We start from the raw sequence: 72,089 nt of genomic DNA on the forward strand, positions 1-72,089 counted from the left end.
AAGAGAAATGTAAAATTCGGCTTTCCGAGGTCACCTTCACCTTAAGACTTTCCGAGTACCTGGCCGTGCTTTTGGGCTTCGAATCCCGTACCGTGTTCAAGGGGATAGAGGAGGAGGATGCCACGAGCTCCGTCGAGGTACTCCTGGAACCCCCGTTTCATAACATAATCGTCTACACGGATATCGTGGAACCCACGTACGTGGGGAGCGGGGAAAAACCGATATTAAAAATACTGCCCTTTTATTACGAGAAAGACGAGCACATCTTCACCTACACGTTAGATAACATCCAGTATTCTAACCTGTCTGAATTCGAAATCCCCTCAGTGACGATCGTTCTCGCGGACGAAACGGGAAGACGTTTGCAGTTGCGGTCCGAAGGCAGAACCAATCTAACGTTGCATTTCAAATATGTACCGTAATTCCCCCAAAATAATTCCCGTGTACACGGGACCCCTTTGCCAACGAGGGGGCGGTGTGTTGAGCAACATATCCAAGTTTATCGTTCCCATCTGGCAGCAAATAAAACCAAGAGAATGTTGAAGCGCTTGGCGCGGAATTCGGCCGATGGCGAAGGAATATCTCGCGCAGTAAAAAAGACGGCCATAGCAATGGAGAGAGACGTGCTGGATTCCATGGAGGGCTCTGGAAACAACAATGGGAAGAAACGCCGCAACAGACAACAAAAGGTGCCGACACAGAACGCACCTGCAGATATCTTTGGTACGCCGTGAAGGTCACACATCCGCTGTGCGCTCTGTCATGACGCCAACGAAAGGAAAAATACAGAAGCCGATCTCTCTAACGAGTGATGTGATGATATTCGAACCCCCTTCCATTCAATACGGCGTGGAAGATACTTCGTACCAACTCTTTTATCCGGTCAACGGGGTAAATAGTTCCGTGATCGAATTTTCTATTCAAAATTTACAAAGGGCACACTTGGATCTCCACGGCAGTTTCGTGTCTATGACCGCGCGCATTGTTCGCGACGACGGGGAAGAAACGAGAGAGATGTCGTTTTCCCAATAAACCATCTGTTGAGCGGCATCCCAAGTAACACGAAATGTTGCATCAACGTTGGACTGACGTTGTCTTTTCCACTCTTCAATGTTGGAGTAACAAGGGATTCCAACATTGGAACAGTGTGGGAATGTCGCCTCCTTTAATGTTACATCTACATTGGTAAGCAATGTTTCTTCTAACGTAACAACCACATCCTTACAACGTATGCAACTCAACGCTAGAATCACGACAATATTTTAGGGTTCCAACGTTGGTCCCACGTCTGCCCTAACATTGTTCCGACATGTGGGCAACATCTGCCCCTATGATGCTCCCAATTTTGCGCTGACACTGCTCCGACGTTACAGCAACATCTGTTCCAACAGTGTTCCAACGTTAGTGCAATGTATGCCCAAACACTGTTCAGATATGATCTGCCCAGCAGTATCCCGACATTTGAGCAACATCTGCCCCGATATGCTGGTCCCACGTTTGAGCTGACAGCTGACTATTCTCAAATCAGGTGGCCTTCTGCGATGTTACCAGAGAGTCCTCAATGCATTCTTTCCCCTTGTGAAAATGTGTCGTTGCTGGTCTTCTGGTAGGAAACTAGGAATTTGGAATCCTCTCTGTGCGTGGCAGAATGATAATGACCTGGAGGATATGACTGTGACTCGTTTGTTGTTTTGTGAACATCTAAAGTGTCCCATAGGCTGAGAAGCACGTCAGGACAGGTACAGGCAAATCGGAAACGGCATGTTGATCTCCATATGTTGTAGGCCGTTGACTACACTTGAACTTTCTTTGAGTTTTCATTGGGGCACTGTTCGTGATCGACATTTAGTTTCACTCATAGAAATCACGCTAAAACAACTGTGAAAAACTCAGTTTTCTACGTGTAGTAAATCACCGCGATTTCGGTGTGTACACTTTGCATATGAAATCCTGAAAAAGAACTTGTGCAGAAGCAACGTTGTTCATTCTACGTTTGGAACTGCTGTTTCAAGTGTATATTCTGACAATGTTGGATCGGTGGCAACCGCCAGATATTGAAAAAAAAGAAAAGAAAGCGCCGGAGCTACGTTGCAAAATTGCACTCCTCAACGTTTCTCCGACATTTTTCCAGTGCTGTGAATTCCACGTCGACGCAGCTATTTCGTATCCATATTCTGGAACATAGGTTGCATGTTACCTCTGCACCACTGCGAAAAGGGCACCATACCAATGCTGGAGGACGTTGCTATTTTTATGTAGACTCTCCAACCTTCCTGTGAAACGCATATATCGGTACTGCTGTTTCGTACCCACATTCTGACAGCGTCGGACCGGCAGCGACTGCCCCACATTGGAAGAAAAGCACCATAGACCACCACATTGGAAAAACGGCACCGTACCAATGCCGGAACAACGTTATAAATTTGATGTATACCCCTCAACGTTTCCCCGACATTGTTCCAACGCTGTGAATGCCAAGTCTATACAGGTATTTCGTAGCCATATTCTGACAGCGTTGGACCGGCAGCGACTGCCCCACATTGGAAGAAAAGCACCATAGCAATGCTGGAAGAATGCTAGAAATTTGATCTAGACCCCTCAATGTTTGTACGACATTGGTCCAATGCTGTGAACGCCACGTCGGTACAGCTATGTCGTATCCATATTCTGACAACGCTGGATCAGTGGCGACTGCCTCACCTTGGAAAGAAAACATTGTACCAGTGCCGGAGTAATGTTACAGATTTTATGGATAACTTCTACCGTTTCACCGACATTGTTCCAGTCCTGGGAATTTCATGTTGGGATAACATCATAAGATGCCTATTCCAGCAACATTTCCAAAGTTTATATTCGTAATCAAATGTTGCATAAACATTGCGGCAATGGCTGTGAATTAACGTTGGTATTCCAATATGAATGGAACGTCGCAGCGACATTGCCAACATTGGCCAACGTAACCAATGTTGTACCAACATTATTCCTACACTTTGTGTTGCTTGGGGTGTTTAAGACGGTCACCATTTATGCGAACAACAAGCTCGTCAGTTCCAACGAGTTGTACGCCTACAGGAGTATTTTGGACGTCGTGATTCATTCCACGCCCCTGGCTCAAGAAACCGTGCGTTTAAACGACGACGAAGATTTAAAGAACGATTACGACGTCTCGTCTGGCGGTCCGAAACAACGTTACGAAGCGACGAAGGGTGGGAAATACTTGAACCTGGTCGGTCAGATCAATACCGACCTGTTTCAACAGCCGCGCCTGATGGTACCTGCCGTCGAGATTCGCGTCGTTTTTTTGTTAAACAACGACAAATTTAAACTCATATCGGTCCCCAACGACGAGAAAACGTATAATTACGAGGTGGACATTAAAGAAATGACGTTACACTTGAAAAAGGTGACGCTGGCACCTTCCCTGTTTTTGGAATACGAGCGGCGGCTTCAGACCACGCCGGCCATCTACGTGTTACGCGGATTGGAAACCAAAGTGCGGAGTTTGAGTGCCGGGAGCTTGCACGCTCACTTTGAAAACGTTTACCGCGAAAGGGTACCTTCCAAATTATGCGTCGCCCTGCTCGCCACGTCCGACGTTCTCGGCGACATCCAATCGAACCCCTACAAATTCCGCCATTACGACCTGTCTCATTCGATGCTCTCCGTGGACGGCCAGCAAGTGCGAGCCGAGTACGACTTTCAGAACGACCTCGTCAAAATTCCCTACTTTAACTTCTTGCAAGAACTGGGTGAAAAACATTTCAAGTACAGCTACGAGCGATTTAAAACGAACGGGTTCCTTCTCTACTTCAACTTGGACGTGGACAAGTGTTCTTCTCCTTCGCATTTGAACGAGTGGCGAAAAGGAAACGTTCGCCTGCAATTACGCTTTGCTAAAGCCCTTCCACACGCTGTCACCGTCCTCTTGATTTCCGAGTGTCCCAAGCTCATGCGCGTCGACAAGGACCATACGGCCACCTTCCCATAGAAAAGATGTACGAGAGCGACATCTTGGAACTCGTGTCCCTGAACCCCCTCGCTTCCTCCATGCTGAGAGGCATTTGCGCTTCCGACGAAGCCTTCGTTTTACACAAGCCCGACTACTTAATCAACAATACGGAAGAGCGAAGAAAGCGCAGGCAGCACTCGGTGCTCTACCTGAAAAACTACGACGGGTCTGTCGTGTTTTCAGGCGCAGCAAAAATGTTGTAAACTGGAAACGATACTCTTCAAACATTTCGATGATGACGACGTCATGGGTATTACTTACGAGGATCTACCAAGCTGATCATGATGGCACGAGAATGACGATCAAACGTTCGCTTCGATATTTATAGTAAAGCGTTTCCTCTCCCTCTCTATGACGACATTGAACGTGTTTGGACATGTTAAGACGTGTTTGAACATGTCTGGACGTGTTCAGACACGACTGGCGAAGCGTCGAAGTCGCTCCAGGGGAGCTATTCTCGTCAAAGTAAGCTACCTGCTTACTCTCTTAGCAAGGAAGTTATTGGTCGCCGAATAAAGAAGGCGTGAACAATGGGAATGTCATTGGGAATGGTTTTCACGCGCCGTTAGCCAATAGTCGAGCATTTGATCGTCTAGCCTTGCTGCTGTGTCTGTGTTTTCACGATACGATCATCATGATACCGCCCTTCCCTCAACTGAAGTTCCTCCAAGTGAGTTCCTCAACTGAAGGGAACAGTGAGCATTGTTTCGTGAGGGGGAATCTGATACTGATTTTGTTTGACCACAGTGCCGTGCTGTCTCGCATGTCAGTACGACCCCATCGATGCCATGCTCGTGGCCATAGAAAGAGGGCACGAAGCTAGAATAGAGGATCTCGGTAACAGCCCAGTCATCCTTCCAGATGACGACGACGACGACAGAGTCAGTAGTCCGCCTTTCGTAATACCTGAAACGGACGACGACGAACCCCTAGATGGGCACGACAGTGGATACGAGCTGCTCATGTGGGAAGGGGATCAGTCGTATGCATATTTCATTCCTCTGCCTGGTAGGGCTAGAGATGAATCACCAGATGCGAGCCCAGAATTACTAAACGAAGCTGAGCCTGTCCAGGGACGCAGAATCGTTGAATTACGAGAACACGTCGTAGAGAATAATCCCTCCGTCACGAAGAGACGATTCCTTCCTTTCTTTGTCACAGATGAGGCATCTGACGGAACGGCTACTAGGTTCACGCTTCTCTGTTCCCCGCACGACGATAACATCGACGATCTGCGACTCTATCTGCCGAGCATAGATCCAGTAATCACGCGCATCCTCGAAGCTTATCCCATGCCTTTCAAATTTTGTCTGTGCTCGAAGGCGCTCATGGTTAAGGACGGAGCCGACGGGTTGACTTCTCATCTCCTTCACGTGATCCTTCACATGAGAGTGGTTCATAACCGTCAAGAAATCGAAGGCGGGATAAACGCTGCCCTCGCAGAGTCCTTGCAACGCGTAGAAAACTATGAGAGAGAAGGGTCTGGTTTCCCCTAGAACGACGTCCAATGTGTCGACTTAAAACTTATGCGCTTAAAACCGAAGCGGATTGGGTGCACGGTCGAGCTTCCAGAAATGTTGAAAAGAAAAACAAGGACTCTCACAAACGTCAAACTCCCTCCGAATCACGAAAACAAGTGTTTCAAGCATAGCGTGCTGGCACTCTTACATCCTTTGAGGAACAAACCAAACGAGTATGACAGGTACCGCAAATACATGAATCCTTCAAATCCGGAGACACGCCTAACGTACTTGCCGCCCTGCTTCCCAGTCACTTACGAAGACATTACCCTGTGGGAGAGAAAAAACAAAATATCCGTGTATATCTACGTGTTCGAAGAGCAGACGAGTTCGATATCTACCGGACGGATTCCTTGCACGCTCCATAAAGATAAAGTCCATCTGCTCGAGGTTAGGCAGCATTTCTATGGCATTAAAATTTAGCACTTTCATGGGATGAAGTGACTATTTTTACTGCGAGAAATGCATGTCCGGTTATGGGACGAGAGAGGCATTGCAGCAACACGAACGTCTGTGTCGAGACGTAAACAAAGTGATTCTCGAAATGCCAAAAGCGGGGAAGAGTGTCTCCTTCAACAAGATACAGTACATGCATCCCTGTCCCTATTTCGCGCTGTTGGACACGGAGAGCATCTTGAAAAAGGACGCACTCGTTAAGGATGCCGTGAGTGTGCACAGGATGAGCTCGTACTGCATCGTTGTAGTGAGAAATTGGGACGGAAAAATACTAGGCCTAGATGGCTATTTGGGACGCAACGCGGCAGAGAAATGCTTGCTCTCGCTCAAGCGATTTAGCGATCAAATCGATAGGTTGAACCGTTGTCCCTCACCGTTGGTCATGAGTATGGAAGACCACTTGCGACACGCGAGCGCTACACACTGCGAATTTTGTGAAATCGAATTTAACCGACACACGCGAAAGGTGTCGCATCACAACCACACCCGCTTCGTAGAGCCCGGTTCTTCGAATTTTGTCGCGACGCTGTGTCATACGTGTAACCTTACGTGTCGGAACACCAAAGAACTCGTCGTGTGCGTGCACAACCTGCAGTACGATTTGAGCTCCCTTCTCCGCCACATGCACGTTCTAGATCTGGGCGAACCGTGGAGCTTACGTTCGAGCTCGGAAAAGATAAGAGGGTTCAACGTTGCCGATCTCCATTTCCGCGATACCACGCAGTTTTCCAACCTGTCCTTGTCGAACCTGGTAGAAACCCTCCTCGCCAGCGGTGGCGAGAGCGCGTGTCATTGTACCCGTCAAATGTATGGTGACCGTTTCCGGCGCCTCCTCAGGAAGGGCATTTACCCGTACACCTTCGTCGACAGTTTCGAAGCGTACAATTTGCCCAGACTACCGCCAAAGGAAGCTTTCAAAAGTGACCTGAATGACCAAGAGATCATGGACGAGGATTATCAGTACGCCGTCGAGATTTTTGAATTGTTCGAATGTAAGAACCTCGGCGGTTACACGCGTCTCTACGTCACGCTTGACGCTTTTCAGCTCTGCGACGTCGTACTGTATTTCAGGAAGATTGCGCTAGAGACGGATGGGATGGATATCTTACGTACCATGTCCCTCGCCAGTTACGCGTGGACCAGCGCTCTGAAGCTCACCAATGTCAAACTCGAGCTCATGAGCGATTGCGAGATGTACGAAACGATCGAGAAGGGAATCAGAAGCAAGAAAATACTTTTATCCAGTACCTCGACGTTAACAGTTTGTACCCGTACGCGATGACTTTCTATCTCCCGACAGGTGGTTTTGAGTGTGTCGATCCTTCGAGGTGGAGCGAGGTCGATTTTCTCAACATTCCTCACGATTCGGAAGTGGGTTACGTCTACGTAGTAGACTTGTCGTATCCTGAAGAATTGCACGCTCTCACCAGGGGTTTTCCCCTAGCACCCGAACACAGTTGCGTGGACGAGAACGAACTCTCCCGCTACCAACGCCGCCTGAAAGATGCGTTGTCGCTGAACGCCCCTCCCACAAAGAAACTCTTGCTGACGTGCTACGACAAAGAACGCTATGTCGTTCATTATGGATTGCTCGCTCTGTACGTGAGGTTGGGCATGAAAATAAAACGTGTTCACAGCATCCTCTCGTTCCGCCAAGACAACCTTTTGCGAACCTTCGTGCAGAGAAACGTCGCATTGAGGAATGCCCAGACCACGAAATTCGAGCGACTTCTGTACAAAACCATGTCGAACAGAACGTTCGCTAAGTCGATACAAAATGTGATCACGTAGCGAAAAGCAGTGATGACGAGGTCGTTGCGGGGACTTTCGCTGCTGAAATATTCCTTCTCCACTTCTCCCCAAGAAGCGTGGGTGCGGGAACAATTTTGTAACGAGTGGTAGCTGAACATCTTCACGTATTGACGACGCGAGCGTGATGCGCGCTGCCTTTATACAGATAAACGCGCGCGCAAAGAAAGGAGAGCGAAACCGAAACTGAGAAGCCACCCGTCGCCGCTAGGAGCGCTCGCGCGCAGCGGAGAGAGGAAACCGAAACAGCCTGCGGGCGGGCGACGCAGAGGGCGCTAGGAGCGCGCGCGCGTGCGTCGCTGCCGCGGTGCGTTGCCGCAGTCAGTTGCTGGCTGGCTGTTCGCGGAGAGCAGATATGCGCTCGGTTGCTCCGCAGTCTCGGAGTGAGCAGTCGCCACGGGGGAAAAGGTGAGTGATTTGGCACGTAGTTTTACTGCGCTCCTTTTCTCGCATGTTTGCCGTGCCCCCGTGTTTAGCGGTGAGCAACGATTGATTTGACGATGTTTGACCGCGCTCGTGTTAAGCCTTTTCTCGCATGTATAGATTTGTTTAGTGGTGAGCAAGCCTTTTGTTCGTGTTGACACATGTTTCGCGATGTGTGCCCAGCGGTTCCCGCCTTGCGTTAGCTGCATAGTGTTGTCACGGTGTGGTTAGGGCTAACCGATCGACCCCGTAAGCCTTTTCCCCGATGTGTACTGTTTTCTCTGTGCTGTTTAGCAGTAGCGGTTAGACCTTTTCTCTCGGATGCCTAAACTTGTTTAGCAGTGCTGCAATTTTTACCTGGCGCTAGTATCTTCGACTATCCTTGACTTTGCTGACCAAGAGCGAGGGAGGCTCCGCCTCCAAATGGCGCGCCAATAGGAGGACTCGGGAGGCGGAGCGCTGCGGCCTCTGCTCTTGCCTAATAGATGGCGCATCGGTAGCGCTCGGCTCGGGATATGTGAGCCGCTGTCGTCTGCTTCTTCCGGTAGAGCTACGACCTTGAAGCCTCTGCTCTCGCGCAAGAGATGGCGCAACATTGGCGCTCCGTAAGAGCACGCGTGGTCGCCATAACTTTGAGCCTCGACCTTGAGACTGGCTGGTAACCTAAATTCCGCGGCGATAGCAAACCATAGTGCGTAGTTTTGACGATTATGCTTCATGGATATGTCATTACATTACCAAATTTTTGGCCAGTTCGATGTTTGGCTCCGCTCTTATGCGTAAACATTGTCTCAGCTCATGAAAAAGGAAAGAAATGTTGCTGCTTTTATTCCACTCCTCGCAGGTAAATAAATCATTTAAAATAATTGTACTGTGTGTGTGTTTCCTTTTTGTAAGGGTTCCGGGACATTTGGTCGAAAGGCATTTGATCAAACACCGTTTGATCGAGACGGCAGCGGTCGTTTGATCGATTCTTTTATTCGTTTGCTTGGAGCGTTGATGAAACAAAAAAGAAGAAAACAACAAAAGAAAGCTTCAGTTCTAAATGCTCCTCGCACTGAAATAAATCATATAAATAATTGTACTGCGTGTTTATTTTTTTCTTTTTGTAAGTAGTTACGCAAGTATACTGCATAGTTTTGACGATTATGCTTCATGGATGTTTCATTACATTACCAAATTTTTGGCCAGTTCGACGTTTCGCTCCGCTCTTATGCGTGAACATTCTCTCAGCTCATGGAAAAGGAAAGAAATGTTGCTGCTTTTGTTCTACTCCTCGCACTGAAATAAATCATTTAAAATAATTGTACTGTGTGTTTCTTTTTTCTTTTTGTAAGTAGTTACGCAAGTATACTGCGTAGTTTTGACGCTCATGCTTCATGGATGTGTCATTATACATTGCCAAATTTTTGGCCAGTTCGACGTTTCGCTCCGCTCTTATGCGTGAACATTGTCTCAGCTCATGAAAAAGGAAAGAAATGTTGCTGCTTTTATTCTACTCCTCGCAGTTAAATAAATCATTTAAAATAATTGTACTGTGTGTGATTTTCCTTTTTGTAAGAGTTCCGGGACATTTGATTAAACGTAGTTTGGTCGAAAGCTGTTTGATCGAGACGGCAGCAGTCGTTTGATCGATTCTTTTATTCGTTCGCTTGGAGCGTTGATGAAACAAAAAAGAAGAAAACAACAAAAGAAAGCTTCAGTTCTAAATGCTCCTCGCACTGAAATAAATCATTTAAAATAATTGTACTGTGTGTTTCTTTTTTATTTTCGTAAGTAGTTACGCAAGTATACTGCGTAGTTTTGACGATTATGCTTCATGGATGTTTCATTACATTACCAAATTTTTGGCCAGTTCGACGTTTCGCTCCGCTCTTATGCGTGAACATTCTCTCAGCTCATGAAAAAGGAAAGAAATGTTGCTGCTTTTATTCCACTCCTCGCAGTTAAATAAATCATTTAAAATAATTGTACTGTGTGTGTGTTTCCTTTTTGTAAGGGTTCCGGGACATTTGATTGAACGTCGTTTGGTCGAACGTGGGACATTTGGTCGAAAGGCATTTGATCAAACACCGTTTGATTGAGACGGCAGCGGTCGTTTGATCGATTCTTTTATTCGTTCGCTTGGAGCGTTGATGAAACAAAAAAGAAGAAAACAACAAAAGAAAGCTTCAGTTCTAAATCCTCGTGGCTGATATTGCCTCAGCGTATTGCTAAAAGTACGCGCAAACATTTCATTTGGTAAAATGCTCCGCAAACTGGGACAATTCTTTCCTACGCCCACGCTAACGTGAGACATGTGGTTCGCTGCGTTTTTCCAACATGTCTGCCGGAAATATGCAGAAGGTATCAGGGCCTTGGGGAATGCACTCTAAAGCGTCCCATTTAATCCCGCAATATGTGCGTCGGATACAGGTCTACCTATGAAGCAACCCTGGCTTTGTCTACCCTCTATGAGACATCCGGTTTACGCGGGCGGATTCTGAATTCGAATGCCCTCGGTTTGAAAAAAATATCCTCATATTCGAAATGTTCTTCATGTTCGATTTGGCTATGGCCTTCGTCGCTAATGCGCCAAAAGAACCTTAATCATCATCATCATCATCATGTTCGATTTGGAGTTCCGATTAAATACGCGACGAGTGATATTCGATTCGGCATCAGAAATATTCGAATTCTGCCAAACCCTGACATAAAGAGCGACCGAGGTCACAAGGTCGAAGCGTCCCAGGCAGCCCAATGTACTGAAAGTCGAGTGTAACAGGGGTGGATGAGTAGGTGTAAGGCCTTGAACAGACTCGTGAAACAAAAGAGCATTGACAACACCCATACCATCCGCCCTTATTGCACTCGACTTTCAGTACATTGTACGCGAAAGCACTGGTGTCTGCAAACACGAAGGCAGACAGAATATCTGTGTGCTTCAGCTGCGATGATGCCCTTGACATCCATGGGAAAATGCACCTGCAGAGTAATCGAGGAGGTGCAAGGCCACACAAAGGCACGTATCAGCTATAATAAACATATATTTATTTGAGAGCTGTCATTTCTGTGTGCCTGCGAGTCATCGAGTGTGATTTAAGGGGATCCATTCTAAGCACTTAATGTTCCTTATTTCTCTGGGATTTGAGCGATCTACTTTCTGAGTTTGTGGCCACTCGAATCCAAGGCTTTGGGCTCCGATTGTCTTCAACATTTGACATCAGTTACAGCTAAAGTAATTGTCCCGCTTACTGCGAGTGATCATAAAATTTCCTGCACTCACGCGAGTTTCGTGTGTTAGGCTCACGCTGCTTATTTTTATTTCTCCTTTAAAAATATCTGCTTTCTTGTGCTGGTAAATGTGATTACTTTCCTTTGTATCATGAGAATTGCCTTAGACGGCTTTTCAATCTTCAATCAGATTACTCTCGGATATACGTACAATCTACGATCAATCGATGACATCAATTTACGTATTTCATCACAACTAAATATATGTTATTGTTTTTTTTAAATATTGTTGTTGAAGAAAACATGCTGTCGTTAATTTCGTCTCCGTAATTGAAATGGATTCTTAGCCGATACAACCAACAACAAGTGTAATTCTGTTATACAGGGTGTTTTTTATGCGTCACAGAATTTTCATTAAAAAATTAAAAAAAAAAAAAAACGAGCAGAGCAAATATATGCCGTTTTAGCAGGTGGGCTATACGGCAGGCGAAGATGCTGTAGGAGATGGTTTTCAAATTCAGGACTAATTATCTAAAATCCATTAACTTCTTAATAGATGTTTTCTGGGAAGTGCGAGATGAAAAAAAGGGTAGCCTTCCATATGAATCGCGCTATCAATGCAAGGTGATGCTAGGCCTGTGCCTCTCTTTGCCAGTGTTAATGTTTGATCATTCAGCAGGTGCACGCGCCCTTAGCAAAGGCAAGCTTTTAGATACAGTGCGGCAGCAATATGGGACAAATAAAGAGCTGCTATTCGTCAACATGTTCGGGAAGAGAAACGGTGCGCTCTACTTATGGCTCTTCTCGACTCTCACCACGGCCCTTGCAGGTGATTACAGTGTCTGCGACGTTGACCCCAAGACAGGTAATACGTCCTTCTCGGAAGGGAATCGCTTGAGCCGGAATTGGGGGTTAGTGCTTTGTTGGGCAATGAGTTACATGCAGATGTCGTATTTGGGCATGTCATATTGTAGATGTTACATCAGATGCAGATACCATACCCAAAATTTCGTCCAGAAGAATGTCGCGAAGAGCTGTAACTCTCGTAATGGCTTCGATTTAGTGATGCGAAGTATTTGAAATACCCAGTATTTAAGTAAATTTTTCACTACTTGTACTTTACATAAGTACATTTAAATTTGTATAATTTGTACCGTACTCTAAGTACTTTTCTTCGGCAATTTCCTTTCAATTCGTCAAGTACCCAAATGACAAGACAAGCGTAAGGCTGGGTCGTAAAGACCTGTCGTTCGCCTCATATTAATGGGTCAGCATGAAACTACCCATGTTCTCCAACTAGCTTTTTGCAAAAATGCTTGCTAAAATGTTTCTAAAGATAACAAGTCCAAATGTAATTATCTGACGTTTTTTTTGTTTTGTTTTTTTCACAACAACGTATTGAGACGTCCAGCGAGCTTCCAACATTCTTGATGTACTTGATGGGCACTCAAAATAATTCGCAAAGGACTTCGTACTTAACTTTAGGTGAATTTGTAGCATGGCACTTCGTGCTGTACTCACAGTAATACAGGCGTTACGTACTCGACACTCTACTTGAAGTACAACTTTGAGTTAGTTTGCCCATCACTGCTTCATTCATGCGAACAGTGCTGAAGTGGCATTTCGAACTGACTGAAGGAAGACTTGCAAGAAAAGTACCTAAGGCATTTGGGTGATTCCATCTCAACCCAGGCAAGGAGGTCCGGACAACGTCAGTGATTTGTATTGAGAAAATAGATGTCCGTAGTTCCCGAGAAAAAAAATCCGAAAGAATATGGCAGATCCGACGCGCGTTCAAGCATATCGATTTCGGTGTTCATTATCTTTCCACCGAACACGTTCACGGCCTTGAATTTTTTCGTCGCACTGTCAGGTATGTTGGCTCCCAGTGCTTGGGTTTAGTTCCGGCGGGGATTTGCAAATTTGATGGCGACGACAAAAATCGCTCATATTATTGCGGCTATTGCGGCACTCTTGTACATTGCAGTGAAACGAGAAAGGTATCGCCGTCTAGCGGAGACAGAGCTCTATAATTCGGTATCAAAATTAGGAGTCTAAGCCAGGTTGTTGTCACGTATGGGGGCGTCTACAACACGTGACATATAAAAAAAAGTTTTTTGAACGCTCATATCTAAAAAACCACCTCGAAAATTCTTCAAACTTGGTCAGCACAGGTTTCTGTATCATATGTGAATGCACAGAGAATCGAAGGTTTTTTTTTTCCTTGCATAATAAAAGTTAGAGCGTGCCAATGTTTCAGTGTCCGACTGCGGTGCGTGTAATGACCATGCAAACGCTGCGAGAAGCTATATTCAGCCATATATATTCAAGCCATATTCACGTTTTTATTGTGACACCCGCCCGTGCTGTTTGTTCTACTATTTGGGAACCCAAAGAGTCGAATATTATCCTCAGGACGTCGAAAGCAGCACGATGGCTCCACAAGGACACTATATTTGAGAAATGTATATTGAGTGTATGTGTCACCCTTTGCGCGGCACGTGCATGAAACTTGCGATGTTTATATCCACCTCTCTAGACCGTGCCAGTTGAGTTGAGTCACTATTTATTTACATTTCACTGATTACGTTAGCAGTTGTGGCACAGATAATCGGACACGTTTCAATCACGTACACATCAGAATGTTTCTCACCAACGCATCGTCCAGCGAAGATACAGGAGCGAAGTGCCTTTGAAAATGCATCTTCTGTGTGTGCCTGTTCATGTAATTCCCGGAGTAGACACGGTCTTTACTTGCTTTCATGTGTATAGCGGCAGCAACGGCCAGTCGAAACAGCGTCAAAACACAGCTGTTACAAACGAAATCACTGCTCTACAGGAAAAGGAAGCACTCACTCTCGGAATGATTTGAAACTATCTTGGGTTTTGTACCTGAAACTGGATACGTCTCCAGTTCGGGTGGCGCTGATCTTGTTACTCTCCTCGCTCTTCATTAGCAGCGTTGGCGGTTCATGACACGGCAAAGTGCTCGCTGACGGACACAGACACCGTTGGCTATGCTTCCTTGCGAACTCAGGGACGTCTTCTTGGGTACAACGGTCCGCTGTGTCACGAAAAACGCGAATATCGACCAGTGAACACCTCGCAGCGGTTTCATGGTCATCACACGCACCACAGTTGGGCACTGAAACTTTTGCAAACTCTAACTTTGCAAAAAACCTTTTGTGCACTCTGTTTCTGTGCACTCAAATATCGTATATGGAAGCATGCGCCTACGAAATTTGAAGAATTTTCGAGGTGGGGTTTTTAAGATATCAGCGCTCAAATATCGCATTTTTTTCAAATGTCACGCGCTGTAGACGCCGACATGTCTGACAGCAACCTGGCCTAGATTCCTGACTTTGATATCGAATCATAGAGCTGAGTCTCCGCTGCACGGCGACACCGTTCTTGTTTCACTGGCATGTACACGAGTGCTGCAATAGCCACAAGAATATGAGAGATTTTCGTATTCGCCATCAACTTTGCGTATTTTTAGCTTCAAAATAACAAAATCACGTCCTGGACTGAACCCAAGCACTAGAAGCCAACAGAGCTGAGAGTGCGAGCAAAAAAAAATCAAAGCAGTGAACGTGTTTGTTCGAAAGATGTTAATCGCCATATTCGCTATGCCTAAAATCGCGTCGAATCTGCCGTAGATCTCTGAAGCTACGAACACTGGAGAAAAAATGCTTTATCAATTCGCTTCTCAATCTGAGCCAGGCTACAACTATACTTTTTAGATAAAAATTACTCATGATGGCCAGACCACCTTGCCTGAGTTGAGATGGAATCACCCATTTATGAAAGCGGTGATGCAGAAACGTATAAAGTCGTAATTGCTGCTTGGCAAAGAAAAAGAAGGGAGAGAGTATGGTACGTCAGAACGTAGGTTGCGCGCATATCTACTCATTGAAATTTCAGCGGTTGTTTGGAAGTTGTAAAATCATTGCGAAAACATCCACTTCGAAAATATCCAGCACAAATTATGGCGGAAAATAATAGGTGACACGCCTCTTAATTGTTCCTCCTCGCTTTTGTTCGAAATAACTGAGCCGTATCTGTGCCATCCACAGCTTATAGCTTATCCACAGAAGCATGGAAATAAACACCGATGAGCCGTATCATTCTTTTTCTCACCCACTTCTCGTATTGACTTGAAACAATGAGGAGCTCGACCCAAAGCTTTAGCGCATTGAAGCGAGAGTGTTCGCCATTTTCTTTTTTTTTTTTTTGCGTTGTCATTGTAGCACGCTTGATTAAACCTAACCAAATACGTAAAGGTATTTGCAAATACAAAAAAAAACTCATTATGTACATTACTAACGTAAAACGTACATGACGCGCAGTGCCAAGACGCTAGGCTTGTTGTCATAGCTTAGCGACATAGCGGCAGATGCGGAAGTTAAAATATGCAACCTTCTTTGACTCTGCTACCTTTTGCACGGCTGCCGGATCAGGAGTCAAACTCACCATCATTTGCGAAACCATGAAAGTCTCAGTCATTACAATTTCCATGACACGTGTTTATGTGTGTTGCTTTACTGAAATTGGTAGCGCTTGCATTAAATTGGTTGGAGTTTGGATTAATTTGGTTCACCGGTGGATTAAATTGTGTAGCACTTCGACTACATTGAGTGACCAATGGATTAAATGACCGGGAAAACGTGTAGTGTGGTGGGTATCCTGTGACCCCAAATCGTCTCACCATCATCCTGAGGGCTGAAACCGGGGAGATGGAAGAAGAAGAAAGTTATCTCACACAACAACTGTTCATTATGAACCGCACGCTCACATCTCCAAAAACATCCAAGTGGGGAAATGGGTACGAACAAGGGTTTTCTCACACAGTCACCCCTTGCGCGTGCCTGCCAGGACTAACAACAACCGTTTCCATTTGTACCTTTCTGTTGTTTGTACTGTTCTGTACCTTGTAGCTTTGGGCTGCTGTGAGCTGTGTGATTCAGTGAATCGGTATTGAAAATGCTACAGTGCGCATCATGCCGCGCACATAGAGAACACTACGATCGGAACCGTTCCATATTGACATACCCACGATAAGTACGCGCGCGCTTCTCCTGCTGTCTCATTGGATGCTGCCAACCTTTCCCTCGTGGCGATCCCATTTGTTGCCGTCAAGGAAGGCTCTGTTTTATTCCGCTTCTGTTCCAAACACTAGCGTTCTGTTAAACATTTCCGTTTGAATTGCACCAATTGAGACACAGACTTTCATTTGAGAGCAACTTCTTTTTGCATTTAATTGTCCCATTAAGAAGTGTACTGCCTACTATGCTGTTAGCGTCCTGGCGACACGCATGAAGGCAGCGATGTATCCTTGTATCTGCAGCTGCTTGAGGAGGCCGCGGTGCCCGAAAACTAGCATGAGGCGTCCTGTATTTCCTTCCTCCAGTCACTTTGGTGGCCGTCCACTGTAGCCCAGCAAGAACAAAATGGAACAAGAGCCCTGATATATAGCTCTTCAACTTCCTCTTTGTAATCACACACAAAAAAAGAAAAAAAAAATGTTATGGTCGCATTTTTTGTTTAATCTGCAGCCTCTATCCAGTTATGAGTCGTGAAGAGCAAACTCGCCCAACGCGGACATACATTTTCTGATTATTTCTCTTTTCTCTGACAGCGATGTTTATGGCAACGGCCATTGGACGTTCTACGAATCATATATTTAAGGTCTGTTCCCTCATAATCAAAGACCTCCACAAGAAGCTCGATTCCAGTACATTTATTAAGGTGAGTGTAGGCTGTGAGATCCGCAAAGTGGGCTTTTCCCGAAGTTTCGTTCGCAAGTTCGCAGTACTTGAAAGCAGTACGAGGTTGCATAAGTGTGGCGTTTACTGTATCTGAAATGACTTGAGCGGCGGATTCGCGGAATATGTAGAAGGAAAACGTTTGTGCAACGAATTTGCGTTCAAAACTCCGGATTTCAAGTACACGAGGTGTTGTGACTAGTAAACAGTATGTAACAGTAAGAGTCTCAGCAGTTAAAAGCAAACACAATGTCTAATTAAAGCAGGCGAATGATGTACAACACATTGTACTGCTAAAAAACGTTGAAAATGCACTGCGATATGTCATATTTGCGACAAGAAAAGACGCCAATGGTCTACTTGTTACTCAAATTTATCTGGAATTAATTTGGGAGATGAACGATTCTTCCGATTTGCTAAGTCTCTGTAGTTCGCTTCCCATTCGCATTTCGAATCGGCAGAATCGATCGTTTGTTTCAGGCACAAACAACTCGCTAAAGGTCCCTATACTAGTACCGTAAGAGGGCCGAAAAGTGACAAATTTCTGGTAACGCTTTGTGTGATGAGGACAGCGCCTTAGAGGAGCTGCTCTATGTATTGTTCCGTCGTTAGAACAACTGGTGTTGTTCTTGCAGAATGGTGTGTATGATATAAATCAGGCGCTTCTTTATTTTCCAGCTCATAGATTTTGCATGTGACAACGGTTACATCTGCGTCGAGAAGGTTGGAGAGGATATCCCAAAGGTAACACCTGCTGTTTAAAGCTGGAATGATTTGAAGGATAAGTTAATTTCAATTTCAATTTGTCTATTTCACAAAAAAAAAAGAAACGGAAATGGGACTATGGGAGTAAAAAGCCAAATTAGTTGACGAATGAAGTGAAACGTACCACGGCTCATAAAGTATCAAAATAGACATGATGCTTCGGAAAAAAAGTTGAGAACAAAAGAAAATTCTTATAAAGTATCTGTGTGTGGAGACAATGTGCGGTCAGCTTTATCATAAAAGGGCTCGAAAAAAAAAAATGTTTAGGAGGAGCAGAAATGAGACGTATACGCCCTGGGACACTACTATAAAAAGCAAGAGAGCGGCATGCAGAACGTAGTCATAGAATTAGGGCTAGTCCTCTGTCTGCCTTTTCTCGGTTTTCGTCCTTGCAGTACTACTTGGTAGCTCAACATTGTTTATTTTTATTTTTGTTGAACCATATTGGTGACAGTTGATTTTATCTCGCAGTACGGAGAGTGCTTGATCGATCTTTACTTAACAAACTCGGTGAGTATCAGGTCCCCACCTCTTAACTGTATTTCTGTAGTGTCATCTTGAGTTTGTTGCACCTTGGCATGCAGTGACCACATTTAAAGGGAAAGCAAGGGACGGGAAATAATGTACCCCGTGGCGATGCATTGCACCAGGTGCTGCATAAGTGTTCCTTACATATACCAGGGGGGGTTCAAGTCAAACTGGGACTTTTCGTTTTTCGCAAAAGTAAAATGAACTTACAGGAGTGAAATTAGTTTTATTTTTCGATGTAATCTCCAGCTGCACTAATGCACTTGTCCCAGCGTTTCACGAGGGCTATGATATCTGTTGTGAATCGATAGAATGTCACTCGAGGTGGGAGTTGGGAACTGCGCTACTGCGCTGCTCGTGGGTCGACTCTCGACCACCGATGTATTTCGTATATGCAGAAGCAAGGATGATAAAGTCCAAGCACACTCCTCTAATTCAACATGTCGTCTATCCAACTATAAGCCTAACATTCTCGAATGTCACTCAAAACACATGTTAGTTCGTCACAAAACGTCATCGTCTTTTCTTCTCTTCCTCTTTCTCGCGGTTACTTCAAAAACTACGAAAAGAAAAATTTCCGCAACATCCTCCCCCCGAGATGAGTGAATTAAACAACTCATTTCCCCGCACATTCTAAGGGGAACAGTAACTGCACTGGTCGGCGGGTTACGTGTCCGGAGGGTAGCCTTATAGTACAGGAACGAACTCGCCCGTCCCTGCTTTTATGCAACTCGGCTTCTCTGACCAACTTCCACAGATGACGAGGAACCTTGTCTGCATGCAAGAGTGCGATGTGCTCGTCGTGTATGCAGTCCCGCTTGCGTCTTCCTTCATGCGAGAAGGTATGCGCGGATCTAAATTCCAATAAGTATTTCCGTTTCCATTTGCTGGCATTTCCCATTATCGAACAGGGTACAATATTGGAGTCTGTCCAGTATGTGGCCACATCCGTTATCGTTGGTAAAGAGTCGCACACTAGCTTGGCGATACGCACTCCTATCACAGCACCAATCAGTTCCAGCTGTGGAGGCGTAAGTTTCTTGAGGGGCGCTACACGACTTTTCGCAAACACTAGTCCCACTTTAATGTTACCTTTCGCGTGAACCACTCTCACGAAAGCACAGGCTCCATAGGCTTGCGGATTCGCATCGATAAAAATGTGAAGTTCCGTGGAATAGTCGCTTTCTTCACCAGGTAGGAAGCACCGCTCCAGGGAAATACTGTGAAACTTCTGTAGATCAGTACACCAGGAGTCCCATTCTTTAGATATATCCGCTGGCAACGAAGCGTCCCAGTCGAGGCGTCTTTCCCATAGTCGTTGAAATAAAATCTTGACTATTATCGTGTATGGAGAAAGAAAACTAAGCGGGTCAAAGATTTTTGCAGATGTTTGCAAGACACCGCGTGTGGTCGACTTGGCCCCAATGATGGTATCTAGGAGGTGTTCTCCGGAGAACTTGAGGAGGTCAGTCGACTTAAGGCCCGTTCCGACATACAGCGCTTTGCTCCACAGCGCTGCACCACAGCAATGCGAAACAGCGCTGTATTTCCACTGTGGGGTTCGCACTTGCAGCGCTTGTCCCAGCGCTGTACTTGGTGATCTCACGTGATCGTACCGTCACGTGAACGCGGCGCCGCGTTCTCATTGGTTCAGGGAGCCTATCGCTGGGAGACAGCGATGGGAAAGTTCACCGAAGCTCAATTTCGCCAAGCGCTGTTTTCCATCGAGTCGCAGCCGGGAGAGGAGGCAAAAACAGCGCTGGTTTCCAGTGCTCTGGAGCAAAGCGCCGTATGTTGGAACAGGTCTTTATTCCATACGATTCCGAAAACCCTGCTGTCTTCCGTTACACAACCGCCACTCAGCGTTATGGTCTCCTTTGCTAAACTGGTCAAAGGTCGTCTGAAGTTCAATTTAGTCAGTTGAAGTCAGAGTTTTAGTCGTCAAATTTAGTCAGTTTCATACCTGCCTTTTGCAGTATGCGTCGTGCACTGCTGACTATCCGCTGTGCTTCTTCAACCTTGTTTGCACCCGTAAATAAGTCGCCTACATAGAAGGAGTTTATCAGCGCATGGGCGATATCTTCTTCGGATCCTGTAGTGCACCTCAGGTGATGTTGAAGGGTGGCGCTGAGCAGGAAAGGGCTCGCGGTTGTACCAAACGGCACCCTATTCATCCTCCAGACTTCAAGCGGTGGAAGCGTGGATCCTTGTAGGGGTGCGGTGGTAAACCACAGAAAGCGTAAGGCATCTCTGTCGGCTGGATTGATGCCAAGTTGCAGAAAGGCTTTCTGTACGTCTGCAGTAACAGCGATCGTGTGCATACGGAATCGCAGCAAAATCGGAACCAGGTCAGAGTTCAATTTGGGTCCCTTTGCGAGGTGGTCGTTCAAAGACGCTTTCCTGGACGATGCCAAGAGGCGTCGAGGACTACCCGTACTCTGGTCGAGGTGGATTCATTACGGATTAGGGCTCGGTGAGGCATGTAGTACGTGTATCGAGATTTTGGTGAGTCGCCAACCACTCTCTCTGCGTGCCCGTTCTCTATATAACTCCGTATGGCCTCATCGTACTCAATCACCTGGTCATTACGTTGCAGCCGTCTTACCAGACCTCGCAATCAGAATTTTGCCAACTCTAAGTTGTCTGCCATTTGAATGGTGCCAGCTTTCCAAGGAAGTGTTACCTCGTATTGGCCATCTTTCATAGTTAACTGTCGTTGAAATTCTTCCAGGATAGATGCGTTGTGTTCTACGTTTGAAGGATCTGCATCTGTTATGCCGATGCTGTCCAATTCCCAGAATCGTTTAAGGACGTTACAAAAGACTTTCAAAACACATGTTAGTTCGCCACAAAAAGTCATCATGTTTTCTTTTCTGTTACTCTTTCTCGCGGTTCCTTCGAAAACTACGAAAAGAAATATTTCTGCAACAATGCCAGCAGCGTAGAAATCCTTACCGGCACGTAGCAGCCATGATCGGACCGCATTCTTGACCTCGTCGTCGCAGCTGAAGTGGCCGACCCCGAGGAACGCCTTCAGCGGCCAGCTGAGATGGAAACCGCTGGGGGCGAGGTCTGGACTATAAGGGGGATGTGGAAGCAACTCCCAGCCAAGTTCCTGAAAGGTGCGTGTCGTGAGATGCGCGGTATGGGGGCGTTCATCGTGCTGTAGGAGGAGGCCTCCTTTGTTGATGAGGCACGGCCGCTTTGGCTTCAGCGCCTTATCCACATTCCTGAGAACCTGGCAGCAATATGCACTATTGACAGTGCTACCATTGGACGGAAAATCAACATGAACAACGCCAGCCTCGTCCCTGAAAACCGTGTCCATGACCTTACACGCGGACGGGGTGCTTCGGAACTTCTGGGGAGCTGGCGGGCGTGGACTTCCACTGTTCTGATGCGCGTTTAGACTCAAGAGTGAAATGGCGCCCCACGTTTCATCGCACGTGACGTGATCCGATCGACACACACATATATATATATATAGGGTGTGGCCAGCTAAATGTGACCATATTTTAAAAAAAAAATTATATCCATCACTTTTTCCGAGATGAAATCAATTGCAATATAGCACATGCTGAAAGGCACTCCCTAGGAGGGCATTAGCAGACTCCTATGGCAATGTCTTAATTAACTTTCAATAATTAACGTTTTAATTACAAAAGCTAAGAAGTTGTTCCAATGATAACATGTGATCTCTTTGGTCACCACATACTTCCCCAAAGGAATACTTTGAGATGACTTTATTTAATTCATTGTGAAATTACATAGGCACGACGTTTCGAACGGTGGACCGTTCTTTTTCAAGTGAAAGGTATAATGAGCTGGTCAAACATAAAGCACTCACTTTCGTGTGCTTCGACAGCTTGGGGGAAGAGAAATCGCAGTGCGTTGAGGTTGCCGAAGGGAGGTAATAAATTCTGTGTGCGCGGTCCTGTCGTGTGTGTTGGGCACGTGGGTGGGGGATTCGGGGGCGGGCGGCTTTCCCTAAGAAGCATTTGTGTGGAAAGGACTCGTTTGCGTCGCGTAAACGTGTGTAGCTTCATATTGTGTTGTAGGCGTTATTATTTCTTCATGTTTTTCACTGTGGACAGCGATCCCGGATGTTCGTTTAGTGCCGGATTGAACTGATGTATTAAAAATGATTCCTTCATTTCACGATCCCTATCACTATTGCATCCGGAATAAATATATATATATATATATATATATATATGTGTGTCTGTGTGTGTGTGTATGTGTGTGTGTGTAAGACAAACGTCGCCATTCCAGTACTGGACAGTTGTTTCGTCCTTCTTGGGCCTCATCAGCAGTACGCAGGCAGGCAACGTTTGAGCGGATGGCGTCAATAGGTCATGTAACACGTGATTCCTCTCGTCAGGGTGAGCTAATAAGTCACCACGGAAAGCCCAGTGCAGAGTCAGTGAAGTATACTACGGAAAAAATAGCCGGAGGTATTTGGCTGCACGTATAGCATATGTTTGTAAGTCAAACAGCGCCATGTCAGTACTGGACAGCTGTTTCGGCCTTCTTGGGCCTCATCAGCAGTACGCAGGCAGGCAACGTTTGAACGGACGGCATCAGAAGGTCACGTAACACGTGATTCTTCCCTTCGGGGTGAGCTAAGTCACCACTGAAATCCCAGTGCAAAGCCAGTGAAGTATAATAGAGAAAAAATAGCCGGAGCTCTTTGGCTGCAGGAATAGCACATGTTTGTAAGTGAAACGTCGCCATGCCAGTACTGGACAGCTGTTTCGGCCTTCTTGGGCCTCATCAGCAGTACGCAGGCAGGCAACGTTTGAGCGGATAGCGTCAGAAGGTCACGTAACACGTGATTCTTCCCTTCAGGGTGCAACATTACACCATATGATAGTAATGGGTAAAACCTGTAGACATCGGAATAGTCCCACAATACCGTAATCCAGGTTGGTAGTCCCACACTATCCGATTATGGTGCAGAAACCCACATTATTAATGAAAAGCATGTGCAATACCCGTGCACATGGGAAATGTCCCAAAATACAAAGAAGTCGCGTAGACCGCACATATTCACTTGGAAATTGCATGAAAAATGGATTAAATTATGTGAAATGAGGATTAAAAATAATAAAACGAGGATAAATTCGGATGGCAAATGCATTAAATGTCATGGTATAAGGATTACAATGTACGGCAAGATGATTAATAACGGCAGAAAAAGCTGTAGATTATAACGACCATGTCCTAATCAGCAACCCCTATGAAGATCCCATCCGCACGATCCGCTAGGGGCGCTACTTATCGGCACGCCACGATTGGACGATGGAAATTTGATTTCTAAACGCGCAGAAGCGTATGTACGACTACCGTAGCAGAGGACAGCGATAGCTCCTATGAAAACGCGTAGAATGATGATGATAATCAACCTAAGAATAAAACATCTGTGGAACGTTCACCGCTTGTACAGAAATACTAAGGTAAGCTGAAGTACAAAGTATTGTAGCAGTTGACGAAGCAATAACTGGGACGATGAGAAGCGCCACCGCTAGCTTCCAAAAATGCGGCGCTGGGAAGGGGTGCCTACGACATGGTCGTTATAACCTGGAGGTTTTTCCGTCGTATTTAATCTTTGTACCGCGGAATTTAATCGTTATACCGTGGAATTTAATCCTGATGCCGCCACTTTTAATCCTTGTTTCGCAAGATTTAATCCTTATGCCGCCACATTTAATCCTTATACCGTGGGATTTAATAATTCTTCTGTTGAATTTATTCCTTGTGCTACCAATTTTAATCCTTATGCCGTGGAATTTAATCCTAAATTCTCGGGTTATCTTTGCATTACTGTTTTCACTACAATGCGACAGTGTGGGACTACCTGTATGATTTATGACCTGTTTTGACAATTTCCATGCTTACAGCCATACACTGAGCTTTTTGTGACTATGACTGCTCAATGCACTACTATGTGATAGTATGAGGCTACCTGCATAATTTATGACCTGTTATGACTATTTTCTTGGTTACGCTTATAAATTGACTGTTTATGACTATGCCTACTCTATGTAGTACTATGGGACTACTTGCATAAGTTATTACCTATTATGACTATTTCCTTGTTTACGGCTATAAATTGAGTTTTTGTGACTATGCCTACTCTATGCACTACAACGCAACAGTGTGGGACTACCAGTTCGATTTATGACGTGTTTTGACTATTTCCTCGCTTACAGCCATGCACTGACTTTTGTGTCTATGACTGCTCAATACACTACAATGTGACAGTGTGAGACTACCTGTATGATTTATGACCTGTTTTGACTATTTACATGTTTACAGCCATGCACTGAGCTTTTTCTGACTGTGGCTGCTCAATGCACTACTATGTGATAGTATGAGACTACCTGCATAATTTATGACCTGTTATTACTATTTCCTTCTTTACGGTTATAAATTGACTTTTTTGTGACTATGCCTACTCTACGCACTACAATGCAACAGTGTGGGACTACCAGTACGATTTATTACCTGTTTTGACTATTTCCTCGCTTACAGCCATACACTGACTTTTTCACGACTATGACTGCTCAATGCACTACTATGTGATACCATGGGACTACCTGCATAATGTATGGGCTGTAATGGGAATTTCTCGTTTACAGCCATAAATTGACTTTTCCGTGGCTATGCCAGCTCTATGCACTGCCAGGGGATAACATGGGACTACCCGCATGATTTATGACCTGATATGACTATATCATTGTTTATGGCTATAACTTGACAATTTGTGACTATGTCTACTCTATGTACTACTATGGTACGGTATGGGACTACCTGCATGATTTATGATCTACAATGACTATTTCCTTGTTTGCGGGTATAAATGGACTTTTTCTGACTATGCCTGCTCTATGCACTACTCTGGAATGGTTTAGGGATACCTGCACGATTTATCACTTGTTTTCACTATTTCCTCTTACAGCCATCAATTGATTTTTTGCGACTATGCTTAGTCTATTCACTACCGTAGGATAGTGTGGGACTACCTGCATGATTTATGAACTGATAGACCTTTGCCTTGCTTATGGCTATCAAATGACTTTTTGTGGCTATGCCTACGCTATGCACTACTATGGGATGGTATGGAACTCCAGCATGATTTACGACATGATATGACTGTTTCCTTGCTTACGGGTATAAATCATTTTTTTACGATTATGCCTACCCTATGCACTGCTATGGGATGGTATGGGACTACCAGCATGATTTATTACCTGCTTTCACTATTTCCTCATTCACAGCAATAAATTAACTTTTGTAGTGATTATGCCTACTCTATGCACTGCAATAGGGTGGTAGGGACTGCCTGCATGGTGTATGACCTGTTATGACTAATTCCTTGTTTATAACTATAAATTGTCTTTTTGTGACAATTACTGCTCTACAGTGGGATGGTACAGGGCTACCTGCATGGTATATGACATGTTTTGCTTATTTCCTTCTGTACACCTACATATGGATTTTTGAAGACTATGACTTCTACATGCAATAATGTAGGACGGTATGGGACCGCCTGCAAATATGTCATGTTTTGACTATTTCTTTGTTTGAGGCTATAAATTGCTTGATATGACCATGCCTCCTCCATGCACTACTATGGGATGTTATGGGACTACTGGCATGATTTATCACCTGTTTCGATTATTACCTCGTTTACAGCCTTAAATTGACTTTTTGTGATTATGTCTGCTCTATGCACTGCTATGAGATGGTATGGGAGTACCTCCGTGATTTCTTACCTGTTTGCGCTATTTCCTAGTTTATAGCTATAAAATAACTTTTTATGACTATGGCCACTCCAAGCCTTAGTACTGGATGGTATGGGACTGCCTGCATGATTTACGACCTGTTTTGACAACTTCCTCGTTTACACCCATCAAGTGACTTTTTTTGTGACCGTGCCTACCCTATGCACTGCCATGAAATGGTGTGAGACTACCTGCATGATGTATGATGTATGTTATAACTATTTTGTTGATAACTATAAAATTACTTTTTGTGACTGCTGCTGTGCACTGCTATGCTACTGCTCTATGCACTACAATTGGATGAGATGTGACTACCTGCATGATTTATGGCCTGTTTATCTCCACGGCTATATTATTTGACTTTCTGTGACTAGGACTACTCAATGCACTACAGTGGGATACTATCGGACTTTATGACCTATTATGACTATTTCCTTGTTTATGGCTATAAATTGATTTTTTATGACTATGCCTACTCTATGCGCTACAATGGGATAGTATGGGAACTATCTGGAACTAACGCGCACTGCCTGGAAAGTACTTGCTCTGAAGATGGAACATATTCATAGACAAACATAACACTACCTTCGAGTTGCCTAGGAAAGAACTATTGAAATGTGACATTCATAGCAAAGTCCCCTTTCTTTTTCTCGCCTTTTTCCAAATGTAAGTTGGTCAGCAATGACATGCACATCACAGTACGACATCCTGGCCATCAGTTCTTTATAATGTTATTCATGCTCCCATACAATCTATCGCTTCATTGATCTCTTTGCGCGTCGCAGGCCTTGTGTGTTAAAATGACGTGAGCTCAGTACTTGAATGCTCACATAGAAAGCATAGACTTATACTATCCCTCGCTCAACCCGAAGGTCATTTGAAGCTGCGAACGTTGAACAGTCATAACATGTCATAAATCGTGCAGGATAGTCTCGGGCTATTCCTGGACGTGTCCAGCCCACCAACGCTGTGCGCTCAAAGCTCTTTTGATCTTTCTGGACACAATCAGCCTTCGATCCTTATTGAGAAGGGGCTCAATATCTCATTCCCCGCATCATCACCACCAATGGGGTAGAGTATCGCTTCCGGTCATGAAACTCCGCATTCATCATCTTAAAATAAAGTTGTTACTGTTGTATTCCATTGTAGTGCACACTGTAGTCATAGTCCCAAAAATATAATTTGTAGCTGTTAACCAGGGAACTGACATAACAGGTCACAGGTGATTATGTAGGTAGTCTTACAATGTCCCTTTGTTGTGCAAAGAATAGATGTATACGTAAAAATCAGTTTGTAGCTACAAACGAGAAAATAGTCATAACAGGTCAAGAAACATTCAGTTATCTTAAATTATCCCATGGTAGTTCAATTAGTACACATAGTCATAAAAATCAATTTATTGATGTAAACACAGGTTGAGTACAACTTGTGTATTACGTTCATAATGAATTTTTCTTTAACAATGAAATAGTCATAACAGGTTATAGATCATGCAGGTGCTCCCATACTACGGTATAGTAGTGCATTTACCAGCGACGATCAATTTATAGCTGCAAACGAGGAAATAGTCATTACTGGTCATAAACATTACAAGTAGCCCCATATTGACAAATCATAGCCAGTCATATCATTGCCAGTCATAAAAATTAAATTTATAGCCAGAAACAAGGAAATTGTCATAACAGGTCATAAAGCATACACGTAGTCCCATACCATCTCATTGTGATGCATAGGGTAGTCCTTGTCACAAAAAGTCAATTTATAGGCCTAAACAAAGAAACAGTCATAACTGGCTATCAATCATGCTGGTAGCCCCGTACTATCCTATGTAGATGGGTAGAAATCCAGCGAACCGGTAGAGATGTAGGAAGGGAGTTGCCTCAGGACAGAAGCCGCCGATATTTCGAACAGAGACTGTTCTTCTTCTGGGCACCGTCCTCATCATTGGCATGGTATTTAAAGGGTTAGGTGTGACGTGTTTAAAGGTTCCTGCGAATTGTGGGTCAACAAACCCGGAGGGAAGAAAGGGTCCGTACGGGCTTCTACGCCCGGAGTGAATGGCTGCTTTGTTAGGGTGTGGAGGGGATTATGTGAACGTAGTGATCTAGGCCAGACCAGTTACAGAAAAATGGAAGGTTCACGAACATGTGGACGAAACGGGACAACAGGCAAGAATTGGCAAGCATAGCGAAAGATAAGGAGGTTAGTGGTTACGTGGGGACGGTGCCCAGAAGAAGAACAGTCTCTGTTCGAAATATTGGCGGCTTCTGTCCTGAGGCAACTCCCTTCCTACGTACTATCCTATAGTGGTGCAAAGAGTAGTCATAGTCATAAAAGTGAATTTATAGCCATAAATAAGGTAATAGTCATGTCACTCCATAAACCATGGAGGTAGCCCCATACTACCCCGTGGAAGTGCGTAGAGTAGGAATATTCACAAAAAGCTAGCCAACCTACTTTTATCTTATAGGAACACTCCTCATGCTACAACTTCTCAATCACCTGCATCTTTAATGCTTGGAAGGACGTTAAAAACGAGACTAGATCTGATTAGGCCTTCTCTTAAATCTGTCGTAACTCAGAAGCAACAAACGCAAATTTTACAGCGAAACCATCAAGAACGGATGTTTCAGGTTGGTGATTCGGTACGAGTAAGGAATTACCGGAGTGGGAAGAAATGGGTTCATGGCTTTATTATCAGTAGAACTGGGCCTGTGTCATACAAAGTGAAAGTGATCACACAGCATGGGACTTTGGTGTGGAGAAGACACGTTGACCAGATTGTCGCGGCTCAAGCTCGAACAGAATCTTCGACAGATCTACATGAACAAGAATCGTCGGATCTCATGCCTGCAATCTCCACTGGCCCATGTTCCGAGACACCGGTGACCGAGAAGCCGCCAACTCCAGTACAAGCAAGAAGATATCCACTTCGTGAGCGTCGACCCCCTCAACGTTATGAATCCACATGAACTGGGTTGTTCTAGTATTTAAGTGTGCATGAAAGTTCGCATGCGGGTTTTTGAAATATTGTATACATTATTCGCGCAAAGTTATTTTTTTCTTAGGGTGGTGGTAGTGTGATATCTTATCGCTTTGTACGCGGCCTTGTTGATAACTGTTCGCGCCTTCATGGTTTGGCGATAAAAGGCAGCTGCGGGTTTGTTTTCGTGCAGTCTGCAGCCGGGTGTGTTAGGAGCAGGTTCTGCTCGTGTCGTACTTGAAATAAACAAGTTCGTTCCACATTCGGTGTACGTTGTTCCTCACCGAAAGACACTACATCTGGCGACGCTAGGATGGAATTTCACTGAGAATGACCGGCGCAGACGAAGCAACCGACGGAAAGGAAGAAGCGAGGAACGCGAACCCGACGACACAGTGCAGGATGGCTACGATAGGGCAAGTAGAACATTTTGATGAAGCTACATCGGATTGGATATCCTACGAAGAACGCTTGCTTTCGTTCCTGAAAGTTAACAAAATTGAAGATGGCAGTAAAGTGGATGCGTTTCTTAGCATCATTGGACCCAAAACGTATTCGCTGCTAAAAACCTTACTGGCTCCGGATAAACCGTCTAACAAGACTCTTGAAGTTCTGATGACTACTTTGCGGGACCATTTGTCGCCGAAACCATCAGTGATAGCAGAAAGGGCGAAATTCCATAAGTGCGTCCAGGGAGAGTCTCAGACGATTGTGCAGTTTGTGGCTGAATTGAAAAGACTAGCCCAGGATTGCAAGTTTGGGGCAAACTTGGAGGAAGTTTTGAGGGACAGATTTGTGTGCGGATTGCGAAGACTTGATATTCAAAAATGTCTGTTCGCCGAAGATGAGTCTTTAACATTTAAGAAAGCAGTGGAAAAAGCACTGTCTCTTGAAATGGCTACACGAAGTGCCTCGGAATGCCACGAAGCTGATACGCCCCCGCCCCTACACAAAGTTGATAAGGTCGACAAAGAAAAGAAGTCTTCCTGTTATCGATGCGGTGCGAACAATCACTCCAGTGAATCATGCAACTTCCGGAATTCTGTCTGCCACAACTGCAAAAAGAGAGGGCATATTCGACGAGTGTGCCGATCGCGAACAAAGTTAAAACCGCTATCTGGACGACAGAATCTTCGCAACTTGAGGGAAGATGACAACTTTGACTTGAATAATGCGGTCCTACGGATGGAAACACGCAGCAACGACCCCATGTGCGCAACGGTTGTGATCGAGAATGTTCCTGTTAAGATGGAAATTGACACTGGTGCCGCTGTTTCCGTTATGTCTTTCCAGCAGTACCAGAAGTGCTTCCCGGACCTTAAGTTGACACCCACTGCACTGAAGTTGCGGACATACACCGGGGAAGCGATTACACCTCGTGGGTGCGTCATGGTTGACGTGAAGTACAACGGAAATCAACGAAGCCTTCCACTTCACATCTTGCGTGAGCCTGGTGTACCTCTCCTAGGACGTGACTGGGTGCGAGAACTGTGCCTGGACTGGACACAACTGAACGCAATGTCACCCGACATCAAGTCCACCACGGAGCAATTGTTCAAAAAGTACAGCCGACTCTTCGAAGACGGGTTGGGAAGAATTAAAGGTGAGCAAGTCTCCCTCAAGCTCAGAGAGGGCAGTATACCACGGTTTTTAAAGGCCCGAAGTTTGCCTTTTGCACTCAAGTCTGCCGTGGAGAATGAATTGAGTAAACTGGAAAGTCTCGGAGTAATTACGCCAACCAGTAGTAGTTCATTTGCAACACCAGTTGTACCTGTCGTTAAAAGAGATGGTTCAATTCGATTGTGCGGTGATTACCGAACAACGGTCAATCAAGTTTTGGAAGTTGAGAAGTACCCCTTGCCTAGACTGGACGAAATATTCGCTGCGCTTGCGGGTGGCAAGCATTTTTCGAAGATTGACCTCAATCGGGCATATCTTCAGGTCGAAGTCGATGAACAGTCACGGGAGTACTTGACGCTGAACACTCATAAGGGATTATACAAAGTAAATCGCCTTGCGTTCGGAATCACCTCGGCGCCCGCAATGTTCCAAAAGATAATGGAAAACATGCTGAAGGACCTTAGCGGTGTCATTGTTTACTTAGATGATATCCTGATCATGGGAAGGTCGCAAGAAGAGCACGTGCGGAATCTGGAAGCAGTGCTGAATCGCCTCGCAGAACGAGGAGTAAAGATAAAGAAGGATAAATGCGAATTTTTCACGAACGAATTTCAGTACCTCGGACACGTAATCAATGCGGAAGGAATTAAGCCATCGCTGGAGAAAGTAGAGGCAATTCTTCACGCACCGCCGCCGGCAGATAAGCAACAGCTACGTTCGCTACTGGGAGCGATTAACTTCTATGGGAAGTTCTTGCCAGATTTGTCCAGTGTTTTGTATCCGCTACATAGACTCTTACGACTTAAGGTGGCATGGAATTGGAACCAACAGTGCCAACAGGCGTTCAAAAAGGTGAAGGAACTCCTATCATCGCCCCCGCTCCTTGTCCACTATGACATGGACATCCCGTTGCAGTTGGAGTGTGATGCATCAGCATATGGTGTAGGGGCAGTACTGTCGCACATACAAGCAGATGGCAGCGCTAAGCCGATCGCTTACGCTTCAAAAACATTAAGTGTCGCAGAATCCAATTATAGTCACTTGGAAAGAGAAGCTCTGGGACTGATATTTGGAGTTAAGAAGTTCCACAACTACCTGTATGGACGGCATTTCGTTCTTTTTACTGACCATAAGCCACTCGAAACTATATTTGGTGCAAAAACTGGCATCCCAAGTATAGCCGCTGCACGGCTACAGAGATGGGCATTAACTCTTGCAGCGTACCAGTATGAACTTCGGTACAGAAGCGGTTCCACTAATGCTGTCGCGGACTGTTTCTCTCGCTTACCGCTCAAGCAGAAGCATCCCGAAAGTGCGGACGACGAGGTCTGTGCGTTGTATACCGTACGACTGCAAAGTTTCCCAGTGAGCAGCACAGAAATTGCCAAGGAAACTGCTCGTGATCCTATTCTGAGTGTTGTGGCCAACTTTATACGAAACGGATGGCCTCCTTCAAATTGCAATGAAGCTTTAAAGCCCTACTTTCTGCATAGGACGGCACTTACGGTACACCAAGGGTGCATCTTGTGGGGCATGAGAATCCTGGTTCCAGCGGAGCTGCGTAGTAGAGTGCTTGAAGAGCTACACTCTGGACACCCAGGAATCGTTCGGATGAAGGAGATCGCCAGAGGTTATACCTGGTGGCCAGGTATCGACTTCGACTTGGAGCGCATGGTGAAAGAGTGTGACGACTGCCAGGACCAGCGTCCCTTACCAGCGAAAGCTCCGCTGCATCCGTGGTCGTGGCCGTCGGAACCTTGGGAACGCGTCCACCTGGACTATGCCGGACCGTTCCAGAACAAGATTTTTTTGGTGGCAGTTGACGCCCATTCTAAATGGCCGGAGGTGTTTGTACTTGGATCAACGAGTGCTGAAATGACAGTTCAGTGTGTGCGTGAACTATTTGCTCGTTGGGGAATTGCGAGAACAATTGTAACGGACAATGGGCCACAATTTTGTTCAGAATCTTTCCAGGTGTTCCTAAAGCAGAATGGTGTCCGGCATGTGACATCAGCACCTTACCACCCGTCAACAAATGGGTTGGCAGAACGGTTTGTGAGGACCTTGAAAGAGTGTTTAAGAAAGGATCGTAGCCAGTCGCTGGAGGTGAGGCTAGCCAACCTACTTTTATCTTATAGGAACACTCCTCATGCTACAACTTCTCAATCACCTGCATCTTTAATGCTTGGAAGGACGTTAAAAACGAGACTAGATCTGATTAGGCCTTCTCTTAAATCTGTCGTAACTCAGAAGCAACAAACGCAAATTTTACAGCGAAACCATCAAGAACGGATGTTTCAGGTTGGTGATTCGGTACGAGTAAGGAATTACCGGAGTGGGAAGAAATGGGTTCATGGCTTTATTATCAGTAGAACTGGGCCTGTGTCATACAAAGTGAAAGTGATCACACAGCATGGGACTTTGGTGTGGAGAAGACACGTTGACCAGATTGTCGCGGCTCAAGCTCGAACAGAATCTTCGACAGATCTACATGAACAAGAATCGTCGGATCTCATGCCTGCAATCTCCACTGGCCCATGTTCCGAGACACCGGTGACCGAGAAGCCGCCAACTCCAGTACAAGCAAGAAGATATCCACTTCGTGAGCGTCGACCCCCTCAACGTTATGAATCCACATGAACTGGGTTGTTCTAGTATTTAAGTGTGCATGAAAGTTCGCATGCGGGTTTTTGAAATATTGTATACATTATTCGCGCAAAGTTATTTTTTTCTTAGGGTGGTGGTAGTGTGATATCTTATCGCTTTGTACGCGGCCTTGTTGATAACTGTTCGCGCCTTCATGGTTTGGCGATAAAAGGCAGCTGCGGGTTTGTTTTCGTGCAGTCTGCAGCCGGGTGTGTTAGGAGCAGGTTCTGCTCGTGTCGTACTTGAAATAAACAAGTTCGTTCCACATTCGGTGTACGTTGTTCCTCACCGAAAGACACTACACATGTCCTAATCAGCAACCCCTATGAAGATCCCATCCGCACGATCCGCTAGGGGCGCTACTTATCGGCACGCCACGATTGGACGATGGAAATTTGATTTCTAAACGCGCAGAAGCGTATGTACGACTACCGTAGCAGAGGACAGCGATAGCTCCTATGAAAACGCGTAGAATGATGATGATAATCAACCTAAGAATAAAACATCTGTGGAACGTTCACCGCTTGTACAGAAATACTAAGGTAAGCTGAAGTACAAAGTATTGTAGCAGTTGACGAAGCAATAACTGGGACGATGAGAAGCGCCACCGCTAGCTTCCAAAAATGCGGCGCTGGGAAGGGGTGCCTACGACATGGTCGTTATAACCTGGAGGTTTTTCCGTCGTATTTAATCTTTGTACCGCGGAATTTAATCGTTATACCGTGGAATTTAATCCTGATGCCGCCACTTTTAATCCTTGTTTCGCAAGATTTAATCCTTATGCCGCCACATTTAATCCTTATACCGTGGGATTTAATAATTCTTCTGTTGAATTTATTCCTTGTGCTACCAATTTTAATCCTTATGCCGTGGAATTTAATCCTAAATTCTCGGGTTATCTTTGCATTACTGTTTTCACTACAATGCGACAGTGTGGGACTACCTGTATGATTTATGACCTGTTTTGACAATTTCCATGCTTACAGCCATACACTGAGCTTTTTGTGACTATGACTGCTCAATGCACTACTATGTGATAGTATGAGGCTACCTGCATAATTTATGACCTGTTATGACTATTTTCTTGGTTACGCTTATAAATTGACTGTTTATGACTATGCCTACTCTATGTAGTACTATGGGACTACTTGCATAAGTTATTACCTATTATGACTATTTCCTTGTTTACGGCTATAAATTGAGTTTTTGTGACTATGCCTACTCTATGCACTACAACGCAACAGTGTGGGACTACCAGTTCGATTTATGACGTGTTTTGACTATTTCCTCGCTTACAGCCATGCACTGACTTTTGTGTCTATGACTGCTCAATACACTACAATGTGACAGTGTGAGACTACCTGTATGATTTATGACCTGTTTTGACTATTTACATGTTTACAGCCATGCACTGAGCTTTTTCTGACTGTGGCTGCTCAATGCACTACTATGTGATAGTATGAGACTACCTGCATAATTTATGACCTGTTATTACTATTTCCTTCTTTACGGTTATAAATTGACTTTTTTGTGACTATGCCTACTCTACGCACTACAATGCAACAGTGTGGGACTACCAGTACGATTTATTACCTGTTTTGACTATTTCCTCGCTTACAGCCATACACTGACTTTTTCACGACTATGACTGCTCAATGCACTACTATGTGATACCATGGGACTACCTGCATAATGTATGGGCTGTAATGGGAATTTCTCGTTTACAGCCATAAATTGACTTTTCCGTGGCTATGCCAGCTCTATGCACTGCCAGGGGATAACATGGGACTACCCGCATGATTTATGACCTGATATGACTATATCATTGTTTATGGCTATAACTTGACAATTTGTGACTATGTCTACTCTATGTACTACTATGGTACGGTATGGGACTACCTGCATGGTTTATGATCTACAATGACTATTTCCTTGTTTGCGGGTATAAATGGACTTTTTCTGACTATGCCTGCTCTATGCACTACTCTGGAATGGTTTAGGGATACCTGCACGATTTATCACTTGTTTTCACTATTTCCTCTTACAGCCATCAATTGATTTTTTGCGACTATGCTTAGTCTATTCACTACCGTAGGATAGTGTGGGACTACCTGCATGATTTATGAACTGATAGACCTTTGCCTTGCTTATGGCTATCAAATGACTTTTTGTGGCTATGCCTACGCTATGCACTACTATGGGATGGTATGGAACTCCAGCATGATTTACGACATGATATGACTGTTTCCTTGCTTACGGGTATAAATCATTTTTTTACGATTATGCCTACCCTATGCACTGCTATGGGATGGTATGGGACTACCAGCATGATTTATTACCTGCTTTCACTATTTCCTCATTCACAGCAATAAATTAACTTTTGTAGTGATTATGCCTACTCTATGCACTGCAATAGGGTGGTAGGGACTGCCTGCATGGTGTATGACCTGTTATGACTAATTCCTTGTTTATAACTATAAATTGTCTTTTTGTGACAATTACTGCTCTACAGTGGGATGGTACAGGGCTACCTGCATGGTATATGACATGTTTTGCTTATTTCCTTCTGTACACCTACATATGGATTTTTGAAGACTATGACTTCTACATGCAATAATGTAGGACGGTATGGGACCGCCTGCAAATATGTCATGTTTTGACTATTTCTTTGTTTGAGGCTATAAATTGCTTGATATGACCATGCCTCCTCCATGCACTACTATGGGATGTTATGGGACTACTGGCATGATTTATCACCTGTTTCGATTATTACCTCGTTTACAGCCTTAAATTGACTTTTTGTGATTATGTCTGCTCTATGCACTGCTATGAGATGGTATGGGAGTACCTCCGTGATTTCTTACCTGTTTGCGCTATTTCCTAGTTTATAGCTATAAAATAACTTTTTATGACTATGGACACTCCAAGCCTTAGTACTGGATGGTATGGGACTGCCTGCATGATTTACGACCTGTTTTGACAACTTCCTCGTTTACACCCATCAAGTGACTTTTTTTGTGACCGTGCCTACCCTATGCACTGCCATGAAATGGTGTGAGACTACCTGCATGATGTATGATGTATGTTATAACTATTTTGTTGATAACTATAAAATTACTTTTTGTGACTGCTGCTGTGCACTGCTATGCTACTGCTCTATGCACTACAATTGGATGAGATGTGACTACCTGCATGATTTATGGCCTGTTTATCTCCACGGCTATATTATTTGACTTTCTGTGACTAGGACTACTCAATGCACTACAGTGGGATACTATCGGACTTTATGACCTATTATGACTATTTCCTTGTTTATGGCTATAAATTGATTTTTTATGACTATGCCTACTCTATGCGCTACAATGGGATAGTATGGGAACTATCTGGAACTAACGCGCACTGCCTGGAAAGTACTTGCTCTGAAGATGGAACATATTCATAGACAAACATAACACTACCTTCGAGTTGCCTAGGAAAGAACTATTGAAATGTGACATTCATAGCAAAGTCCCCTTTCTTTTTCTCGCCTTTTTCCAAATGTAAGTTGGTCAGCAATGACATGCACATCACAGTACGACATCCTGGCCATCAGTTCTTTATAATGTTATTCATGCTCCCATACAATCTATCGCTTCATTGATCTCTTTGCGCGTCGCAGGCCTTGTGTGTTAAAATGACGTGAGCTCAGTACTTGAATGCTCACATAGAAAGCATAGACTTATACTATCCCTCGCTCAACCCGAAGGTCATTTGAAGCTGCGAACGTTGAACAGTCATAACATGTCATAAATCGTGCAGGATAGTCTCGGGCTATTCCTGGACGTGTCCAGCCCACCAACGCTGTGCGCTCAAAGCTCTTTTGATCTTTCTGGACACAATCAGCCTTCGATCCTTATTGAGAAGGGGCTCAATATCTCATTCCCCGCATCATCACCACCAATGGGGTAGAGTATCGCTTCCGGTCATGAAACTCCGCATTCATCATCTTAAAATAAAATTGTTACTGTTGTATTCCATTGTAGTGCACACTGTAGTCATAGTCCCAAAAATATAATTTGTAGCTGTTAACCAGGGAACTGACATAACAGGTCACAGGTGATTATGTAGGTAGTCTTACAATGTCCCTTTGTTGTGCAAAGAATAGATGTATACGTAAAAATCAGTTTGTAGCTACAAACGAGAAAATAGTCATAACAGGTCAAGAAACATTCAGTTATCTTAAATTATCCCATGGTAGTTCAATTAGTACACATAGTCATAAAAATCAATTTATTGATGTAAACACAGGTTGAGTACAACTTGTGTATTACGTTCATAATGAATTTTTCTTTAACAATGAAATAGTCATAACAGGTTATAGATCATGCAGGTGCTCCCATACTACGGTATAGTAGTGCATTTACCAGCGACGATCAATTTATAGCTGCAAACGAGGAAATAGTCATTACTGGTCATAAACATTACAAGTAGCCCCATATTGACAAATCATAGCCAGTCATATCATTGCCAGTCATAAAAATTAAATTTATAGCCAGAAACAAGGAAATTGTCATAACAGGTCATAAAGCATACACGTAGTCCCATACCATCTCATTGTGATGCATAGGGTAGTCCTTGTCACAAAAAGTCAATTTATAGGCCTAAACAAAGAAACAGTCATAACTGGCTATCAATCATGCTGGTAGCCCCGTACTATCCTATGTAGATGGGTAGAAATCCAGCGAACCGGTAGAGATGTAGGAAGGGAGTTGCCTCAGGACAGAAGCCGCCGATATTTCGAACAGAGACTGTTCTTCTTCTGGGCACCGTCCTCATCATTGGCATGGTATTTAAAGGGTTAGGTGTGACGTGTTTAAAGGTTCCTGCGAATTGTGGGTCAACAAACCCGGAGGGAAGAAAGGGTCCGTACGGGCTTCTACGGCCGGAGTGAATGGCTGCTTTGTTAGGGTGTGGAGGGGATTATGTGAACGTAGTGATCTAGGCCAGACCAGTTACAGAAAAATGGAAGGTTCACGAACATGTGGACGAAACGGGACAACAGGCAAGAATTGGCAAGCATAGCGAAAGATAAGGAGGTTAGTGGTTACGTGGGGACGGTGCCCAGAAGAAGAACAGTCTCTGTTCGAAATATTGGCGGCTTCTGTCCTGAGGCAACTCCCTTCCTACGTACTATCCTATAGTGGTGCAAAGAGTAGTCATAGTCATAAAAGTGAATTTATAGCCATAAATAAGGTAATAGTCATGTCACTCCATAAACCATGGAGGTAGCCCCATACTACCCCGTGGAAGTGCGTAGAGTAGGAATATTCACAAAAAGTCAGTGTAAACGAGGAAATAGTCAAAACAGGCCATGAGTCGTGCAGGTAGTCCCATCCTATCTCACTGTAGTGCATAGAGTAGGCATAGTCAAAAGAAATCAATTTATACCCATAAACAAGAAAATAGTAATAATAGGTCATAAATCATGCAAGGTAGTCCCATACTATAACATACGAGTTCATTGAACAGTGATATTCACAAAGAGGTCAGTTTAAAGCCATAACAAGGGAATAGCCATACCAGGTCATAAATCATGCAGGTAGCCACATACCTTACCATAGTAGTGCATAGAGTGAGCATATTCACAAAAAGTCGGTTTATGGCTGTAAACGAGGAAACAGTCACAACAGGTCATAAATCGTGCAGCTAGTCTCATCCCATCTCACAGTAGTGCATAGAGTAGGCATAGTCAAACATCAATTTATACCCGTAAACAAGGAAAGTCATATCAGGTCATAAATCATGTAGGCAGTCCCATACCATCCCACAGTAGCGCATGGAGTAGGTATAGTCATAAATTTGAATTTGTGGCCACCAACAAGGAAAAACACATAAGTAATCAATCATGCAGGTAGTCCCACACTATCACACAGAAGTGCATCGAACAGTGATAGTCACAAAAAGGTCAATTTATAGCCATAAACAAGGAAATAGTCATATCAGGTCATAAATTATGTAGGTGGTCCCATGCCATCCCATAGTAGCGCATCCAGTAGGTAAAGTCATAAAAAGTCAATCTATAGCCATAAACAAGGAAGTAGCCATAATAGGTCATAAATCATGTAGGTAGTCCCATAGCATCCATTAGTACTACAAAGAGTATGCATAGTCACAAAACAGTCATTTGATAGAGATAAACAAGGATAAAGTCATATCAGGTCATAAACCATGCAGGTAGTCCCATACCATACCACAGTAGTGCATAGAGTTGGCATAGTCATTTTATGGCTGTAAACGACGAAATATTCAAAACAGGTCATAAATCGTCCAGGTAGTCCTATACCATCCCATAGTAGTGCATAGTAGGTGTAGTCATAAAAAGTTAATTTATAACCCTAGACAAGGAAATACTCATAACAGGTAATAAATTATGCAGATAGTCCCATACTATCACATAGTAGTGCATTGAGCAGTCATAGTCACAAAAAGCTCAGTGTACGGCTGTAAAATGGAAATAGTCAAAACAGGTCATAAATCGCACACACTGTCGCATTGTAGTGAAAAGAATAAATGCAAAGTTAACCCAATAATTTAGGATTAAATTCCACGACATAAGGTTTAAAAGTGGCGGCATAAGGATTAAATCCGGCGATACAAGGACTAAAAGTGACGGAAGGAGGATTAAATTCCGCGGTATAAGGATTAAATACGACGCGAAAACCTGTAGTAGGTCGTGGTGTGAACATGATCATGTGAGGTAGATACGAACGTGCTCCAAATACAGTCGGATTTCGTTTCAACATCGCAAAACATGTTAATGTTGTACGAGCTGGGAGGGAATTGGTTTCTCCTCACACATGCCGAAACATACCTTCTGACACGAGATACACAAAAATGACGACAAAGTGTCACGTCTTACGGGAAATGACAGGAGACGGGTGAGTATGCAGAGAAAGGACCATTTTCTATTGGCCAACCCAGTGACACATGTGCAGTTTGCGCTCCGTAAACTCCTGCGGCGGTCAGTAAATTGCAATATGCTGAACTGAGTTTCCTTGGGCAGGTACTTATACTGGTACATCGAGCTCATGCAAAAAGTATCGAAGTAGGGCCAAGTTCAATACTCTGAATACGGGTCCTGTTTAGTGCTTGCACATGTACGTGTGTGTGCAGGAATGATAAAGAACGAAAACCTAAAAACATTACACAAGGGTTATGATGTTCGAGATAGTCTGTGTCTAGTCGTAATGTGTCCAAGTGGTTTATTCAAATGTTCAAAGCTGGTCGCGGTTACATAATCCATGCATAGTCGTAAAGTTACTCAAACTCAACGGACGAACACCCATTCGACCCAAGGCAACACGAATGGGTGCATGGTCCATGCAAGCTCTATGGAAGTCGTAGCTAGCACAGTGAAGCAACACGTTTTTGCTCTCTTCTGCTTCTACGCATATGGCGGTCTGCTCCTAAGGTGAATTGGAGAAGTTCACATTATTGGAGAAGTTCACAGACCCAAAACGCCCAGTCGCACGGCCATTGGCTTTGCTAGCTTGATTCCTCCATGCCTAATGGAACTGTTTGTGCCAATAACATGAAGTAATTGACCACATAGTTTTGTTACAGACGACAGCTGCGGAATTCGATGAACATGACCAGAATCTGCTTTTAGAAGCTGGGGTAAGTACAGCGAATAACATTTGTGTCAATTCAGGAAAGATTTTTATGTTTAATGGACAGCGTGCAGTATTGAGTGATGTTGAGAAGTTTTCCATGCGTGCCAATTAAGAAATGTAATCCAGCAATGCATTGTAGCTTAGTTCTTCGGGAGGTAAACGACACAAATGACAGAACAGAGGGGAGGGGGCGCACGAACGCTCCAGGAGCAAACGAAGGTTGCATGTGCGAGTGCAAATAAACATTGTTCATAGTGGAGCATTCATCTTGCTCTGTGCGTCATTTGTGTCGTTGCCCAAGGACAAAAAACTGGATCAGCACCAACAGGTCTATATCGCATCTTCACATCATGTTCAGTGCCACAATACTGTTGAGATGAAGGTGACTTGTCTCTATGAAATATTGCCTACGATTTACTGGAAATATGAGAAAATGCAGTTTGTTTCATGAATACCAAATCATCATCACCAGCAGCAGAAGCAATGTCTTCAGCGCCCACAGACAAGGGGCGACTCATTAGACACCAACTGGTTCTTAGGTAGCCGCCCCGGAGCGCGAATGTTTTCAGTCAGCACTCACTTAACTCGCTACAAGCGTCACTCGCACACCAGGAGCGTGAGACTCCAATCTCTTTTTCTCTCTACCGTCACTGCGTTACGTGAAAGCAGACGACAAGCGCCCGTGGGGATGACATTTGCTGTGACATACTTCCTGCTCAGAGCCGGCAGGACGGCCTCCAAAGCGTGGGCTCGGTAGCAAAAGACGGACTTACTATGTTGGCCTACGCACCCTTTAGGAGAAAGTGTACTATTTTTATAACTATTATCATGCTTTTCCATTAGTGGGCAACGTACACATAGGTATCGGAGGTTATTTGCGCGAAGTGTAGTGCATTATTGGAGACACAATCACGCCATGCAGCCCTCCTCATAGTAAACAACTCCTATAACGTTAGTTACGAATTCGAATATTTTCCATTCCATTCGCGTTTGAGAGAGGAAGTCCTCACAACTGCAGTTGTCCCTTCCGAGGTTACTATAGTTACAAACTAAGCCAATATGTCCAGCTGTGCATTGGATGAGCAGAAGGCCGGAAGGGGCATCTGTGAGCAAGGAACGTAGCACTGCAAATCTATTTTCGCTGTTTATTGGACGCTCCGGGTGTCTCATACCCCCGATTTGGGTACGCCAAGAGAGAGGCTCCTACTCGCGTCCATGGCACCAACAGGGGGTCTTTGGAATCGTCAAGAGCAATTGGCTGACGTGCACGACCTTGTACAAGCCCATACTTGTGTGGAATCAGCAGGTCTGAAATCTACAGATCCTGCAATAACGTTTCTTCCGATTAGTAGACACGTATGGCGCGGTACCCAGCACGTGTCTATTAGTCGATTATTAGTCGACTATTAGTACGTGCCTATTAGTCAACACAGGCTGTACTGACGGAACTTTTCCATGTATTTCCCAGCAGATGTAACCGACAAATGTCGACCCAGAGGGCATACCAATCCTGCTGTCTCCCTCTCCTTCCCATTGTCCTCCTTCCATTTGTCAATGCATCGTGCGCCGCTCACAGCCCATAGCCCCGTTGGCGGCGCTAACACGCAATGTATAATAAACAAAACTCTGTAGTTGGGCACGACAAAAGGTCGTAACGTAAACAAGCACACACAAGCTCAGACTGGCAGAAACGATTTAGTTATGCGTACACTCCATTCCTCTACGCACACTTAGAAACTTGATCGCACCAAAATAGCTCCCCGCAAGGAGCGCCGGCTTTGGCTGGTGTTGAATCAGTGGCGTCCCACGGACACCAACCCCCCGTCCCAAGTACCGTGCCGAGGGGATTTAAGGTGAAGGGTAGAAACCTTGAACGGTGGCGGTTCAAAAAATCAGAGGGGAACATATTTGTCACCCTGTCGCCCTATTAGAAGTTAATGGCCAAGTATGTGAAAGCCTGGAAGAACTGGCTAGCGCTCTTTGGAAGCACTCTGAAAGCATTTCAAGCTCTTTCCAGTATAGTAAACAGTTTCCTAAAGTTAAAGATAAAGGGAAGAGAGAGTAAGGGGAGTGTTTCCACCACCGATCATCAAACTTGATAGCTACCATCTTCCTGTTCCGTCTGTACACAAATTTCTTCGTATCGTATTCGACAAAAAGCTCACATTTCTTCCTCACGTAAAACGCTTGAAGCTTAAATGTATAAATTCTCTCAATTTACTAAAAATTTTGGCACACAGGTCTTGGGGTGCAGATACGAAAATGCTGCACGGGGTGTACACTTAGCTCAATTATGGGAGCATTGTGCACGGCTGAGGTGAGATAATAAAAGAAAAAAAGAGGTGGCGGAAAGTGACATTGGAACGATAATGTGACATAGACTATGTTTTCTAGTGTTAGATGATGGCAGCCTTAAAGCGGGCAGGGTCTTGGATGAAAACGAGCGACTCCGGCAGGTGATTCTAGTCCGGAATTGTCATAGGAAAGGAGGAGTATATGAAAGAATTAGAACGACATTGTGGGGGCATAATCTTGTGAACGTGGTAGTGACGCGCAGAAACGTATTCCGCAGCAGGGAAAAGACGATCAGTGTTTCTGTTATAGAATAACTTATGGAAAAGACACAGACGGGAGACTTCCCCTATCATCCCCTTTAGTGTTGTATTTCATTTCTTGGAAGACGTCGGAATTCTTATCCTTTTGTAGTTTTAGAATGATGCTTTTTATAGATCCATGGCATATTTTCTCTATATGGTCTCTTTTAACGAGCCCATTCTTATCGTCGCTGTGGCACATTATGACCATAGTTGTCAATGTGCCAAAAAACTCGAATCACCATAATCATCATCATCAACAAAATAGCTACTGTTGGTCTTGACCCCAAGCTCGCACATCAGTGATCCCTCACCTTGCCTGCAAGCTTTCCTACTTGTATGTTTTCTTATCTGTTTGTGCCTGCTTAAAATTGGTATCTTCCTGTTTTTCAGCGGTGTTCATATAAAGCAGTGCCGAACATGAATGTGGGACGACATCTGGTACGGTACTTTCGAAAAATATCTGGTTGAGTAAGTGTAAGTAGTACCTGTGTGAATAGAGTACTAAAAAATCACTGCTAAAATAAACGAAAAGGATTACTAAAGAAAAGTAAAAAGTACACTGACTATGAAGGCTTGTCTTACGTTCCCCCCTACATTACTTAGGGACTTTAGGGTTTGTATGTATGTGTTCTTTCTATGCGTTCCAGCCTCAGAACATCGATTGTCATCATATTTAATCCCCATCCACGCTGAGAAGGGTTGATCCAACACTCGTTTTCCGCATGCCACGAAATACCTTTCGTCAAGATGCTCCAGGCTCCCCATTGGAGCCCATTTTGCCCATATTGCTCCAATATTTCCGTGATAATGCCAACGGGGAGTCCGTGTAATAATAAAGCATTATCCAGTATAGTATGTACCACTCATATTGCGTATCTCTTCATTTTACTTTTTCATTTTTGCATATCTTCTTATTGGTCCACGCTGCATAGAGTTACATAAGCAACACTGCATCGCCCTAAAAACGAAGAACAGGTGGTGCGCCCGTCTTGCTGAAGGACCCTGGCAGTCGTATTGCGAATTATATAGGATGGGAGAAGCGAAAGTTTGCCCATATCACATATTAATTCATCGAGAGCGGCTCTTTGTGACTCTTACAGCTCAGCGGCGTAAGTGCTTGAAACAAGTTGACTCTCCCAGGTGCTGTCAGTGCGGTGCTCTAGCAGATCTACAGCACATCCTTCTTCACCGCGCAGGGGCACTAGCTTATGTTGGTGCTTGGTGAGTGGCGCCACCAGGAACCCGAGTCCTCAGTCCCAAGGTGTTCTTCGTACCATGCTAAGGTGATGAAAGGCAAAAGGGGAGAGGACTTGGACGATGGTTGTCTGATTGATGGTCAAGCTCTGGCCGAAGAGTTGTCAAAACTCCGTGACCTTCCGTATGACCCTCCGTGACATTCCTCATACTTTCGTATGAGTATGAACTACGGGTGACTTCAAGGACCACATGCTTGATCAAATCTGCATGGGTAGATTTTCTTGTCATCTGAGATCGTGGCCGCGAAGCAACTACTGCCCAAACCATTAAGGACTGTATCGAAAGAATTCACTTCAAAGTACATTGTATTGACGTCTCCAGACAAAGAGAAAGACAAAAACGTGCCACTGGGAAAAATTCATCCGTTTTCATTAAGAAAGGAATGGCATCACTGTCTAAGAACATTACTGAAATCAAACGTATAGGATCCGCTGGCCTGGTCCTAAAATGTACAAATGAAAAAAGACAATGAACACATCCTAAAGGCACATGAGGTGATGGGACAGAATATTTCAGCTTCTCCGCACAAAACATTGAATACTTGCTGGGGCGTCATCAAAGTTTCAGAGCTGATTGACGTACCTGTAGAAGAGATCCTTGAAACTTGAAAGATCGGGACGTCATAAATGTTCGCAAAATGAAGATTCGTAAGAATGGTGAATATATTAGCACAAGCAACATCGTACAAACCTTGACAAACCTACGTTACCTGGTAAGTTAAAATTATGGTACCTTTCAGCAAATGTGCGGCTGTACATTCCAAATCTTTGCTCTGCTTTCGTTGTAATCGATACGGGCACGCTGGTGACGCATGTCGGGGCTCTCCTTGTTGTGCACGGTGGTGCCAGGCAGGCCGTGACACAAAGGAGTGCAAGGGGGCTGACCGCTGCGTCAATTGCTCAAGTGAGCACCCCTCATATTCAAGATCTTGTCCAAAGTGGAAATATAAGAAGGAGATTCTACTTGTCAAGGTCAAGCAAAACATAAGTTATCCGGAAGCAAGAAAAAAGTATCACCATATTTATTTGAGAAATCTTTCGCAGTTACAGTTAAAGGAAAACCACAACAGGTCACCAAACACACACACAAACCTGCATGGGTACACTGAAGTACACACAAGTACATTAGCGATCACGGAGGAAAACAAGGGTATCGAAGATCCACCCCAACTCCACTAACTTCTGAGGCGTCACTGTCATCGACTCCACTCTTGTCGGCGCCACCTACGGAAATGACTTCATTGGAGTGCGATGATGATACGAGCTCGGAAGGCTCTTTTGCGAGCACGAGCTGTCAGTCTAAGGGGAAGGCAGAGTGTAATCTTTTGAGGAGTTGCTCACTCCCTGATGTATCGGCAAAGGAACTGGCGGCCGCTCGGAAAAAAAGTTCTGAGACCGCTCATAATGGCCCAAAAAAGAAATATATTCAAGCTTATTTGAACAGCACACTCTTCACCAAAATGCAGACACGTGTTGCACATATCTTTTTCGTTTTCTGTGTTATGGCGATTCTGCAGTGGAATTGTCGTGAGCTTTTCACGAATCTTGACGATGTAAATTATCTTCAGACAGGAAAGATGTGTTCTCTTTCGCAATACAGGCGACCTAACTGACCCGAGGGGGCCATACACTCAGCCGGAGGAACCTGTTCCGAAAAGCTCGTGTCGATGGAACGCGTACGTACATCTGGAGGTGTTGCTGTCCTTGCATGGAAAAACCTCCCTTCAAAGCATTTCCCACTGAAAACAACACTCGGGGCTGTTGCTGTTCAAATATGTCTTCATGATGTCCTAACTGTTCGTTGTTTATACCTTCCACCATCGGCTGTGATAGGTCGAAACACCCTAGAGACTTTAATAGATCAACTGCCACCACCTTTCCTTTTACTGGCAGATTTCAATGCCCATAACTACCTGTGGGGCAGCAGGACAACTGACGGACGTGGCAAAATGATAGAAACGGTGCTACTTTCAAGACAAATGTGCCTCCCGAATCCAGGAACTGCGACATACGTCAACAGTACATCACAGTCCTTCTCAGCAATTGACATTTCCTTTTGTTGCCCATCCTTGTTCCAAAACATCAGGTTGGCAGTTGAGAGCAACCCTCGGGGCATTGAACATTTCTCAATAGTCTTAACGTTAAGCCAAGGACACACTAATTTAAGCACACGTCCATCCAGGGGGATAGCATCAGACGCAAACTGGAGCCTCTTTCATGAGATAGCACGGATCTTCACGTCCAGGTTTTAGGAACCGGAGTTGACGAAGCAAATACCCTTATCATAAACACCATAATTAGCTCTGCCACCGAGTCTATCCCACATACTTCCGGTTGCCTCCACAAGCGGCCAACGCATCGGTGGAAAATAAACGTCAATCTTCTAGAAAAAAACAAAATCGAGCATGGGGCATATTCAGAAGATACCCGAAATCGTCAAACCTGATTGCGTTAAAAAACAGCAAGGAGGGTGAGCACGTCGAAAAGCTATGCGCGAGTCTTGGAAAGCTCTATATCATCTTTAAATTCTAATACGCCATCCAAGTTTGTGTGTGACAGACTGAAGAAATCAAGGGCGATTATGCTAACTTTTCCACTCCTCTTTTACAAGTCAACGGTGCTATCTGTCAGAGCCTCGAAGAACAGGCCAACGCACTTGGCGAGCATTTTCAAAGTATATCAAGCTCCTTACTTTATAGTAAGGTGTTTTTGAAAATCGAAGAAGCTGCTTAGAAACACAGCATAATTAATAATACTGCTGACAATTTTTCGTAAAATGAACCTTTCACCATGGTAGAATTGTCGAGAGCATTATCATCTAAGCACACAGCACCAGGTCCAGATCGCGTCACATATGCTATGTTACAACATTTATCTCAGACGTCAAAAGAAGGGTTACTTGACTCCTGGTATGGAAGGAGGGTAATCTTCCTTCACACTGGAAAGCAGCAACAATAATCCCATTTCTGCAACGGGGAAAGGATCGTTCCTATCCCACTATTGCTCTCACAAGTTGTCTAGGAAAAGCTTTCGAGAGGATGGTAAACAACCTCCTTTTTATATTATTTCGAGGAAAATCAGTGTCTCAGCCAGTACCAGTCTGGCTTCCGAGCTGCGTGCCAACCGTTGATCATCTTGTTGCGTTAGAGACAACTATAAGGGAAGCATTCGTCAGCAGCATTGTGTGTCGGTATTCTTTCATTTAGAAAAGGCCTACGACACCTAATGGCGATATGGAATTCTGCGTGACCTGTATTCATTTGGAATACGTGGCAGTCTTCTACACTGCATTGCAGATTCCCTCCGGGGATGAACTTTCAGAGTTCAGTTGGGCAATACACTATCACGTCCTTTCATTGAGGAGAACGTGTTCCTCAGGGATCCGTTTTAAGCGTTACACTTTTTATTGTAAAGATGAACTCTATACCGTCAGTCACATATTCACTATATGTAGAAGACATTCAGATATCTCATTCATCGTGTAACCTGGCTATATGTGAGCGTCAACTACAGTTATTAGTCAGATGTTCCCATAAGAATGGCTTTAAATTCTCCCATGAAAAGACTGTTTGCGTAATAACATATATATATATATATATATATATATATATATATATATATATATATATAAATAAAATCATCAAACCTGCTAAAAGTACTCTAGCACCAATCTTCAGGTGGAGATCGGAAATCGCTGCATCGGATATATTCCTCCACTGTCCTTTCAAGGCTGGACTATGCATGTGCAGTATACGGATCTGCGCGACCATCTACCCTGAAAATGTTAGTTCCCTTACATCACCAGAGACTGCGTCTGACCCTTGGAGCTTTCCGAACATCTATCCGTGGAAAGTCTCTATGTAGAATGGAATGAGTGGTCCTTAGAAAGGCGCCGGTTTTATTTTACCACTTCATATGCATGAAGAAATTACTTACACATGCTAACTTAAGAAAATGCTGACTTAAAAATAAGCACCATCCCGCATTTCGATGTGTTAAGGATGAAGTGTTAAGGAGACACACTTCCTACAGCTCTTCCTGAGCAAACCATCTACTCTACCCCCATTTGACATGCGTATGTCACAAATCATTGTGGATTACAGTTTTTCTCACTGCAGTTCTATGATTAGAGAAACCAGCAAAAAAATTCCTCTATGGCAACCTCCTCCGAAATGCGACAGGTCTCTAACAAAGTTTAAGAAACATGATACACCCAGGACCGTCCTACTCCAAGAATTTGAAACACTAAAGGAAAGCTACGGAAACCATGTGGAGATTTACACAGATGGTTCAAAGACAGACTCTGGTGTTTCATGTGCAATGGTTTCTCAAACAGGTACAAGATCTCGCCGCTTGGAAAATGTCGCTTCCATCTTCACAGTAGAAATTCATGCTGTTATTTTAGCTTTCAACTACATCATGCAACATTACATCAAATATTCAGTGATATACACAGACTCGCTATATGTGGCATTCGTACAACAAAAATATCATTGTTCATCATGCAACGTACCTAGCAAGTACGGTGACCAATAGATCCAATGAATAATATTATTTGCTGGGAGCTAGCCATGTCGGTATACCTGGCAATGAACAGGCTGACACAGCTGTTGTAATAGCCTTTTCTGGTGATATAACTCTTTCTGACGTTCCTTGTCAGGACATTAAGGCTGTCCTGAAGAAAGCGATAAATAAAACAAGGCAGCAGCACTGGGACAAACAGAGCAGCAACAAACTTTGATTAAAAGCCGCATAAGGAGCCCGACACTGTCTTTTGACAGTCGTCTGCACGAGGTGATTTCATCACGAAGGCCGGCCTCGGTGGCTCAGCCGGTAGCGTGTTCGCCTACTGATCCCGAGATCGCGGGTTCGAACCGTCCGAGGAGATGGCAACTTGGTGGAAGGGTACAAGTTGTTCAGACACGCCATCTTCCGCCGTTAAAAATGGACGTTAAATGTGGTGTGTCGAGATTTCAGCGCACGTTAAAAACCCTCAGGTGATCGATGGAAGAGACAGGGCGCTGTCAACATGGTGCATGATCAAGGAGGTGAACCCAGACAGGGATGAAGAGACGGCGGAACAAATTCTCAAACACAGCAAAAACTTTAATGCACCTGTTCCCTATATATCCAAAAACCTCTGGAGACGAGGAACAGGAAGTAAGGTAATCTGGTATTATTTCTTCCCTGTTCAATGCTTCTGTCTCCAAAAGTTGCATCCACCATATCAAGTTTAGTTTGTCACGCCAGTGCTTCTAGGTTACGCTCTGCGGGGTTCGATGATTGTATAATTTCTTCTAGAGCCTTATTGTTATTTCGCAAGCTATTTCACCGCACACCTTGTTCTGCGATTGATCGGTTTCCTTTTCCCGTTATTCCCTACCACCACTCTGTTTCGCACAACATATATGCTGTTGCCAAAAATTTTGGTACTCAAGATTGTTTTTTCGAACGCTTTTAAACTTAGTAGATTAACGCCTTTTTCTTCTGTTTTCACTGGTTTCCCCATAAAACATCGTAACCCGTTTGTTCCCTGCAATCACTCGGTTGTATACTCCATTCCACTGGAATGCGGTTTTTGTTATGTAGGCCAAACCGGTCGCCGTTTGAATAACCGTCTACGGGAACATTGCCTCAATGCTAAAAACATGGGCCTTGTATCAAGTGAACTCATCCAGCACCTTCGTGAATGTAACAGTTGTAAACCTGTTCTCCGTGAAACCAGGGTACTATGGAAAGAAAACAATGTTTGGCGAAGGTTGTTGAGCAAGTCGGTAGAGATTGCTGCACGTGGCAATTGTGTGAGTAAGCCATCCTTACTTCCTGTTCCTCCTCTCCGGAGGTTTTTGGATATATAGGCCACAGGTGCATTAAAGTTTTTGCTGTGTTCGAGAATTTGTTGTGTCGTCTCTTCATCCCTGTCTCGGGATCACCTCCTTAACCCTCAGGTGGGCAAAAGCAATCCATAGACCAGACCACTGCGGCGTCGCTCATGATCCAGTTGTCACGCGACGTAAAGCCCCGAATTATTATTATTATTATCACGACTAAGGCTTGGACACACCCACATCACGCATGGTTTCTTCCTCGTAGAGAGTAGCCGCCACCAGTGTACACACTGTGGGAAACTACTCTCTGTACTTCACATTCTTATCACGAGCTTACTACATGAGTCCTGTCGCCAACGCTATTTTCATGAGTTTTATCAACAGAATTCACCTCTCCACCCATCCCTCCTACTGGTCGATGAGCCTTGGTTGCCATTTTTAAGGATTCAAAACTTTTTAGAGATATTGTCTGCCTATCAGCTGTATAGTGTTATACACGTTTTTTACCACATCAGATCATGGTTTGTGTCGCATTGCTCAAAGCATATCGTTTTAGTATAGTCATTTGATCTTTAACTAGTCATAATTTTCACCAGTTTTAGCGCACTATAGCCTCAGTTGCTTGTGCATCATAAAACACAAATCATCATCATCATCATCATGATAGTCCGTTTAAATGTCAAAGCGCACTGCTTGGGTGGGTTTCATTGGGTGTGTATATTGAGCGTGGAATCTGAACGATCGATACGGATTTGTACCAGGACAACTTGAGTTGACTGAACTTCCTCAAATGCCATTTGCGGGCGACAGAACGAACATACGGAGTTACACGCTAAATAACACGAATTGTCGCAACTTCCGACCATCGGTTGCGAATTAAGTCATAAGGGTTGGCAGTTCTCTGCGTGCTGTGATTCTGGGTAAATATTGAAACTTTCAAATCTTCGACAATCAGGCTTTGTACTCTTCTTCAGTCACTTTATGCATATGTGGATGAAAAGGTGTGAAGTAAATGGTCGGAAGTTGCGACTGTTCTTCAGTATATTGGTTCGTATGTTACTTCTATCGCCTGCAAATAATGTGTACCAACCGGCCCAGCTGTTTCTGCTTCCTTAAATGTGTCTTCCCATACAAGGCGGGAGGCGGCTTCGTGGATGGCCTCGTTTTTCCTTCCTGTAGCAAGGGTGCCAACGCCATTATCTACGAATCTTTGAAGTTACCTGTAGTGTCTGTGCAAACTCCGAGAGTCATTATTTATTGGTCTGTATCCTCCTGTTATATTTATTTGGTACAAGGTGCATCATTGATGGAGGAAACTGTGGGCGAATTGCCGAATGGCTAACCTGGCTCGCAGATGTTTAAACAGAGCTGCTCGTCACTAATACTCGTATTCCTATAGAGATATAGCAGTAGATTTTCGCAACTGTGTTCTTCACTAATGTGCTTGTCTCGCAATCAGTATGACAGGGCTTGCCTGTTTCCTTCTGTTCCTGGTCTGCGGTAGACTCGGAGAGTCAGCGAACCCAGGTATAGAGCCATTCAAGATTAGCGGGGAAAAGTTCAGTAAGTACACACACCTCAAAGCAGTATGTATTTCTCTGCCCATCGCTACACAGTAACGTTGATACGTTTCAGGGTAGTGGTCCCCTGTTCAGCAATTCACACTTACGATGTATAAAACTATGAGTTGAGAACCAGGTATTGAGTTTTATACCTTGTAGGATGTCCTGGTAGGAGGATCATTGTGAGGGCAAACATGGGCATCGTAAATGTCTGGAAAATCTGCATGGATGTACGCATAGGTGGATATCGGTATATTAGAAAACGTATCCCTTCGCAAAGGTATGCACGTGTATGATTAAACTATACGTTCGTGAACGTATATTAATCACAGTTATCATCGTTCAGGATAGATAACTTTATGAAGGTATGTGTGCATACACACACCTTCATAATCACCCAGGTGTGCATCACATACCTTCATAATCACCCAGGTGTGCATACATATACGTTCAGGTATCACCCGAAGGTACAAAATGGTATAAAGGATAAGGGATGTATAAAGGATAAAAAGCATGCTACAGAGACAGCATACACACTTAAAACGGGATTCCGCAACAAAATCACCACAAAGGTTGTGGTAAATGTAATAATGGTACCGTGATGTTACACGTAAGGTTAGTCTGCGCAGTGTGGCAACATGTTGCACGTGCCGCAGGGTAGGACTGCAGATAATTTGGACCACCTGTTTTTTTTTTTTTTTTTTTTTACGTGCGCCGGAAATCTCCGACACACGGTGCTGGAAGCAATGTTAACTGTACTGAGGTAGTCCCAAGAGAACTTGTCGATTTGAAAGCCTACCGCTTCGGCGACATCTTTATAGAAGCCAACGGCTGGGTTCTTCTTAGGCAAGATCGCTGTTGTAGCTATCCATGGCAGCAAGTATGCGGCTCCCAGTGACTGCAACGCTTCCCGGAAGTGACCGTTCTTCTCACTTCGGAACATAAAGCGGTGAACGACTGGCTTCACTGCCACATTCACCAGCTGGAAGCCACCTTGCAGCCTTGAGTGGAAAATATTTGTGCCCGACTAAGCTACCGAGGACGGCATGGTAAATGACGATGAGGCATCAGCTGGAGGTTCCCGCTCTTGCACATCTGACCATCAGCTCTTCGACAGCAGCTGATCCAGGTAATCGTACCAGAGTAAAACGCTGCTCCCGCACAAACCCTCACGTATTGTCGTTATTCTTAACTAGCACCGCGGCTGTTACATCTTCGTTTTCTACTGTAACAGCCTATATGTGATGCTGTAGCTAAGGAATAACCACAGTACGTTAGGGTTCGTGAGGGAGCAGCGTTTTACTCTGGTACGATTAGCTCGATCAGCTCCTGTCGAACAACTGATGGTCTGATGCGCCAGAGCGCGAGCCTCCAGCTGATGCCGCAGTCGTCGTCATCAATGTGGTGGATGACGACGACTGAGGCATCAGCTAGAGGCTCTTGGGTGACGTCACGGTATCCTCCTCCGGACGAACCGCCGTAGCATGGGGCTCTTCGCTTTGCTCTTCTCATCATTTACAAAATAATTACTGGCGCGAAAATGAATGCGAGTGCTGTTTTCGGTATCCAGGATGTGGTTCGTGTTCGCGAAGATATGCGAGACCGATAAATACCAAGAAACCAGTGGCTGTGTTACATAGGAAACACGTGACACTTGGGCGTGTCATCTGGGCCACTCGATAAAAGTCACGTTCAGGGAAGTCTCGGATTTGACGGCGATTGCACGCATGAAAACGGGGGAAGTGCCCGGCCGTTCGCTTTCACGTTGGCCCTCAATCCTGTGTTCTCCAGCGTTAGCCGAACATTAAAAGCATTGATTGCTGGACTAGTCGGTACATGACTCCACTGGATCTAAGCGCAGCTAAAAGCCGATATATAGCCTTGCACAGAGGCGCAGTCGCACCTTCCTGCTGTCTTCCAGCTATAAACCCAGTTGAAAGTAACGACTGTCCTGTCGTTGTTTCTCTCTGGTAAGTCTCGCCCTAACCACGTTTAGATCTAGTGTAGCCAGAACCTGCCCTGGAAGTTGGAATTCTTGGAACTCCAAGGCGACGGCGAAGGCTACGAGCAAACAGGATACGTGAGGCATTTAATGAAGTTACGGAATGGGGCGATGGAAAGATACTGCTCTCCTGAGGAGTACGCTGGCTGTAGGGATACCTGGCAGGTGCAAGAGACATGTAAAGTGAATAAGGGGGGAATCGTACGACGAACACAGTCATAATTTATGTGATCAATTTCAGGGCGATCAAAAAAGTTTTGAGGGTACTGTATGTGACGAAGGTGTCCCAATATAGTCAAAAGGCTTGAAATATTCATGTGGGACATCGAGAACACAAGAAGGTATTTTCTTAATTTGCAATATGGGAACAACGCCGGCAATACCGTAGTCCAATCTGGACACACCAATACTGGACCCGCTTTCATTTGAAACTTGGGCCAATATTGGCATGCAAGCTACCCAATATTGGAGTGCTGTCTGTGGAGGCTCAACAATTGCGGTTTGATCTGTGCTTCATCCGCTACTTTTTCGCCTGTAGTATTGCACGAAAACCTCACCTGAGAAAACCCAATCAAAAAACGACATAAGAAAAAATCGAGATGTTAACATCATGCTGTAAAATGGGACATTGATGTCCTGATGTGATAGCATGGCCACTAGGTGTGGTTGGTGGACCACCAAACCTGGGTGGTGGACCACTAGGTGCGGTTGGTGGACCACCAGACCCGGGTGGCGGACCACCACATCTTTGGCGGGATTTTCAATCGCGTAGGCTCTGATGATTTGATGTCACGCCAGTTGTCTGCATGACTTCTTTTTCTTCCCACATATCTCCCATCCCACCATCGGACTTTGCTGTCCTCAAGAACATGCCCGAGCATGCAGGTGTACATATGCAAACGGACCAACTGTTCGCGCGCGCGTAGGGTCGTTCCAAATCGTATTCTAGGTCACACGGCAGAAACTAACGCGAAAGGGTACAAACGTCCTTTTAGTCCTTTTTTTTTGTAAGAGCACACTCTTTTTACAAGCACACATTCTTCCAACGTACTTATTATCAAAAAACTCAAATACAAGCTCCTTGCAGCGTTAATAGACACTTGCTAGCGCTGTGTTTTACAGTGACACTTGCGTTTTTGTGAATCGTGTTGTTCCAATGAGCAGGTAATATATAATCAGACAGCCAATTATCTTCTTAAATAATTATCTTAAAGCGAGCTGCATTTGACAACCTCTGTAACAATCATGTTCCTCGACGGCTTCTGTACACGAACGCAGTCTGCTCACTGAGATCTCGGAATATCAATTCAATATGTCGCGATATCAGATACAAAACAGCCCAAATTTACTTGAAATACTGCTCATATCCGTTGAGATGTAATAAAAACGTTAGTGGACAGCATCTGGCTCTCGCAAGAGCCAGGATGTAGCGAGCGCTTTCACAGGGCCTTAAATATATACCAGATTAAGAATTACTTACATGTAATGTGAATCATCAAATGCTATCCATATCGGGTGCGTATCTTTTGGTCTCTTAGCGAAAACACTCAAACACTTGCGTGCAGCCGAAAAAATCTGAAAGTCGTTGGGTCCCTTGATGCCAGTTATCGTGGGCGACGGTGTGTTGTCTTTGTCGAACTCGATGCGCGAAAACACTAAAGATTATTCCTACTTACTTGACTAATATGACATTAACCAACGTTGAGCGGATATTACATGATGTAGACACGGATTAAAAGAGACTGAAACGGTTTGCAGCAGCGGACGTTCCAACAGTTATGCATGCACGCCAGCGTAATGACATTCAAATATTACAAAGATGGTTGCGCATGCGCGACTCGTGCAACACGACAACCTCAGAATATCAAAGCTGGCTCCAAGAACACTAGGGATAGCGTCAAGCATAAACATCAAAACTAAAACAAGAAACCAAAACGTCAACCTGTCGCGAAGACATCAGAGCGGACGTTTGATTTTTCTGATGTCACACCAGCGTGTTCCCAACACATCACACAGGGCACATTCGGAATTTCTAATGTCACATCAGAGTGTTTCGAAGACATCAGGAAAGACATCACCATTTTTTGATGTCACATCAACATACTTCAAAAACATCATAAATTTCTGGTGTCTTGATGTCGTTTTTTGACCGGACAACATCATTTTGGTCAAGGGTAAAACTTTCTAAAAGCGATAAAACCGCAGTGCAGGGGACACGGACAGTCACATGCACAGACGAAGCTCTGAAAAGAAACTAATACTTAAGGCGTCTTCGTTGTCTCCAAGCTCAGACATTTATTCCTTCCTGCTAATTATGCCCTTGTGCATACGCATCCGCAGATGGCGTTGAGGTACATGGACCTAGCCCTTACTTAAAAGTCAGTTCTGATTTTTATCTGACCTGATCACAACTTCCAGATCTGTTTTTGATTAGGAATTGGGACATTTCCAGATCTGGCTTTCTTGTCAGGCCAGATCTGGAAATGTCCCAATTCCTGATCTGTCTGGTATCTGGCCTGATTAATATGCCAGATCTGTTATGTGTCAGGCCAGATCTGGAAATGTCCCAATTCCTGATCTGTCTGGTATCTGGCCTGACTAGATCTGCTTGCATATCAGGCCAGATCTGACTGCAAACAGTGTCCCACATAAAATAGTCACAAAGATGTAAAGAAGGTGGATATCACACCACAAAGGTAGAAAACAGCATATGTATGTTGTTTTCTACTTTTGCACTGTGGTACCACTTTTTGAAACCATTGTGCATTTCAGTAGGACACACTGTGTGCGGCCAGATCTGGCCTTATATAGTTATTGCAGTTGTGTTGTAGGTCGCAGTACTTTTCTCTTATACCTCATTATTTAATTTGGAAAGACATACCAGCTAACACATGAACTTGTGCATTAAGGGCCAGAACTTGTGCATTGTAAATAATTGCTTTGCCGCAGGATCTAAAGAAATGTGTGAGGGTCCTTGACTGTGTCTGCTTATCGCCCAACTTTACAGAACTGAATTTGTAGTGAACTCCACTTTTACTGGTTAGCATGTAAAATAAACGTGAACAGTCGTACACTGATATTTGTCGTTGCTGTTTGACGACCGGGACTGAGAGACCTTAACTAGTTCCTCTCCTGTCTCTCTTCTCCATTATTCTTTCTAGATCACTAGTCGTTCGCACCGGACATTAATTGCGACGGTTAATTATCACGAAAGATTCGTCCAACGTGAATTGCATCACACAGGACATGCTCGTAAAGGGCACGATCATTCCGATGAGTTCCGGATCCGGCCTGTCCGGACCTTATATGGTCGTCAATCCGGATCGGACCTTGTCTGGTCGGATCTGGTTCCAGTTGATCTGGACAGGTGTCCGGATAACACTGATGAATCCGGACTAACACAGACTGGTTTCCGGATCTGCGTCCGGCACCTGTCGGTTAAAACCAGATAAAACCGGATATACCATGCTCGCTTTCAGATCTGACCCGATCTGGCCTGAATCCGGGCTCGTGTCCGGCCGATCTGAAATTTTCGTACGGGAGATCTCCATTAGACCTTCATCCCCTATGCGTGACACAGAAGCGGGCTCTGCGCATAATTATTCTCGTGCCCTCTCGCGACGGTTTTCTTTCTACAACCGTTGTAACAGCTTGTTGAGCACTCCACACCAGATCAGAATACAGGGCCGCGTCACTGGATATATCCTGATGAGGCACGAACCTTCTACATGAGAGAACTGATGTTCTGAGACTGGAACAACGTAGAAAGGACAAATACATACAAAGCCTCAATCTGCCTAAGAAATTAACGATGAAAGATGGAAGTCACTGAAAAGGTTAGCCAGCTGTAGGACTCGAACCCACATCTTCTGGATTACCGATCCAGGGCTGCGGTAAACCAGAAGATGTGGGTTCGAGTCGTACAGCTGGCCAACCTTTTCAGTGACTTCCACCTTACAACGAACCTTGTATTCTTAACTTTCCTAAAATACCGCACAAATTCCAGTGAATTCTCTTTTTTTTTCTTTGACGGCCAAGCTGGGACTGATATTCGCTCACGCATTGTATTACTTCCATCTCCCCGCAACTTTGTATACAGAATGCTTCTTTTTTTGTAGATTCGTAGCGTACGATATTGCTTGAAAGCTTACATCTTGTTTGTTCTTGTTTTTGTTTTTCTTCTTTCTTGTTATGCGAGGCAAATTTCGACAGTATGAATGTTGTAAATTTTCTTACATCAGTATATTTGAAGATGCTTTCACTTCGCCCTGTTTCCTTCTTTATTTTCCTTTCTTTTTCCTCTTTAATAATGACCTTCACATGACCTTTCTCTAACACTGAATTCCGTATTTCACTATTTCCTTGGAATGTTCGACACGGCATGCCCTTCAGTCCAATTATGCGTGAATTTTAAATATGGTAATAACGAATCAGGAAAAAATCGCACTTTCTTTGTGTGCGCCGTGTGTGTCCCTATTAAAAAACCACCAGATGTGTGACCCATCAAAACTCGCTCCAATGTGAACAAGGTACTGGGTCCAATTGGTGGAATCCAATTCGATCCCATACAATGGTGTCCCATAAGATCTTGAAGGACTAGGTAGATCACATGGAGCTGATCCCATTCGACAGATCGCATTGGATTTCATAGTGACCGCATTAGTATAGGTTTCATTACATCCTGTTGGATGACCATGAGTTCCCCGCCCGTGATATTCAGTCTGAATATGCGCACTAACTGAATCGAAAGACAAGTGACAGCAAATCTCAACGTTACAAAAACATTTACTGGGGCTAGCAAAACAGTCAGGCTAGCTGGCAGATCGGTAGAACGAACAGTACAAATGTTAATGAATAGTTGCGATAGCAAGTCTGCCAAAAAGTAAAAGTAGTTGGGAAACTACAAAAGCGAACAATAAAAACAAAGTAAGGTTAATATAATACTCGTTGCGCACCGAGTCCCATTCCGGCAAACAGTCAGGCGAGCTTAGCGGCTCCTAAAACAAACATTGGCATTGTAAAATTCCTTGTTGTGGCAGTACGCCTTATTCCAGTAAAACAGAAAAATGCTTATAGGAAGCCCAGGGGCACTCAATCCTGGTGACAGAGTAAAACGGTTACATGTATGCTTCATGTTTTGCGAACCAGTGAAATTCATGCAATATTCTTGAAGCTCACCTATAACTGTGTCCTAAACGACTCTTCATTCTCGACATTTCACTGTCGGCTAGGTCTAACAAACATATTATTCATACTGAGCAACACATGCGGGCAGCCTTTTGGATCGCGTGACGTCACCAAGTGCTTGGCTTTTCCGTGGATCTAAGCTTGGCTTCATGCGAGTTTGTGTGTCATGTCACAAGACGATAACAACACATGATATACACTTAAGCCGCCGTTGAATTCACAAACAAGCCAAGCACGTGGCGACGTCATGAAATTCAAAATGGCCGCACTCGTGTACTGTTTCGGTACCAATAACATCTTTTTATCCTTTCAGACCGTGAAATGACGGGAGTGAAGGGACATTTAGGCCATAGTTGGAGTTGTGCTTTCAGAGTGCTGCATGGGGTTTCATAGGCTCGCGGACCCTCGAACCTGACCGTTAAACAGGGCATACAGGGGTCTGCGAGCTAATGAAAACACCTTGTAGCGTTATCCTCATGAAACAGTGGGGTAATTACTTGGTGTTGAAGACTCAATGCGAAGATCATCTATACCCGCGTTGGCAATACTGCTTGTGCCGTCCGTCATTCTAGTAATGTCCGCTAAGCCATCCACAACACTAAATGAAGGTTTAGCATCATATGTTGCATGGGAACACAACTGGACTGAACTCGATGATGTGGATGTTCATCTTCAACATTCAACAAATAAATAATAAACGATTCCTTGGGATCCCCAGAAGCCACATCAAGGTTGATGTGTTGAATTTTTCGGTGGAGTACAGAACGTGTGCTCATAAGCCCCAGTAAACAGAAAGCGCCAGTGCTCTGTTTTTAAACACTCACAAAGGCGTCTCACATCTTTTGGCTCTGGTAAGTTTTTGCAATGTCATGAATTTTGGACCGAAGAACGCTGCGGACGAACACCTGCTCCTCATTTCGGGTCCTCCCAAGGGACTGTTTTTCAGAGTGTTTTTCGAACAAATATGTAACAGTTAAAAATAATGTGTGTTAGTTCCATGAAAACGAAACAAAAACGAGCCATGACACTCACTGTACAGGGTCAAAAGCTTGTCGCTGTCAACAACATCTTTCCCCTCAGTTAACTCTCAGTTAACTCATCGTGACTCAGGCTATGAGCCTATTTGATGGAAGTCCCTAGATACTCTTGTTGAGCAAGCCCGCAGTCGAAAAAAGGGAGATGGCGGCCTCTCTTAGTGCCTTTTTATCGCCTCCGAAAGAAAGGAGGTGGTTAAATTTCTCCTCTGCCATCCAAATGCTGTTTCCTAGATGTATCTAGTAAATGGTTTCAGAATGGAAATTCAAATTGCTCTAGGCCAAATATGGAAATAGCCTTGGCCAGCTCAGATGTAGCCTGGGATTGCTTTTTCAAGCTGGTTCCGGTCCAGGCAGTTTTGCTTCTAGGGATATCAAAATGCGTGCCTGTGAATACTCATTACACTTGTCTTTTGCCTCCAGTACGCAACGCCCGATCGAAAAATCCTCAAGACTCCATCAGAAGTTCAAATAGTCCATTAGAATATTTTGATGGACCATTAAAGCAGCTTGTCGGCACATTAACAACTCCTAGTGGCGCAACAGTGCCTGCATGTCGTCGAATGTGAATAGTCGTTAGCCGTCCGAGAAATGCTGTCCCATAGCCCGTCAGGTGGGTCAAATGCCCCACAAAACGGCCTGATGGTACCACAGGGCCCCTGACGGCCCAATAAAGGGTATCTAACTGCCTATCAGTTACTGCTCACACTTAGTGGTCCCACAGGAGAACTTAATGGTACGCCAACGAGGCATTGCGATCGAATAGGGGATGCCTCATTGTAGGTCAGGGACTCCTATACGGGACATCAGAGATATGTAATAGCATATAATCGCCAAAACACTCCATGCAGGACGCCGTAAAGGACAGAACAGCAAAAGCTATGACGGAACCTGTGTGCTGTCATTAGTAATGAATGACCATGCTTATCCGGAAATGCACACCTTGACCTAAACACGATTTTTTTAGCAATTAGAGCTAATTGCGACCCCCACATTAGCCAGGACCCTCCAGGGAGTCACCACACTAATTGGGGAGCACCTAACTCGTGTCCAGACCAGTTGTGCATTTCCGGATAATCGTTGTCACAAAAAAAGAAACAAAATTGATAGAAATAGACTGGAGAGAAACGATTTATTTGAAAATCAACAACGCTGTGGCGAGGAAATCGCTCCGGAACGCCCGAGTGAGCAGCGCCCGCCATGCTGCTTGTTGGAGGCCAGTAGCTGCAGAGATCGACGACAGGCGAACACCTAGTTACGAGGCATCACACCAGATGGCGCCACCATCATAGCTGTATGCGAGAAAGACAGAGAACAATAAGATACTAGAGGCAGGTAAAATTGCAACACTGCCCAACAAGTCTAGACATGCCAGAGCACGTGGAAAAGGCTTAACCTCTTCTGCTAAACAGCACGGAGGAAACAGTACAGATCTGGGGCTTAGGGGCGAGCCGTTAGGCCTAATCATAGCGTCACTGCAGAACGCTTCGAAATTCAACATGGCTGAGAGATCTAGGGCGGCGAAGAATAGCTAGTACCTGCTTGAGTGCATCTCTACACTGCCGATGTTCACGCGCACGCTGTCTTCCCCAAGAGCGAAGACGATGTGCTGCTCCTTGCTTCAAAGCCACCCAGTGGTTTGGCCCAAAATCGGGTGCGGAACCAATTTTGCATATCACTTTTAATTTCGGGATCCTCGAGCAAAGACACGTTCAGTCGCGAAAAACAGCAATCAGATCGATCATTTAGCAGGCCAGATAGGGACAAAAGTACACCGTGATGATCTGTAAGATCCCCAGCAGGTCGGGTCACATAACTATAAAGATGACGTCTGCAAGCCTTGCAAGCCATAAAATCTGTCTAGTCGGCTGTGGTGGCTACGTGTGTTAACCCAGGTGAACGCATATGCATTGCCGTGTACGTGGGTCCATGTATCTGTCAACCCAATGTAGTTTACCAGGCGCTCCAGCTCTCTGTTCGTCTGCCGACCGTGAGGGCGGTGTACCGTACAGTTAAAATCACCTGCAAAAAAAAAAAAGTTCCGATTTCCATAAAAGAACGTGTCAATTCTGCGAAAAAAAATCCGAGCGCTCACCGCGGCGCAAACATTGACAACATGCAGTGTTTTATTCTCGTTTTCTAGCTGAACAGCCACCACCCTTCCCTCGGTGTCCGTGTCGAACCACCTGATAAATCCCTGAAACGTCTGAAACACTAAAATATATCAATTGGCATCATCGTGGAAGACCGGCCATATTGGCTGGCTCCCTTTAACGCAACAAAGGCAGTAGTCTACAACCATCGCAACGCCAACACCCGAAGACGAGCTCACGGCAGGTCTGGGATTGATGTACGTGCTAGATGCCACCTCGCAACAAACTAAGACTCACGGAGAGTTGCTCATGGGACAGCAGCACGAAGGATATTAGAAGCGGACGACATGCCTACCATTGCTCTCTTCGAACAGGGTTGCTGATGTTTGCCACCGCCTACCAAACTGGACGGCCCCAAGTACTGCTCTCTCCCTGTATAGGATGCCCGCTCTGACCCTGTTCAGTAACTCAACGGCGGTGCGAGCACGGCCACCGTGCTCAGCTATGCAGCGTGCTATCTAGACCTGGTAGTTTATTTCTACCACCAGGAGTACAAACTGACGTCTATCGCAGACCGGAACTGGGAGCGAGCTCAGTAACTGGACCCTGCCCCACCGAATGAACAGAATGCCATAAAGCACCTCAGCCTTGTGCCACAAAACGTTTTCCGGGAGTAGGCAGTTGCAAAAAGCGTGCTCCGACGTTTCAAAGGTAGGGCAGAAAGGGCAAAAGGGCCTGGTCAAACCGAAGCGGGACAACCTCCCGCAGAGAGGTAAAACGTCGTTCGCAAGACGCCACTGCAAGCTTGCACGGCGCGCATCCAACCAGCCGGCCGTAATATGAAGCCACGCGATCGGGGAGGCACAGCCGAACTCGCCGTCGGAAGGAGCTCCAGAAGAGCGGCATAAAACTGCTTGACGCACCAGACAAAGAAATCATCCGACGGCAACGATGCGCGTAGGCGACGGACGTTCAAAACGTACTCTTTCGAGTGCGAGTCCACACTCTCAGAGCGCGGTCTATTCTGCACAGGCGGGCGAAACAGACGTACGTGTGCACCTAAGCAGTATTGCAGGAGATCGTGGGCTGGGTTGCGACGGTCCCTAAGGCCGTCGAAAATTGCATTTATCCCGAGCCCAAGACACTTCATTTTTACGTGCGGAACCAGCAAACCGCCAATCTCTCTCGGCTGGTAGATACGTGCAAGGGATACCCACTCAGCTCCGTTGCCCCAGATGAACCGAAAGGCCGTACGAGTTGCTGCAAGGAAAACCTGACGCGGAGGAAGTCAAACTGTCCCGTGATACCAGTACCTGCTCAGGAACCACGACGCAGCCAGGCGAGCTCACAGGTGATACGCAGCACTAGGCCCCTTGAATCCGTGAGAACCGAGACGCTGCGCTCGTGAACACGCAACCAAGAAAGAGAAGAGACCCCAGTCCTGTAATAGTGAATACCGATAATCAGCACCTCATTCTTAACAGGGATCCCGAATGGAGACGGACAAGAGGGAGTGACATTAATGAACAGCGCAGTGCTGTTTTCTCGGTTGATTCGTGCATTCGATACTCGACCGTATCTCTCTAAAATAACGAGAACACGACCTATCGAGTCCTATTGCTAACTGTGGGATGGTGTGTATTGTCATCAAGCAAGATAACTACTAACTAGATACTACTACTACACAAACTCGGATGGGACAAGCGAAGTGTTACCGCGGCCATCACCGCAAACGTGAAACTCGACTCTGGCAGCTGCTACATACCATCAGTGCCAGTTATCCAACTTTGCTGGTGTGGCGCATGGGATAGAAATGTTCGTCACTGCCGCTCTCCTCGCGGTACATGATGACGACGACCCTTGAGTTAACTGGTTCTGGTGACATCATTCCGTGAAACATTGTATCGAACCAGACGGGATCCCTTTGGCCCAAACAAATTATTTTATATAATAAACATATCCCCAAAGATGTTAATCACACTGTTGGGGAGATGATATACCAACAACATCAATTACCAATGGTAGCAAATATGTATAATCACGCGCATATTTTAAACCTGGCGAGTGTCACCATATTTTTCGAAGAGATTGATTTTTCCTAGGAAATCTTCTTGGAAAGATCCAAGAAGGAAACCTCGAAAGGATGTGCCTTTGCCTCAAAAAATAGGATGGCCAACCTCGGGGGCCGGCTTCCTGTGGCATGTCAAACATAATTCAAACCAGAGCGTAGAACGGGACCGGAACCGACAACCGAAATTCGCCGAAATTTTTAGCTGAATCACATCTGGAACTCAACCGTAATTACTAGCGTCACCTTGGAGCTGAACACGAACCGAACCAACATAAAAACTTCGGTTACCGGTTCGGGGTTACCGGTCCGATTCGGGTTGGTGTGGGTGTGGGTGGGTGTGTGTGTGGGGGGGGGGGGGGGGTTAATGCGGTCTGCCTACCTAGATTGGTGGCACGTTGAAACAGAAATAAACGAGCTAGAAAGCGTAACCAAGAGATCTTGCATCATTTTTAGTGGCCACCTGTAATTTTGTAGCATGTTAGAACCTCGAACCGGTTCCGAATCGGTTTACAGCCTCTCAACCGGTCAATAGAACCTATATATATATATGACCTCCGGAGCTGAACCGGAACAGAACTTTTATAACCGAACCCGAAGTCGAAACAAACCGAAATACGTTTCGGTTCGACGCCCTGCTTCAAACACGTTCTGAATACTAACTCTCGCGCTGGGACTAAGGCTTCGCCTATGCCGCCCCCAGCGGAATGCGGTGACGACGACGCTTGAGTTTGGAAAAGTGAAACACCAATGTCGATTTTAGTGACGTGAGTGCTGTTCAACCAGTAATGTGCCATACTATGAACTATTGTCGTGAATAATATTTAGAAACTAAATCATGATATTGAAACAGCTTCTGAGTTAAGCGGCATGAGAGTCGACATAGGCTGAATGTATAACCCGCAGAATTGCGAAACCACCAGACACCAGGGTAGCTGATGCTTTAAAAACTACACACTCTGACAAAATGCTGAGTCCGAGGCTTTTAGCGGGGTGAAGATGGTGCAGGCTGAAATGGGTTGGGATGAAAATTGGCCGCGTGGAGATGAAAATTGTACTCACAAAGTTCAATCAGAGGACGCAGACAATAACTTTCGTGTGACTGACAGCCTATAAGAATGAAAACGACGGAGAGAAGCTTGCCGTTCTCAACTCCACCTATTGGCGTATTCAACGAAACCACGGCATATCGGGAGCAGACTTTGCAGGGATTTAGTATATTGTTGTTACATTTCGTTTTTCTGAAGCGCAGCTATTACCCGAAAAAAAATAAATACATATGTACAACTTTGTATTGTCAACGTTTCACTGTTTCAACGTATTCTGGTTGTCGATATCGGAAGAAAAAGAGACTTCCGAAATGCCGCTCTCAGCTTGAACATACCCGGTGTCTCTCGAATAACTCTTGGCTGCATAGTTCGTAGACAGGTGGTGCTATTGACACTAGGTGGCGCTAATGGCGCTAGTACATTCCTACCAAAAGTTCCGTCCGAACCCTACATAGCCGATTTGTAATATCGTGCCTTCAATCCCAAAAGCATCGGTCTAATTCAGTCGCAGGCTTGGTGATCTCCCAAGGAAATTCGAGCGAAGATCCTCATAGTGCAGATGCTTGAAAGGGAGCCTTTCGGCTCTTCGTTTTCCGCAGTTGGTAATACGTTCCTGATGAGTTCCTGATTAATCAGCAGTGCGACCCACCAACGAGAACAAGTTGGCTTAAGTTGGTGCGGCTTCGTTTTGTTCTTAAGTTGGGCAAAAGTTTCTCAAGATACGATGTTGTAGCGGTCCATTTTCTGTACAACACACGTCTGATGATAATAATTCGATTCTTTATTTTGCGAGATGACTGTGCCAACATGCGTCAGCGAGCAGGCGTTTTCTCTGCTCACAACTATAACAAATGAGCATCACAACTTTGCAGTCGTTGGCAGCAATTGTTCAATAATTTTCACACGATGTAGGCACACAGGAAATAAAGAGGATTCTCCGATCCTCTGAGTGAGCAACGCTAAGGAACCCAAGGGTATACGTTTTATATCGTTTTACATTCTGTGTTACCTATCATTTAAATCAGAAACGGGATACACCAAAGCCGTGACAGCGATTTCCGTAGTCCCTTCACGGTTCAATGCGGCCTCCGGACGCGAATAAGTTTTGCACCCTTCATGTAGGGTTTGGATGCGGAGGTATGCACTTTCGGAACATCGATCGTTCTTTTAGACGTCTCATAGTATATTCTGATCTTTGCGTTAAATTACCCAGTAAATAAACTAGTTTCTAGTTTTTATTAACTTACCTGTAATAAGTAGTCTACGCCGTATTACTTTACTTTTAGTGAACTTCGCAGCCGTCTGATACGTCAACATCTTTAACGCATACGTATGTGTATATACATATAGATGGGTAGAAATCCAGCGAACCGGTAGGGATGTAGGAAGGGAGTTGCCTCAGGACAGAAGCCGCCAATATTTCTAACAGAGACTGGTCTTCTTCTGGGCACCGTCCTCATCATTGGCATGGCATTTAGAGGGTTAGGTGTGACGTGTTTAAAGGTTCATGCGAATTGTGGGTCAACAGCCCGGAGGGAAGAAAGGGTCCGTACGGGCTTCTACGGCCGGAGTGAATGGCTGCTTTGTTTGTGGAGGGGATTATGTGAACGCAGTGATCTAGGCTACAGGAAGGTTCACGAACACGTGGGCGAAACGGGACAACAGGCAAGAATTAGCGAGCACAGCGAAATATAAGGAGGTTAGTGGTTACGTGGGGAAAATTCCAGAACCAGCAAAGGTTTTTTTTTATTTTTTTTTAAATATATATTTGTAATACAAAGTTGCGGCATGCAATAAAGAGAGCAGAAAGCAGTGGTCATGCAGAACATAACAGATGATAATGGAGGTAGAAGGGAAAATCATATTTTATTTGTGAAGTGTTTCTAGGGTGCCTTGTGATTTGTTGATACCGAACGGGTGAAGAGCGTGGAACTTGTATATGAGATAAGACTCCCTATCACGTCTGTCACGTGTGGATCTAAACCCGGTTTCTAGAATATATAGTTTAATGTTGTCAAAATTGTAACCAGCAACGTTAAAGTGTTCGGCGACTGCTTTGGGGAGTTTGTTGGACGTGTCGGTTCTGTGTCCGGTAAGGCGGTTGTTCATTTGTTGGCCGGTTTCACCAATGTATTGCATAGAGCAGTCGCCGCATTCAATGCAGTATATGACATTGGAGCTTGTGCATGTGAATGCGTGGCTAACGAGGTGGGTGTAACTGCTCGCAGTGCTTTTGATGGAGTTAGCGTGTTGAACGTGCTTTCATGTTTTGCAGCGCGGGGGGTTGCAGGGTCGTGTTCCCGTGTACGGGGTGCTCGTTTTGCTGATTTTGGCATTGACCAAGGAGTCTGCCAGGTTTCTTGCGCGTCGGTATGTCACCTGTATGGGATTTGTGAATATGTTGCTAAGTCGGTCACTGCTTTGGAGGAGGGGCTCGTGCTTCTGTAGAATGGCTTGGATGTTTGGAAGTGCGTTGGAATATCTTGTGATGAAGCTTATTTGGCACGCGTCGGGATCTTTTCGGTTTTCCAGAACCTCGTTTCGATCGAGTGTGAGTGCCTTGCGACGGAATTCGGTTAGGAGGGAGTCTGGATAGTCCCTTTGGGCAAGTGTAGTGCAGAGTTCGTCAAGCTTCTCAGCTATATACATATAGTCCGTTTTATTGCTGCTGTACCCACTGAATTGCCAACTTGTCAAGCCCATCCGGGCTTTTACCTGCTCTTTCACTCGAGAGGGAAAATAAAGACTGAATTGAATACCGTCTACCTCTATTGCGCGAGTATCCTGACAACAGTAAAAAGATTACAGCCCAACCTTCGAGCACCCAGACTTCAATAAGAACTCTCGTCTTAAACGACGCAATGCTGTGTTTCGCACACAGAATGCATCTTTTTATTTGTAATGACATATGTGGCATATTATTCTGTCATACCTTGTTTTCTTTGTTTCCGGAACATGTGAAGAGCCGTGCCGTTTTTGTTTCACCAACTGCACTCTAAAAAATAAAACTCCTTTTTAGGTGTAATTGGGGTGTATTTGGGGTGTATCAATTGTTTTACTCCCTTATTACACCCTCAGGAAAAAGAATACGCCCTGTTTTTGGTCTGAAATGGGTGTATCCGGCTCTGCAGGGTGTAATTTCGAGAATTGGTGTGAAAAAGGTGTAATGGCCATCAAATTTCTAACGTTTCGCTACGACAGGTCTGGCAACAGTGTGCTGTTTACTCTGTGTTCTCCAGCTATGGCGGTTGGAGTTAGTTGTGGAAGTTTTCGTGTTCTTTGGGGAGGTCGTTTGGTGAACTACAGGTCATTTGACCATCTGAGTTTAGTATGGCATTGCAAGGATTATGGTTCCGGGTCTCGAACGAATGCAAGCAACAGATGCGCCGTGCCCATCGGATCGAGTAACTTGTCCGAGCGTCTTGCTGCAGAGTGCTGTTTGGTAAGTGTTGTCGGTGTATTTTGTCTTGTCTGTTGATTGAGGTGCCTTTGAAGCGGGTATTTTGAGATTATGTTTGAACCTTAAGTGAAATGCACGGATTAGATCAGAGAACAGTGCGCCTCGTGTTGTGTCGTCGCGCGTCACACGTGGTCGTTAGGCAAAGTCAAGGGGTATACGTAACAAACGAAGTTGGTGCAATTTGTGGTAGCAAGTAAGGCAGCTGGCAAGAGTCACAACTCAAGAGGCGAGAGGTAGCGGGCAATGAAACCACGAGCCCACAACCCTCTGATTTCCGGTCAGATGTGCTGAGTCAATGGCTGTGCGCGTCTTCTGAACAAGGCCCTTGCAAGTTTGCGTGTTGGCGATGTCAGAATGGTGTAATTGGTAATACACTTCACCAGAAATCTTTCTTTCTTTATTTACCCTCAGGTCAGAGAATTACAGAGGGGAGTGGCAAAATAAAGGAACATACAACGAATTTACATACAAAGTAATTGGTCCAGCAGCTTGCGGAAGCTGTTAGGGTCCTGGACGATGACGGTCAGAGGTCAACACAAATCAGAGAGGTATGGGTTCGGGTCTCGCTACCGACACTTCGCTGACCCTTTACCGATTGCAGCTTTGTAGGGACATTGGTCTTTTAACTACACTATGATTGTGTGCTTCTTAATTTCTACGTCATTTTAGTATAGTCATCTGATTTTTAACTAGTCACAATATTACCATGGTTTTGGCGTATTATAGCTTAAATTGCTTTTGCGCCAATAAAATTCAATCATCATCATCATTTATCGATTGTCTTACTTTCTATCTTGAGCTGCTTGCATGTTGACGAGGGCTGTGTTTGTGTATGCTCTTAATTCTTCTCTGGCCTCAGCCATCTGCGTAACTGTCATGTAATTTGTATTTCGCCCTTAATATGACTAAGACATTTCACTGTTCATTTTTTCTTTCACTACAGAGGCAGGACTTCTCTTGGCCTCACTGTAATACCTTCATCTTGGTCGGCATGTTGGTGGACACTTTTATGTTTTGTATTGTGCGGTGACTATTGGTGTTGTTATTGCAGTGCATGCAGTGTATTATAGGTAATCCGAATAAAGAATATGCCTGTTAATTTAACCGTTGTGTTTCTGTTGCCCTCGGCATAACACCCTTACTGAAGGGTGTTGTCTTGCCTGAGGGTGTAGACATACACCAAAAAGGGAGTCAGTTAGGGTACCGCTAGATTACACCAAAAGAGGTGTTCAGAGAACACCCTTTCTGAGGGGTGTAGTCTGGCCAGAGGGTGTATATATACACCAAAAAGGGAGTCAGTTAGGGTATCGTCAAATTACACCCAAAAAGGAGTTATATTTTTTAGAGTGTGTGATGAGTATATCTGGTACGCATCGGCGTATCGCGATATTCCAACGTTGAATTCGAATAAAATTGGAAAATTTGAAATCTTCACAGGGATACCACCGTCGCAATGGACGTAGCCGGTCCGTGTACCAGTCTACGGACCAACGAGGTCGAGATTGCTCGTCCCGTAGCACAGGCAAACGAGCGGAATATCACTGTCGCAGTGCAACGAGAACGCCGTGAAGTCGTTCGTGCACCCCTGATTGCAGTGTACAATTGTACAATTGCGGGAGTGGCATTCGTCATGGGAGGTAGCTGCAAAGTGCGCCTGGAAGGTAGCATTGCAACGCGAGCGGCGAAGGAACGTGCGGACGCATCCGCTAAAGAGTTGGCCATCCACAGCGAATGGCGAGGTGTGATTTGTGGTCGGTGGAGTAAGTGGTGAGGGTTCGTGCGTACATATTGTAGCGGCTATTCATCCACCCACCCACAGCGCATGGGCAAACGTGATATGCACAGTAAAGTGACAGTAAAGTGACAGTAAAGATGACTTAGCTAATATTGATGTTCTTACGGAGATAGCCTCAGAGGGACCACAGAGGTTGCCCATGCTGTGCAGCACGGGACAAAACAGGTAACCGATGTTTTTGATCCTCCAACAGAAAAAGGGGTACAGACTATGAATGTAAACATTTTAACCGTGGAATTCAGCCTGCGTGCACAATAGTACTGTGCACAAGTGCACAAAACTACTGATATCTGGTGTAGTGTTGCTGTATTGCATTTATGGACCGTATCCGCATGCGATGGAAAAAACGGTGTATCTTTTGCCATATCTGGTAAATTACAGTAAGCATTCAAAATACCAATATAACATATACAGGATGTTCTTTATTGGGTGTTTGCTTTATTAAAAGCAATGAGTTCTACGGCCAGGCTGACATCCTCTTGAAGATATGCGACTACAAAATGACTAACTGCATAAAATTCATTATGTACTCTTAATTAGATTTCGGGCAAAGGGTGAGATCAGAATGTGACAACTGTGAGAACAACAGCAACACAACGGTGATATCAGAAATAACATACCATACCGTAAATCTCTACAGGAAATGACAGTTTCAAAAACTGAGGGATACAGTCATCATAACGGGTGAAACGTTCGACGCAACGCCGTAGAAGAAACGAGAAGTACGTCGCAGCATTGCGGAGGAGTATTTCCCCTTTTGTTAAAGCGATTTTTTTGCAAAGCTCGTCATCGTCTTTGGTGACACCACAGTTCCATATTTCACCGCTATGCAGTACATCACAATTTCTTCACGTGCGACATCCGAATAACACGTATCAAAAAGTGCGCGCGTTGGAACAGTGAGGTGATGACTTTATTACCCGAACGTGTCTAATTTTTAATGCGTTAGCATTAAGAGTGTCAAAAATGAAAAAAGCTGTAT

General features: G+C 44.8%; 1 protein-coding gene across 2 annotated transcripts; it reads left to right on the forward strand.

Annotated features, from left to right (window-relative positions):
• The first annotated feature begins 30,060 nt into the window (after positions 1–30,060).
• On the forward strand, positions 30,061–33,806 carry LOC135376467 (uncharacterized protein K02A2.6-like). Of its 2 annotated transcripts, none has more exons than XM_064608980.1 (2): positions 30,061–30,861; positions 32,372–33,806. In XM_064608980.1, exon 2 carries the CDS (start codon positions 32,412–32,414, stop codon positions 33,516–33,518), a length of 1,107 nt encoding a protein of 368 aa, XP_064465050.1. In that variant the 5' UTR covers positions 30,061–30,861; positions 32,372–32,411; the 3' UTR covers positions 33,519–33,806. Both variants share the same exon structure in this region, with proteins under 2 accessions (XP_064465050.1, XP_064465057.1).
• The last annotated feature ends 38,283 nt before the right edge of the window (positions 33,807–72,089 follow it).

Source organism: Ornithodoros turicata, chromosome 1 (genome assembly GCF_037126465.1).
Source record: "Ornithodoros turicata isolate Travis chromosome 1, ASM3712646v1, whole genome shotgun sequence".
In the NCBI taxonomy this organism is placed as follows: domain Eukaryota; kingdom Metazoa; phylum Arthropoda; class Arachnida; order Ixodida; family Argasidae; genus Ornithodoros; species Ornithodoros turicata.

Excerpts from the sequence above, each read along its gene's own strand:
- LOC135376467 (XM_064608980.1), top strand. The coding sequence starts at position 32,412 with ATGAGAATCCTGGTTCCAGCGGAGCTGCGTAGTAGAGTGCTTGAAGAG.